Source organism: Aedes aegypti, unplaced genomic scaffold (assembly GCF_002204515.2).
Source record: "Aedes aegypti strain LVP_AGWG unplaced genomic scaffold, AaegL5.0 Primary Assembly AGWG_AaegL5_hic_scaff_1795_PBJ_arrow, whole genome shotgun sequence".
Taxonomy (NCBI): domain Eukaryota; kingdom Metazoa; phylum Arthropoda; class Insecta; order Diptera; family Culicidae; genus Aedes; species Aedes aegypti.
Genome location: NW_018735262.1, coordinates 1730 through 65530, shown reverse-complemented (window position 1 = coordinate 65530; position 63801 = coordinate 1730). Strand labels below are relative to the sequence as shown.

Below are 63801 nucleotides of genomic sequence, written 5' to 3'. Positions count from 1 at the left end.
ACTTCACTTAAAACGTAAAATTTAGTTATTTTTATGTTTAAGTCACGTGATAATTAATTGTAATAAGTTTTACGTCATCTGTAAATCTCATTATTTTTAAGAGTGCGATTATCCCCGTTTATTTTTCCTTTTTGGGAACCAACATTTTTCGTTGATCAACGAACACGTTTTTATCTCAAGCACCAAAATTACGCTATTTACTAAATTAAGGGTTGCTGAATCCTTTGCCGTTTTAAAAAATATCATAGCACGTCTAGTTTTGGATATATTGACTGTTAAGAATGCAACATTTGACTATTTCAGCCAACTTGCATGCAACTTTGCCAGCGTGTATAGCAATTTATTCGCTTAATTTGCCACAGAATTCAAACTTCGTGTGTATAACAATTATTATCAACAAAACTCATAAAAGTTTCGATGCTCAAAAGTTATTGATGGTTTCGAAAAGTATTGTATTATGCCATATAAGAGAAACCAATAATTTTGTATGGAGACTGCAAGCATGTTGAAAATATTGATTTAATCTAAATTTAATCGTGCAATTTCAACCAAGTATATCTGAAATGAATGTTAAGGTCATATATTGCATGCTTGGTGGAATAGATCACATAAAATTTTGAAAAATCATAGTTTAAATTTCATGTAAATATCAATGAGAACAGTGTTTTATACAACTTTGACGACATGTAGCTAAAAATTGTGACCTGCATGAACATTTATGAGAAAGGCTTCCGATTCAGCAACCCAAAATCAACTTGAAGCACATAATTTAATTTTCACTGGAAGTAAAAAGTATGGCGTTTGATATCAAGATAGCCCATATTACATAATATCAGCTCTAGTCTGAACGTACCATTGCATAAAAACGTCGAAAATGAATCTCAGCTACTAGGGTCCTTTCGAAAATGTTGAAAACATTGAATTGTGAATGGAACTTGTTAAAATATCAACAGACACTTGATTAGATGTAAATTAAACTTTATTTTATATTTTATTATTTTCTACTATTTTAAATCGTTATGGTGATACTAAAAGTTTCTTAAAGTTTTTATTAAAAGTTTGAGTTACCGTCATTGAACTCATGTGGATGAAATAAATCCTTTGCATAATAATTTGTTTATCTTCAATTAGTTGATTATCATTACAAGATATTTATAAGCCGAATCGCTAGAGTAAACAGGGTGTCCACCGCAACGGGATAAACGGGAAAAGCGGGAAAAAGACGGGAATTTGAATCCACCGGGAAAAGACGGGAAAAACCGGAAATTTGAAAAGATCACCGGGAAAATCGTTTTGAACATACATCTTCAAGCTGTAATCTACAAACCAACCTCTAAAATAAGTTATATATAGTAGTTATGTTCAATGATATTGCCATTAGGCATCCGCAGTTCTGAACAATTATCTTTCAAACATTAATGATTTAATTTCCACTATGCCACACCATATTTCTTAAAAATGTTTCACTCTTTCCTTAGCAATGTTCCGAAATATTTTTTTAAATTCTTGTTCTCGCACTGTCAGGGCTAATATTTTTTTTTGACTTTTCTCTAACTTTTTTTACTTGACGTTTTGAAGCAAAGTTTAATTACTTATTGCAGATTGGTTTAGCACTCTTCTGTAGTTGCTGAATACAACAACTAATCTTGAAAACAAGCCTTTATTTATAAACGCTTAAAGTATGTCACTAGTAATCTAATCGGCAAAGTTTTGAATAAGGGCTCATTTACGATTTTAATAACGATCAAGCTATTACAGCTCATATAAAATGTGTAGAATATCCATACAAAAAGCGTTACGAGAGGGTGGGTGGATGTCAAACATCATAATTTTCGGTGTTATTAAAATTGTGAGTGAGCCCTTAGTAAGTGCTTATACATGTGTTGCCTTGTTGCCATCCATACCTTGAACTTATTTGCTTTAGAGAACTGTTTATTTTTATGAAGAAAATTCAAAGGATTAAGAACTGACATAATTTCAATTACGGTTAAAAACTACTTGGGCATCTTGATGATTTACTTAGGAACCTGTGGCTTTTGTCGGCCAAATCAACTGAAATTCAGCATTAAGATGCGCTTAAGATGATCATAAACCAAAACCAAACCTCGTAATTTGAATATCACGAGCCTAGAAAACCAAACAGAGCTCTGCGCTGAAATTTTGATCGTTTTATCATCACCAGAATGCAATCAATCTATCAACTTTTTAACGCGAACGGTTGTCAGGTTCTCTAGATCTTAAAACTTGAACTTGAAAATTCAAATTTTGGTTTAAAAAGCATATTATTGGTAAATATGGTTCAAATGGGATTAAAATTAAACTCCTTTAGTGTCAAGTAGGATATGTTTTATTAGTACAATTAACCATTGATATATAGCTCCAGAGCTCCCTTGATTTTCGACGAAAGCGAGATAAATGGATTCAGATAAATACTATACTATGCCATAGTTTTCAGAATAAGATTCTATATAGATTAGAACAATCTTATAGTCAACTTATTGTTGCAATAGTGAAACTATTGATAAAATATCAAATTGTTATGGAAAAAACAACTAAAAAATTTAAACCGATTTGAAAATAAAAATGTTGCAGTGCTTTCCATAGAAACGATTTTGGATATAGAAAAAGTCAGTTAAAGTCGTTAGAAAGAATGGATTAAAAACCTGGAAAATTATGTAAAATATACCGGGAAAAAAGCGGAAATTTCAAAATCGAAATTTGGTGGCCACCCTGTTTATTGATCCAAAACGGGACAAAACTTCACATTTCGATAAAAAAAATTGCAAACCTGGGCAACTCAAATTTGATTTCCGTAGCTAACAACTTTTTGATCGAATCACTAGCACTTTAACATTTCGACACAAAAAAAAATGTTTGGCATTGAATTTTGAATAGGTTGTAAGAAGCAAACGATATTCAAAACTGGGCTAAAATTTGAATTTTAATTATTTTAAAATTCGTAATTACTTTCAAATTTCAGTGAACCAACATAAGTAGCTAGGGAGCAGCTGCCAGATAGAAAATCTGTATCCACCTGTTCATAAAATATGCGTCTCATACAAAAAAATATCTGTGTTCAAACGAAAATTGTTGATAAAAAATTTGTGTTCCATACAAATTGAATCAGTGTCAGATACAGATAATCTTCAATGTCAAAAATGGGGCCACGTCTCGGAAGGATCGGACAAAGGAAGGAAAGTTAGTTTGACATTCATTGCTACAAGAGACATATATCACCTCTGTATCTCCATGGTTCGCACAGCAAGGAGTTTTGTTAGGAGTAGGGTTCAAAAGCTACATGATCAGGATTCACCTTGGTAAGTGATGCGATTCATGAGCCTCAATGCGTCGACAGTTTTTAAGTCGAAATTTTATTTTTGGTGATTGCGAAAAATAAATGAAAGAATATGTAAGATTAACTCAAAGTCCTAAAAAACAGAAATAAGGGCTCATGCCGATACTCATAGTGGCGAACCATCCATAGTTTGTTCAACGATCAAATAAACATAACATTGTTGTTGAGAAGTATGGACCGATGCACGAGTTCACTAATTTGCCGTTTGAGCGGTGACGAATTTACTAGTTTCCATGGTCACATAAATAACACGGCACCGCTCAAACGTCAAACAGTGAACGCGTGCATAGGTCCATAGAACAAGATGATCCGTTGAAAAATAGAGTTCATAAACATAGAAGGCTTTGATTTATACATTGATGTCAAGTAAAGATATGTTTCATGAAAAATTCAGTCTTTCAACGAAAGTCAAGCAGTAATAACGCAAAATGAAGATAAGACTTATCACTTGGAGAACCACCAGTCACAACAATTGTCACGATACAAATTTGTGTTACCACAAGCATGAAACGAGCTCACCAATTGATAATCCATCCTTGACTGAAGTCGCAATCTCGGTATCAATACGCAAAGCTTGGATATAGAATCACACCGATGGCGAGCCGAAACGAACTATTAGGCTTTAGTCTTCCATAGCCGTGTGGTTAGAGTCCGCGGCTACAAAGCAAAGCCATGCTGGAGGTGTCTGGGTTCGATTCCCGGTCGGTCCAGGATCTTTTCGCAATGGAAATTTCCATAAAGTATCATCGTACCTGCCACACGATATACGAATGCGAAAATGGAAAGTTTGGCAAAGAAAGCTGTCAGTTAATAACTGTGGAAGTCCTCATTGAACACTAAGCTGAGAAGCAGGCTCTGTCATAGTGAAGACGTAATGCCAAGAAGAAAAAGAATAAGGCTTTAGTCTTCGCAAAGCACTAACGCAAAAAAAAAAAACATAATTATTACAGAATTCTGAGAGAAAACTGTGAGATGAACGAGAAAAATGTCTCGAAATACTTTTGGCCAGCCGGATTGTTCAAATGCCCCTTAGTGCGACGACGACGACGACGCGGAACAGAAAGCATGTGACTGGCTGATACGTCGCGCGCCATTTGTCATCATCACCGCGATCACCGCAGACGTTTTATGCGCGTGTGAGCTAAAAACAGGCCTACGTGAGGTCAGGTTCTGCGCGCAGAAAAAAAACCTTATTATGAACTGCGCGGTCAAATACCATGCGGAGGATGGGACTTTATCGCAAATGGTGATTGAGCTGATACACGGAGCCTCATTTTACCCGATGAAAGCTGATGAATTGTTCGGGTAGGATTATTTTTTGAAAAGGTGCTCAAAAGTGGACGTCACTTTCCGATAAGATAAATGAATGGAGTTGTACGTAGCCACATTACACATTGGCATTAGGCGCATTTTTCTCCTTGCAGCCATCAGATATGCCAACGTCAGACGGTGGGGCGAACAATGGAAATCAGTTTCTTTCTGCGAGTTTTTTCGCTGGGATTTCACACCTCCGATAAGTTGCAAGGCAGGGATTATTGAACCACACATTTCCTTGTCCCTGTTATCAGCTCACACTCGCGATCGATGCGAGAGAACGATTTTAGAATTTGGGCTCACGCGACTTTGTCTACGTAACTCGTGCTAATTGATTTATCGGGTGTAATTTTGTGTTTATACCGAGATTTAAACGAAAATAAAATCATTTAGCGGGGGTGATAATCCATTGCATGATTTGGAATTGTGGTTGGGTTCGGTGAACAATAAAAAGTAACTGTGATTTAATTTCGAGGGATATGATCTTCTTTTGTCAGGTGCATCGATTTCTTGGGAGCCTTCCTTAGTCTAGTGGTAACGGTTACAAAGTGAAGCCATCTCGAAGGTGTTTGAGTTCGATTTCCGGTCGATTCAGGATTTTTGTAATGTAAATTTCCTTGACTTTCCTTGGCATAGAGTATCACCATTTCTACTCGCTCGCGATCGATGCGAGAGAACGATTTTAGAATTTGGGCTCACGCGACTTTGTCTACGTAACTCGTGCTAATTGATTTATCGGGTGTAATTTTGTGTTTATACCGAGATTTAAACGAAAATAAAATCATTTAGCGGGGGTGATAATCCATTGCATGATTTGGAATTGTGGTTGGGTTCGGTGAACAATAAAAAGTAACTGTGATTTAATTTCGAGGGATATAATCTTCTTTTGTCAGGTGCATCGATTTCTTGGGAGCCTTCCTTAGTCTAGTGGTAACGGTTACAAAGTGAAGCCATCTCGAAGGTGTTTGAGTTCGATTTCCGGTCGATTCAGGATTTTTGTAATGTAAATTTCCTTGACTTTCCTTGGCATAGAGTATCACCATTTCTACTACACGATATACGAATGCGATAATGGCAAGATAGCTCTCAGTCAATAATTGTGGAAGTGAAAATAAGAACACTGAGCTAAAAAGCGGGACGTAATGCCAAGAAGCAGTAGCATCTCTTTATTAGAACTCTTGTGAATTTCCCTTTTGCTCCTCGCACAAAAAGCACTTTACATAGGTTTCATGGAAGATTCTACCACATTACCCCGAATGCCATTTCCCCGAATGCCATCATCCCGAATTCCATTATCCCAAATGTATCATTTCCCCGAATTCCATCACCCCGAATGCTATTTCCCCGAATTTACACTTATTTTAACATGATGGTATTGATGACATTTCCGCATCATATTGGCATTCGGGGTGATGGGTCGTTCGGGGTTTTGGAATTTGGGATAATGGCGTTAGAATTAATGGCATTCGGGATAATGGGATTCGGGGTAATGGGGTAGAATCCTGAAAATAAAGTTTGGAATTATTCCATTCTTTTTAAAAGGTACTGCTAGAATGCGGAGGAATCAGTCTAGTGTACGCACTGAGACACCTTTTATTAAGACCAATCATTAGGTTTTGGGTTTGTTAAGCGTTTATTGCTTCGAACCTTTAGATTGATTCGTATTGAAAACAGCATTCCCATTTCCTGTAATTCCACATACCAGCTTCATGTGTAGCGAACACTTGAAACTACAATGAAAGGTTCTAGACCATAGGTTCCCAAACTATTTGGATCTGTGATCCACATAGCCATCCAGCCTATTTTTGGCGCCCACCCTTGAAAAATTGTCAAAAATTATTCGTTCATAGGCATGATTAAAGTTTCTAGTTTATCCAATGCTTTTCAATATTTGACAAAAGTTTTTTCACCTCCCAAAATAAAGCAAACATTACAAAAACGTGCTCCTAATCCAGAAAAATCAGTTTGATCGTCCTCAAATTAATCTAATTTTTGACATATCAAAGAAGCTATTGAAAAAGCGAATTTTCAAAATTTTATAAGACAGAGTGGATAAAGATATCAGAATAAATAGTGAACCAATAGTTCAAGAATAGAAACAATCATATTAGTAAAAAGATCAACCTCATAACAGTATTCTATTTTGGTCAATATTCATCTAAATCTGCTTATCATCCGTTCGTTGAAAATCAATGCAGCATAAAGAGCGAAGAGAAAAAAGAAGTTTACATGTTGCAAAAAAAAAAATCCTGAAGTAATGGATCATATTTCCGAAGAGCTGTAAGTATCATATAATCAGGGATCACAGTTAATTAACTCATAAGTTCACAAAGATTTACGCTTGTTTCATTTCAAACACTTCATTAACAATTGCAAGTAGTAATATAATAGTAGAGTAAGAGTCATTTAAGAGAAAACCAACCATCTTAGTTTTATACATTTTCAAAACCAGTTTTCATGCTAAAAACAGAAACAAAAATCTATCATTGCATTGTACTTGCAATCTGTCATGCGATGATAAATTTTCGTGAGGTATTCTATGAATTAAAAAAAAAACTGTTATTTAATATTTGGTTTTTGCTGATTATTGAATGATGGAAAATAAAGTATGACAAAAATCCTTAATGGCCTGCTTTCTTAACTGAAACATAAATTACTCTTAACGATTTTCCACATTAATAATCTGAAATAGCATTAAAAAATATGTGTACAATTGGAATTTTTCTCGTGACTCCCCTTTCTCACAATCCCATGAGCGGTCGTGACCCACAGTTTGGGAAACTATGTTAGCAATAAAAGCTAATTCGACTTCAATATCTAGGGTTTGTAGAGCAAGAATGGATTCCAAATCTACTACCCTTCTAAGTCTTGTTTGCGGATGTTCTATATGTAAATCTTATGGATCAAAAAAACAAAGATGCGTAGAGCGGCAATGTAATTTTGAGTTACAAGTATAGGGTTCTGTACTGTTTTGATTTTGTATGGAATTTTGACGTTTACCAATTTCATGGAAAAGTAAAAAAGCGATTATTTAGCCCTATACGCTATCAAAGATTGGAGAACTATACGTAATTTTATGATAACAACGTCAATAATAGGTTTTTTAAATTTGGAATAATGGCAATATATTTTCGCATTGGTCCATATTGATATGCGATTTAAAAATGAAATGTTAAATGTTAAATGAAGTTCTCTTGTTTCCGAGGGAGAATCTTCGGTAAATCAACGCTCAACCTGTTTTCCGCAAATCACTAAAGTTTAGAAAGTGGGGTGCAGAGCTAAGGTAACGTATATAATTTGGACAGGCTGGTTGTTCTATGCTCATTTACAATGAGATGGTGAGGAATTTATATACGGAAAATCATGTATTGCATTAATAATACACTATGCTACTTATCAATGATTGCCATTTTCATAACAATTACAAATTGGCTTCAAAAATATCAAAATTGTAAATTGTATCAACAGAACATCTGTGAAACCTACGAATGCAAGAGGATGTACATTTCAAGAACATACATTAAACGCAATAATAGCGCTTAGAATTGTCATTCATAAGTTAAAGGCGGCAATATGATAAAATATGTCCAAAATTGAAGCTAAGTTCATCTAAAATCTTAACATGAGTATAAAAGGCATAAATCAAATGATGTCCAAAATAGATTACGGTTTTTGTTCAGTTGATATAATTTGGCAATCTGATGAAACGCACTGGAATGTCGCATGCATGCATACTTGCAGGCGTATTTCGTGGATCTGATGAGATTTGCTTGCATTTAATGAAATTATTGATTATCAGTAATATACACATCCAATTAGTGAAAAAATGCATAAGTCACATGTGAACTCTTAGAATATTATGGTATGACCGTCTTTTTAAGAAACCATTGAACAGATATTGAGATAACGCCTGTCCAAATTATATTCACATGAGGGTGTCCAAAATGTATATTTGATGTCCGAAATGTATAACAGACAGGCCGCTAAAAACGCTATTTTGGCAGCTAATGCTACAGTTTGTAAGCTTTTTCTCTCCAGAAACTCAAAGTACAATAATGCATTAAGCATACAAGTATTATAACATAATAAAATAATAGTATCTAAGGCGGTTAATCGATCGCCGTTTTCAGACATATCCTTAGCCTGTCCAAAATACATAATTTACCCTACTTGGGCACTTCCATGATTCACTTTGGTATGGTGGTTTCCCTGAGCAGAATTGTCGGAAACCTTGCAATAAGAAGCGCTTTAGTACGACGCATACTGTGGCCAAATAGAGCCATGTAGCTGTAAAAAAACACTGCCGAAGTGAATCAAAAGTGCCAAGAGTAGAATCCGGCTCCCTATTCTTCTGAGCTCAATAGATCTCAGTCATATTTTCACGTTGTTTGATTGGCTTGAAACTAGCGAAAAAAGTTTGCTTGAAAGGAAGTGTTTTCTCCATTTTACAAGCATCTGTGTAAACATCGCGAGCCACCTTATTTTGACAATTACGCTTTCTAGCACTGTATACTTTGTCTACAATATCATATTTCTAAAAGGTCAGGATCCTTAAGTATCAGCTAAATAAAAGTTTCATGCTCACTAGCGCCGCCTGGTGGCAAAATTTTGAATCAACTAGCTCGAACAATGATAGTCCTTAACTTACTGGAACAACTTTGCCGAAGATGCCATCCTTCTAAATGGTCAGGATCCTGAAATATCTGCAGAACAAAAGTAAAAGTTTCATATCCACTTAGTGCCACCTGGCAGTCAAATTCCGAAGTAATTGAGGTACCCATTAGATAGCGCTCCACCTCCAGAACAAATTTACTGAAGACCCCGTGTTTCGAAATTTTCTAGATTTTGAGATATACCTACCGATTAAAAATATCGGTCTATTCATTATTACGCGACTTATATACACATTTGTTGATTTTACCCGCATTATAAAGTGCCATACTATAAACAAAAACTGTTGAGTATTGTTCTTAAGAAGATTCTTGAGGAATACATTTTGGTTTGGTGTCGATAGAATATCTTTGTTTACAAAATCATAGTATATAAATCACAACTGTTGTACAAAGTACAACAGCGCGACAGCCCGAAGGTTAAAATCATTCTCATTTTCTACTGAACATCTGTTAGACTTGATGAAGCTTGGTGGGACAGATATTATGAGGCTTATGATAGTAGTTCATCCAAAACAAATGAGAAAAAGCTCATAATAATAACACGATCTTTGTGCAGACCCGATATTTTATACATCTAGCTCACAACCCGTCACTCATAACGATTCTTCGCATTTGCAGACAATTCCCGTTCACCGCCGATCAGGTTCGAGTGGTTCTTTTTCGCGAATGCGATATCGAGGACGCAAACTGCTTGTTTGACTCCAGCGCAGTGGAGAAAATTTCCGAAGCACCATCGACAACCATAACCGCCACTACATCGGCTTCAACAAACTACAAACTACCGCAGACCCAAAATGCGATCACTGTAAAGTTCTATATCAGGTTTGTATGGGAATGGGTTTCAGCTTCGGGTAAACAGTAACTGACTGGTTCTCATCTTTCGTTACAGCATTAGTTCCAATCCGAAGAATGACATCAAAGCACTGGCGGAGATGATATTCGGTTCGGCGCCGATCGCCTTTCAAGGGAGCAGTTTGAAGGTTCACTGGTTGAAAACTCCCGCCGCCGCCATGATGTGCTCCCATGTGTTTCCGGCACCGGCGCCGAAAAATGTCAGCGGAACAAGCAGTAAGAAGATCTCTGTGTCATCCTATTTGGGATCGGATCTCGTTGTGGGAAGTAACAACGGATTCAATCACGACCGATATCCGTCCGGAAGTGATCTCAGTTCGATCGATACGACGTCACTTCGGTCTTTTACGGTTACTTCTTCTACCTCGACGCAGCATGATGTGTCATACAACCCATCGTCATAGATTACCAATCCCTCCAGAGTTTGGTCAGTTGGAGCGGCTAACTGATCCTCGGTTATCTACCAACAGCGGGATGGATTCCGGCTATGGTGGTACAGATCCTTGGGCTACCTCGGTAAGTAGCTCGCGGCATCCGTTGTCCTCGCACCGCAGCAGTTTGGCATCGATCAGCAGCGATTTCGACTGTTTTCGAAGACTCAGTACCGATATCAGTGCTGAGCTCCCGCAGCCAATGAGTGTTAGTGATTGTAGTCAATACGGAAGCTTTAATCGACGAGTGACGAAGAATTTGTCCACGTCATTTCGAAAACCGGGGCTATCATTGGCTGATCACATCGGGGCATGTGGATGATCTTAGTCAAACAGGATCAACTTGCACCAGTAGCCAGGTGACGGCGAGTGACGGTTGTGTGGAGGGGCGAAATCGCAGAAACAGCGAAACCATAGAACGAACAGGCGGAAAGCATTCAGCGGTGAAGTGTTATCAAACTGCGACCAACTACCACGGTAAACCTCCAAGCAAAAAGGCACGCCTGGGGCTTGCATTGTACATTCAGTTGGATGACGGTTTGCTGCACGAGATGGAAGCGTACTGCTCGGAGCATATGAGCATATTCGAATCGATGTTGTGTCGACTAAGAGTGGCGGCGGAAAATGCGTGCTACCGATTAGGCCGCTACTTCTTCAGGTTGGTATCTACTGGATAAGAAATGTACGATTCGTCTAAACAAGAATTTCTTTTGCAGATAATGCTGACAGCATGGCACTCAAACGCAGCAATGGTTGGTAGACTTCTTTACGGCGCCACGCCTGGTGAATCCAGTTTGGATAACTTTGAGCAGCAGTGCGACTACGGGAAATTCCAACAGCAGTTCGCAACTCAACCAGGCGGCCCTCAGTATAGCCAACAACTTCATGAATGATCTATCATCGCTGTTGTCCCTGGGCGGACACCAAGGATACCAAATTGTAAGTGTTATTGTTAATCCGTTTGAGAAGAGAATGAGTATAAAAAGCATCTACATGGGCGTAGCCAAGGGGGCAGGGGTATTGGGTGAGCGTTACCAAGGATTTGGTGTATAGGGATTCCAACAAGTATTTGTTAAGACAGTACTTCGGATATTCAGCTGAAATGTTTTAAGAAATTTCTTGATGCAAACCGATTAGGAATTACATCAGCATTTGCATCTCGCTTGGGATTCTGTCATAAATAAACTCCATAAATTCCTACAAGCAAGGTATGCTAGATTTTTTTTCTGGAAATTCTTGATGAATTCATTCACAATTTACATTAAACTGAATGCTTTCATATCACTTTGACGGGGTCTATCCGTTTGGTATAATACCATTAGCATCATGCCTTTTGCCTTTGGCATACACTTTTCGCGCCACTTTGAACGGTAGTGAATTATCGTAGGAGGTACACCAAAATTCAACCGGTAGATTTAAAACGAGCGTAGAAGAAGGGAACTCGAAACACGTGAGTTTCTTAACACCTCCTTCGCAAACTGATACCTATGATCATGTGTTTCGTTATAGTTATGGTCCGACGTACAATTATGTGTAAGACATACACGAAACGAGTGAACGGAGTGATCGTTGTCTGTAAGATTGTGTTTATGTTAATGTTTATGCTTCGTACTAATTGTTCATTTGTAGATCCTTCGAAAAAAGGCACAATAAATGTGACCGAAACGTCAGGTGTAGAACGGAAATCCGTTTATGATCTCTAGAGACTGAAAGCCGAAAACCCAAAAACATAACCTCCATCACAGTCGATTCCTGTACATTTAGGAATTTATCCTGGTAATACCTGGCAAGCAGTGCGTTCCATCAACGTGTTTTCCCTGAAGTTTTTTTTAAGAACTTCTTAGTTTTCTAAAACATTTCAGTACTAGTAATGGACCCCTTAGTAGCCGAGATTCATTCTCGACGCTGATCTGTTATGATATCTTGGATGGATGAACGTTTTGTGCAGCAGTCTGTTCATAATAGGCATGTTGGCATATATGACGTTTCCTATTATGGAATCTCCATTTGATTCCATGTTATCCGACGCGCTGCCTGCGTGCCTATTATGGACCCTCTTATGTGGTTTCATTTACAAAACCGTTCACATATCTGTATTTATGTACTTCAGACCATATATTTTACCTGAAACTGCTACCTAACAATGCAATCGAAGTTCTCCCGGTAGTTTTTTATAGGACTAAAGGTTGCTTTGAGTGTTAATTTTATGTTTTTCTGTAGGGGGTATATAATACGCAAAGGAACCGGCATCGACTCACTACAACAGATTTCGGACATTTTCGGGAAGACTTACATGAGATCCTCCAAGAAATTCCAAGAAATTATTTAAAAGTTTTTTCATGACTGAGAAATCTTTAACAAACTTCGTGGGTGTATTTTCCAGATATTCTTGGAAAAAACTATGTGGAAATCTCTGGATGACATTGTGGAGGCATGCTTTAAATCAGTGATTCACAAAATGGGTGAACTCGCCCCCTGGAGGCGATTTTCAAATCTAGGGGGCGACAATTTGTAAAACCGAATTTGGGGACTATAAGCCAGAGAGGGGCGATAGTGCTAGTATGAGAAAAATTGTAACCAACGAACCATATCATTTGTAAAGGTACTTATTTTAAGATTGTGTGATCCAACTAACACCCACTGTCCGGCAGTGATATTATGGAAAAATATTTCTGCAATCCTTTAATGGATCAATGCATCCTCTATTGCGGATCCATTGACCCATTTCAAAATTGCTGGACAGACAGTTCAGAAGTCAGTTTCACTAACAATAAGTACCGCATGCATGCATTACCGTCATCAAATGGATATTGGTAATACAAACACACTTCCAGTTTTAATGATGGTTTCTTTAAAACTGGCACGTATTTAGTTTATTTAGTAAGATCATAATCAGAACAATCTCACCAAATACCAATCTAAGGCGGCATCGCCGTTACCATGGAACCCTTCGTCTCAACCAGCTTTGGGATCGAGGGGAACCTTTCGCCTTTGCCGCGCAAACGTTCCATACAAAATAAAAACATTTTCCAATGTCTTGTATTGCACGGCGTTTCTATTTTGATGCACATTTACGCACTTTTTCTCCAACAAACCGAACAACAGAACGCGGTATCTCTTGCTTCTAAAGCGTTCATCTTGCCAGAAGTCTTTGCAATTTATTTATGCCTTTTTTTTAACACGAATCAGCACTCTGGGTGGCGAAATACTAACGCTAAAACCCAAATTAAAACATCATAGGCAAATTTTTGCAGGAATAAATCCACTAGCCAGTTGCAAATGGCACAAATTATAACGTTAAACTCCGGGGGCCTCCAGTGATTCACTCGCAAGCTAAAATCCGGATGTTCGTAGCGCCAGCCAATATCAGCAGATACGCGAAAAAACAGGGGTACGAAAAAAAAGCACATGGAGTAAAATAAAACACAATCGTTCGCAGCAAAGCCTGCTGCGTTCCTCAAAAAGTGAAAAAGTCTAGAAGGTACTTATTTTAACACTCCAGTCGTCGCGCTGTTGTATTTTTTACAACACTGCTGAAAAATCCTCGCTATTCGTGCACAACAGCAGCGTGGTGGTTCTGACGATTCCAAACCGCGCGACGAATGGAAGGTTAAGATTATATTCTTATGCATTTGGACATTAAATTCCCATCTCTCTTTGTGCTCTTCTTCTAAGCATGCTCATTTACAAATCATGCAAAGCTAAACTTGACGTTTGTCAGAAACAACATATTTGTGTAATGCATTCAATTTTATTTGCACCTCATGTATGTGGATCCAGTGAGGACGTAATGCCAAGAAGAAGATGAAGATCTTGAGGAAAAACTAAAAACAAAACCTAGAGAAATGTTTACGGGAATTCCGATGCTAATCCCTGGGGGATTTTTAACAACTGTTTGGGGGATGTCTGGAAAAAAAACTATAGAATTCATGTAAAAAGTGTGAGTGGAATCTATCTTGGGAACTGTATGTACTTTAGTGAATAAACTTTTGAGGTTTTTCTTCTCTCAACTCAAATCAACTCACCTGTAAAAAATCTGAACTGCTACGACAAATAAAATGTAATATGTTGTTAACAAAATGTTAATAAAATCTTAAATTTGTTTTGCCAAATTAGGATGATAGTGTTGTCTAATAACACAGAACACCTAGATATAAGAAATGAATGTAATGTTTGAAATGATACTAATAAAGAAAAAAAAAACTTTTGAGGTTACTTGTTCTCTCTGATGTATACCCTGGCTACGCCCATGATCATCTATCGAAAAACATTAGATGTTTTATAACACTGGGATACTCGATAAACAAAACTATTTATCATTTTACATAATGATTTCAAATGACTAAAAAAGTTATTCAAATTTCCTTTCCAGATTCATCAGTACCCTTCTGACGGCTGTTCTGACGCATCACCTAGGCTGGGTGAGCACAATTGCCCCCATAAGTAGCGGCTCATTCTGAGTCACACAGTGGACCAGCAGACGAAAAGGATAAGCTGTCGAAAATAACGGCCAACCACCCGTACAATGTACTGTGGGCACAATTGGGTGACCTGTACGGCGCGGTTGGGTATCCGGTGAAGCTAACTAAAACCATCATTTGTGGAAGTCCACAGCTGAGCAACACCATAGGAAAAATTTTGAACGTTCTGTCATACTTTGTACGATGCAGTGAGATCCGAAGGACGGCTCATGCTGAAGTTTTTGAGGAGGGAAAAATCAAAGAAGCTTTCGCCGCACAGCGGGTTATCAATAATGTTAGCAGCAATCAGAGTTTCCAAAGTGGCGCGGGACAATTGGGTGATTGCAGATCACCAAAGATGACAAGAACCGCATCCGGAATGGTTCGATCATCGACACGTATGAAAGACTTGACCGCCATGGGAAAGGATACGAGCGATGGCGCAGATGGAGAACTATCCGATTTACTCAAGAAGACAGTAATGAACGATATCCCGAATGTATTGGTTTATCGCGATTCTAGATTTGTACAACAGGAACTTAGGATTGGCAACAAAAGTATGGACACTGAACTTTGATGAACGCCAGAGATAAGCAATTTTTAGAAATGATCTACCATATCAAGAAAGAACAAAATAGGCCTCCCATAAGAATGACTTTGACCCAACCAGACGAGACCGGCCAAGAGGCAATAGAATTAGATGTAAGCGATACTGGAGATACAGATTCGATACGATTGTCTAAATTGATCACAGAGAACAATATCGGCGATACTGCGAATGGTCAACGATTACTTGGGGATTGGAACGAATAAAGGATGGTATTTCATTGGAACAGTTGAAATATATTGATGTTCTGCGTGGTAACTATGATACTTTGAAGCAAAGCCGTCCAAAGGACGAAGTTGTATTTGTACTAGGAGAGGATGAACAGCTCGTGAATATCAAACATATGCAACCTTCGACCGCATCCGACAAAACAAGTGAGCTAGGAGCGGTTGGTGGGAAGAAACCTTGCTCTCACAGCAGACTTCGAAAACATTCCGTCATTTTCAATTTCGACCAATACCCCAAAGTATTTGAAAAATATTTGAAAAGTCAAAATCTTGAACTTAGCGAGCACGACTTTTTCGAAAAAGGCTTGAAATTGTCCCTCAAATTTCAGCCGGAAATTGAGTTTTTCTCATCAACGGATCCAACTGAAGAAGAAGAATGCGATATTTGCCGCAATACCTCCCTGCAAACCCCGACGAATGCGTCAGAATTTGAATTCTCCAGTGATCTAAATGAAGGGAGTCTTTTCAGCTCAGGAAACGATCCATCTAGTCATGATAACGCCTCTAACCCTTTCACCTTAGCAACTGTTCAAGAACATGTCGAAATCAAAGCCAAACACCCGGACAGCATATTGAAATTAGTGGATATTCCACTATCCAAGCCAATGAGTAACGCGAACGATGAGAACAATAACGACAAGACTGATAAATTAAGAAAATTGCCCAATAAAGCCGGTTTTATACCATCATTGTTCTCTCGAGTTGCGGACCACTATATCCCGGATATGGTTCTTCAAGGTACCACCGCTCCTCCTACCAAATGGGAACGGGCTCTCAAGAAGGACCTGAGTCTCGCCTCCCGATTTGCCCTCATGGAACAATATCCTACAGAAAACCTCGCTATTGTCGCCAACCTTGAGACCCACGATGTAAGGTTAGTAACATCTAACCAATCATCGTTGGCTCCAAGCAATCCCAACGGGGAATTGGTATACATGTCGCGAATCGTGTCATCAATGTTGGAAACGGTACACGCCATGTGGAGTTCCGGATTGTCATCTTTCCAGTGTATGGCTTTTATAGAATCCAAATTACGTGAAATGTATCTGCAATCGGAGTCCATCGCCAGCTTTTTGCTAACCACTGACTTTTGTTCCATCGAATCGATAACAAAGGCACTGGACATCACTGCCCCCGATATGCCCCTACTGTTGTCCGTGGCTTCGATACACACCCCGGAGGTGACAAAGCGATACGTTTTGCAATATCGGTGATTGGAACTTGACGCGAGTTTCCTTCGCGAGAAGAATCACTTGCGAGTTTTTGTGATACTAGGTTTAAGCTACTGCATAGAGCAATCAACGCTTCAGGAAGATCTGTTAGTTGTTACCGATTGAGATGACTCATCATTGAATTAGTAGGGCATGTGTGTGTATGCGGCTCTCTTTACCAATGAGATGTGATTCCAAGATAGCTGCGAATGTAGTTATCTCATTTGCCAGGATAGAAAATATGTAGCATAAATGTATTTTAGGTAAATAGGGTTATTTAACGATTGAAAAGTATTTCTTCTGATATTTAATATTGAGAATTCAGTAAAAGCTTATCAAATAGGTAACTTCTTTACCATTCATCAAAATAAATGAAACCGTTGCAAAAATTATTATGAAAGCTTCCTTTATCTACGTAAATGATAACTCACAATTCCTTCACTTGTTACTAGAGACGAAAATCACCTTCATGGTTGTTGTTGGTCTGGCAACACGGACAACACGCCATCATCATGAACACGACTAGAAATAAACAGAAAAACATTACATACTTTGTCAAACACCCATCACACAAACACACATGTATTCTTCAAACATTTGTTCAGAGTAAAATTGACTGTTGTACTAAACAGACGCGTTCGAGAATCGTTCCTCCGAAAAACCGAAACTTGTTCGTTACAGTCCATTTCCGCGAGTGTCGAGGACATTTTGTGGTCCGATCGATCCGGATTGTTTCGGTTTTAGATTCAATTGCTTCGATTGCAGTTGAATTCGCGAAAAAGTGGTTCGAAACACGTATCCGTCGCGCAGTGAACGCTCGCAGCAGCTTGCCGATCAGGGACGCCATTACCGTGGCAAAACGGCTGCCCTCGGATTAAGTGTTTGCAGTTTTTGGACGTGCTGGCGTCGATGCTAGCTGCGTTTTTGAAGAAAAGTGCTTTTGGGAATAAGCGAATTCCCACGGATTAAGTGCTTTTTCGAATTGATTTGATTCGCCTAGTGATACGATCACAACGTGTACGCGCATGCTCATGTGCTGAGAATTGAGTGAAAACAAAATGGCCGCTTGTCGTGGAATTGAACCGCATATGTGGTGCGAATATGAATGAGCAAGATGAGCATGACACGTACACCGATCGTGACGCGAAGTGGAAAAAAGAAGAACAGTGCCCTTGAAGACACCGTCTGCGAAGATAAAACCACTGGCGGTGAAGATTCCGTCAATGGAAATGCTACGCCCGTGAAAGGGAGCAACCAGAACAGTGATCAAGTGTCGATTAGTGAACAAAAGAAAAACAAAAAGAATAAAGAAGCGATGAAAAAGATGGCTGCTGAATACAAAGTGTTGAAAAATCAGATGAGTGCTTTAAAAAGAAAATTAGTGCGTGTGAAAGCGGCGATGGAAGCTGACACCGACGATCCCAACCAGAGCCTGGATTGCAAACAGTTCTTGCAGCTCCAGCTAAAGGTTGTGGAAAGCGTGAACGACGATTACAACACCCATCAACAACGAGCTCACGGTCTTGACATCAGTGATGATGACCGTGACGAGCTAGAGACGCTTTGCATCGATTTCGAGGAGCTTTATGGTGAGTTGTATATTGTCCTTAATAAATTGTTGGATACGTCCTCGAAAAAGGACGTGCTTTCGGTTCAGCTACCCGCTTCACCCACTGCGAACATGTCCCAGCTGCCACCGTTAAAAGTACCGTTGCCTACGTTCGATGGATCGTACGAGAACTGGTACGCATTCAAGTCGATGTTTGAGACCATCATGGCCCGCTACAGCTCTGAGTCACCAGCAATAAAACTCTATCACCTCCGTAATTCCTTAGTGGGCAAGTCGACGCCTTGAAAAACCTAGGTCTACCAGTTTCAGGTCTTGGGGAAACAATGTTGGTGAACCGCATCGCTTTGAAACTCGACCATGAGACTCGTAAGGCTTGGGAATTGGAGCAAGTTTCGACGACTTTGCCCACCTACGAATCAACATTGGATTTCTTGCGCGAGAGATGTCGCGTGCTTGAAAAGATCCGTCCCCTCTCCAGGCCACCGGTGAAAGCTCCATCGAAACCCCCACTTCGAAGTGCCGTAGGATCGCAGGTCCGTGCCAGCTCCTTAGTCACTACAACGGAGATTTGTCCACAATGTTCCGGGAGTCACGAGCTTTGGAAATGTGATGTCTTCAAGAAAGCAAGCATCGCTGACCGGTATGATACACTCCGACGGGTCGGCGCCTGCTTCAATTGCTTGCAAAAGGGGCATCGCACGACTGACTGTTCATCGAAGAATTCGTGCAAAAAATGCAACAAGCGTCACCATACAACGTTGCATCCAGCAGACCAACAGCAAACGAGCTCACGGAAGGCGGAGGATTCTACGCCTGAAACTCCGCAACCGAAGCCTGAGAAGAAGCCAACACCGGCACCATCGACACAGCAAACAGCAGAAAACCAACGATACCGAGGTGCAAACTGCCCTTTGTACTCATTCGAAAGGAAAAGGGAAACAAGTTCTGCTTTCGACAGCAGTAGTTCTTGTTTACGGAAAGGCTGATGTTTACCCATGCAGAGTCCTTTTGGATTCGGGTTCCCATTCGAATTTCGTTTCGGAACATTTCGCAACTTTGCTGTCTGTGAAAAAGGAATCGGCCAACGTATCAATCTGTGGCCTGAACGACATCAACACAACAGTTCGATTGAAGATTCATACGAAGATCAAATCTCGTATCAGCGATTTCACGGCGTGCCTCGACTTCTTTGTCGTACCCCGAATATCAGGACATTTACCTTTGTCGAGAGTGAACTGTTCCAACATTACGATTCCGAACGATATTCAGCTCGCAGATCCGAACTTCAGCATTCCCGATCGTGTAGACATGCTCCTCGGTGCTGAGGTATTTTTCGAGATGTTGAAATCAGGCCGTATGCGAATTCCAAACACTTCTGCGGTTCTACAGGACACCCAGTTTGGATGGGTGTTGAGCGGTCCTATTCCAAGTAAGGCTTTGGAGCAACAACAATCATTCTTCATCACCGCTGAGGAGAACCTCAACGAAATCGTGCGAAATTTCTGGCAAATTGAATCCTGTTGCGAATCCGAGGTGAAAACTGGATCTGATGACGAGATTTGCATCGACCATTTCCGTGAAACACACCAACGTTCCGCCGAAGGAAGATACGTCGTCCGCCTTCCTTTTAACGATGCGAAGGATCAGCTCGGCGATTCGAAGACTATGGCGGAGAAGCGGTTCTTCGGCCTGGAAAGGCGGCTTGATAAGGCTCCAGAAGTAAAAACGCAATACGTTAATTTCCTGAGGGAATATGAAGCGCTTGGACATATGACACAGATCGATGAGGAGGAAGGCGATGATTTCCAACCAGCGTATTATCTGCCGCATCATTATGTCCTGAAACCAAGCAGCACAACTACTCGACTTCGTGTTGTGTTCGATGGTTCGGCTCCGAGTGACACTGGTATTAGTATCAACGAAACCCAATTGGTCGGCCCGTCGGTGCAGAACGATCTGATATCGATATTGCTAAACTTTCGGTCATTCAAGTTCGCTTTCTCTGCCGACATTCCAAAAATGTATCGGCATGTGGAGGTACATGAAGACGATGTCCGTTACCAAAGGATACTCTGGCGTGAAAGGCAGGATCAACCGATCCGCATTTATGATCTGCGAACCGTAACATACGGACTCGCATCTTCCCCATTTCTGGCAACGATGGCACTCCGGCAACTTGCAGAGGACGAGAAGGACAAATACCCGCTTGCTGCCGAGGCGGTTATAAAATCCTTCTACATCGACGACGTACTTACTGGAGCAAGCTCTTTGGAAGAGGCGATTGAACTAAAGGATCAAATCATTGGACTGCTAAAGCGAGGTGGTTTCGAGGCGCACAAATTCTGTACGAATTCCGAAGCATTGTTGGCTACAGTTGCTGAAGATCAACGGGAGAGCTGTGTAGACATAACAGATCCCTCTGTAAACGCGATAATGAAAACATTGGGCGTCTCGTGGAGTCCCAAAGAAGACAGTTTCACGTTCGTCGTGCCAGATAACACGAACCAAGCCGTGCAACTGACCAAACGATCGATTCTCAGCCAAATTGCAAGAATTTTCGATCCGTTAGGATTCGTAGGACCCGCAATCACCGCTGCGAAGCTCATTTTGCGGGAACTCTGGAGTATGAATTTGGATTGGGACCAGCCGGTTCCGCATGAATTGGCGAAGTTGTGGACAGATTATCGTGACCAACTACACAGCTTGAACAACGTGAAGATTGACCGATGGCTCTATAGTGACGGAGTACATGCGTACGAACTTTGCGGCTTTGCTGATGCGTCAGACATGGCATATGGCGCCTGTCTGTATGCTCGCACATTACGTACCGATGGAACAGCAAACATGATTCTTGTATGCAGCAAATCAAGGATTCTTCCACGAAAGAAGAACAAACAGAAAGAGATCACAACACCGAAGGCCGAACTGTTAGCAGCGTTATTGCTTTCGCAACTCACTGCAAAGGTGTTGGAAGCTATCGACACTAATTTCAATTCTGTTAGACTGTGGTCGGATTCACAGATAGTTCTTTGTTGGCTGCAAAAATCTCCAGATTCACTGACTGTGTTTGTGGGAAACCGAGTCAAACAGATCCAACAATTGACTGTCGGTTACACTTGGCAATATGTTGCCTCGAATGAAAATCCCGCGGATTTGATTTCCCGTGGCATAGCACCCTCGAAACTGGGAAACCAGAAGCTTTGGTGGCACGGGCCTCCTAGATTAGCCAGCTCACAGCCATTCTATGATCAACCACCAGCACTTTCGGAAGATCAACTGCCAGAGCTCAGAAGGACAGCACTTGTTTCTGCACCCGAACAATCGAGATTACCGATATTCGATCGAATCAGTCGGTATATGATTATACAGCGAGCAATGGCATATGTGATTCGGTTTTGTGATTACATCAGAAGCAGTCGAAGCCAATTGACCAAAGGATTACCCACGGTGTCCGAAATGCAGCGAGCATCCACCTTGATTACGCGCTTGGTGCAGGCCGAAGTGTTCCACAAAGAGATACAGGCGATGAAGGACGGAAAGCAAATCAAGCTACCGTTCCAGAATATGAATCCGTTCATTGATGCGGATGACGGAGTACTACGCGTCGGCGGACGCTTGAGGAATGCAGATATACCCTATCAACATCGTCATCAAGCATTCCTTCCAGAGAAACATCCACTCACGATCAATCTGATACGTTACTTGCACCACACCAATTTACATCTTGGCCAACGAAGTCTACTTGGAGTCGTCCGGCAGCAGTATTGGCCGCTCAAGGCAAGGAACGTCATTAGAAAGATATTGCACCACTGCATTCCGTGTTTTCGCATGAGGCCCAAGAAATCCACGCAGCTAATGGGTGATCTTCCAGATTATCGCGTCAAACCATCGCCGGTGTTCTCGCATACCGGTCTAGACTTCGCAGGACCGTTCAATCTTCGATCGAGTGCAATTTCCAGACACCCAACAACCACCAAGGGATATGTTTGTGTATTCGTGTGCATGGCCACTCGTGCAATACACCTCGAAGCTGTTTCGGATCTGAGCTCAGACTCCTTCTTAGCCGCACTCCAGCGATTTGTTAGTCGGCGAGGGCTTGTGCAGAAGCTATATTCCGACAACGCAACCAATTTTGAAGGAGCCAACAATCAAATGTGTCGCTTAGCTGAGCTATTCCACGACGAGCAGCACATTCGTGCTGTGAATGAATACTGCGCACCAAGGGGAATTGAATGGTCATTCATTCCTCCACGAAGCCCGCATTTCGGTGGAATCTGGGAGGCGGGAGTTAAATCGGTAAAATCGCATCTGAAGTTAATCCTTGCCGAAAATCGTCTGACGTTTGAAGCACTGTCAACTGTCCTTGCACAGATTGAAGCAATTTTGAACTCCCGTCCTCTCACACCTGCTTCCGACGACCCCAATGATTTGAACGCCATTACTCCGGCACATTTCATTATCGGGAGGGAATTCCAAGCCATACCGGAACCCTCGTATGCCAGTATTCCACAAGGTAGATTGTCACGTTTGCAATTCATCCAAGACATGAAGCAGAAGTTCTGGAGAAGGTGGATGAATGATTATCTGCACGAACTCCAGAAACGCCAGCGAGATCTCAAGGTTACCGAATTCAAGGTTGGAGCCATGGTAGTCATCATCGACGAGAACGCACCGCCGCTGAAGTGGGCTCTTGCCCGCATAATTGAACTGCATCCAGGCAAGGACGGGAACACACGTGTAGTAAGCTTGCGGACTGAGAACGGCACAACTAAGCGCGCCGTGAAGAAGATCTGCTTGCTACCTCTAGACGACGAGAAAGATGATCAGAATAAGTAGTTGGAATCTTGAAATTTCCAATTTCAATGCCCGGGAAGATGTTGGTCTGGCAACACGGACAACACGCCATCATCATGAACACGACTAGAAATAAACAGAAAAACATTACATACTTTGTCAAACACCCATCACACAAACACACATGTATTCTTCAAACATTTGTTCAGAGTGAAATTGACTGTTGTACTAAACAGACGCGTTCGAGAATCGTTCCTCCGAAAAACCGAAACTTGTTCGTTACAGTCCATTTCCGCGAGTGTCGAGGACAGTTGTCACAGGAAGAAGTTTTTGTTAGTGGGTAGGGTGGTAGGGTTCAAAAGCTACCGTGATGAATCAAAATCCGGATGGTACCAATATCCGGACACTCTGATAATATTGATTGAATAACGGTAAAATAAGGTTTTTTTATTACTTTATTATAGAGACTTTCACCAAAATAATATGTTAATATGTATCATATTATGCATAACGTTTACCTTCAACATTACTTATCATTTTACTGAAATTTGTGATCTAGATCGCTAAATAATTGATAAAAATAAAAACAAAAGAATTGTTCGAGACAGACATCATTTCTACACAGTGCAAGTTCTTCTCAGTTGAGCATCGACGGAGGCACGTCCAAGTTTTGAATTAATAATATTTTTATTTTATTTTATTGATGTACAAGGGGGTCAGGGGCCAAGTCTCCAGCATAAGTTTAAAAACTCACACCTTCCATAATACACCGAGGGTTTTGGAGTTTGGGAAGTAGGCAACGCAACATCTTTGACCAGAAGGTTCTTTAAGTTTTGCTTTTACTCTAGACTTCCCCTACACGTATGAATGATGCCAGGTCGAAAGAACATGAATCAGTCATACATATAACGGTAGTGAAGTGTTTTGCCTAAGGATATGTGAAAGGAGGGATTTTGTGTGGTGTTTTGTAATCGCTCTGTGGAACAAATTTGTTATTAGTTAAATAATAAGTTCATTTGATTTACCTTTCTTTTTTTTTCTAATTGTTTATTTATTGGGCTCAAACGTGTTTAACACTTTACGGAGCCAATGGTCATTTAAATTGTATTGTTGTTGTACAATTTCATTCAAACTATAATAAAAACTAACATGCGGACTAATCCGATATATCGGACTTCGAACCGATAGACGACAGTCGGGATGAGCTTCGCTGCTTTTTCTCCTTAGGTGGCAAAATACTCCTAGACGCCTTGGCCTCCAAGTCACGTTTCTTCTGCGGCTCCGTTTCGTCTTCCACACTAATCTGTTCAACCCCTGCATACTGCGTATATGTCTTTCCGTTGGCCCTCCAAAATCTTATTGGCACTGGTTTGGCCTTGGATTTCGGTATATCCACTTTTTCCTGAGTTTCCTCGCATATTTCTTCCGACGCAATGTTTTCCTCCTCTAGAATCTCTATCTCCAATTCCGTTACTTTTTCAATTTCCATTGATGTATTTTCCTTCACTACACCAGCATAGGTGCATGGTTCTCCCATTTCCTTGTCAGCATTTGGACGTTGAACCTTTTTCTTGGGACAGGCGCTCATCTGGTGTCCCTTTTCAGCACAAATAAAACACTTTTCCTTGTTTCCGAAGTAAAAAATGTTACCTCTCCAGTTAAGGAAATAAAGCACTGGCGGAATATCTGATTTGACGTGCATATACACCCCACGAACGCCGTTGTATATGTCCAATCCAAGACCAGCAGGAAACTTTTCCCGTATTACTCGTTTAACTTCTCCGTACTTGCCTAGGACCAACGATATTTCTTTATCGGGCAGCTCCGGTGGTAGTTCACACACTCGCACGTATTGAAAATTGCCTTCCGCATCTGATGCTTGCACCACCACAGTCGTCCCATTCGCATATTCAAAACGAAGTGGATGTGCATTGTTCTCCATTGCTTGCTTGAACGCTTTTTGGGTCTTGAATTTCAAGTAAACACTGTGGGTTTCCGCTCGTCTGTACAGCGTATCCATTTCGATGGTACTGATATCCAATGCTTTGACAAATTTGGCGATTTCTTCATAAGAGGGCCGTGCAGATTCCGGAGGAAAAGCAAACCTCACCGTGTTCTTAATTTCAACCATCTTCAAGAACGCTTATGGATTTTCAACAGTAACCAAGAGACACGTTCTGCTGCACCCGTTCGCGACAGCAGATGAAAACAAACTGAATTGATTTACCTTTCAATTAGTATTCAATGATTACAGAAACTTTATACTTAACAAAGGCGTGGAGTGCAGCAAGCTAGGTGGGCGGATCAAGTGCGTATCGATTTGGCGAGCGTGGGGCAGAACCGAGGATGAAGAGATGCGACCGCAAACCGACGTTTTCTCGGCCATTACGCTGCCATGATAAAAGATGCCTTTCCTCTTCGATGAATTATTCCTCGAAGCGGGTTAGATATGAAAACAAGGATAGAGAAGGAATGTTAGTGATTATTACATGCTTTATGGCAGTATTGGCGTACATTGAAGTCATACAAAATTCGCTCTTTGGATTCCCACGATAACAATCCCTGAAACTAATGATAAACAACAAAAAATGAATCCAAAAGAGCGAGAACCTTGATGTTTCAATGTATGACAATCCAGCTTTATTGCATGTGAGAAGTTCTTGGTGATATTCTCACAACGGCCATTCAGAATGGTTCGACGGATGTAGATAAAAGATCATTATGATAAAATTAACGCGACGACATGTTAGTAAACTCAAAACGATTATTATATTTGCAACTGTTAATTTAAATAGTTAAGCTAAGGGTCGGTTATTGCATATAACTTTATAGATAAGCAGCAGTAAAGCACGAACGCGAATCCATTCCATCTTCAAATGCACAACACTTCATTCTGGAATTTTAGAACGTCCATGTTGTAACTTGTTCACACAAGAAATCTGCCTCGACCGAGTTGGCAGAACGCGCCCATACCCCTTTCTGAACCAAAGGACAGGGAACTAATACCATGATACCTTAATTACAAATACAAAAGCTACTTCTATGTTATTTCCACTACTAATTATGTTATGATCGTTAGAATAAAAACGATAGAGGTTACTACTACATAACAGAAATACTACCCAAAGAACGCTATTGTCGCCAGTGTTGGTGTGATAAATGCGAAGTAGTGCAAAAATGCGTAGAGGATTAAATAAGTTATTAATTACAGCATTTTGTTCAACAATATTATATTATATTATGAAAGATATTTCAAAATGAAACATTTCAGTAACAGCAGTGCCATCAGTTTTCTAATTATTATACATATATCATTAACATTACTAAACTATCTCTAACACCGCTACAACCTACCTTACTAAATAACGCAATACCGTAACATGCCGTAATTCAGAACATTTTGGAATATTTCTCAAAAATCGTAAATTATTGTTAATGACAATTTTAATTGGAATTATTATGCATTACCAGCATATACAAATAGCGGTATGGACACATTTCAAAATTTTTCTTAAATTTCGAATAATTTTGGACCAAATATGCGGATTTAGGCGATGCGCTGAATTACGGCACCTTACGGTATTACTAAGGTAATAATTACTACATTGTTAGTAAACCTAACATAAATGTCTATTTTCAATGACCTGTGAGACGCAGAGACCACCCGCACCCACTCTTGCGCCTCGTGGTCTACTGAAAAAGATTTATGTATATTGAACTAATACTACTATTAGAAATAGTGCTACTGATGAAGGTGATCGTTGGTTTCCCAGTCTTGTTAGTGATTTGAGTGTTAGTAGAGACTGGTAGTGAGCCCTGCCGGTCCCTCCAGCATTACGCGTAGTTATCTGGTGTTAGATCATGCGACAGTAACTAAACTCATGCTGAAGGTGTGATAAATCAAGTGTAAAATATATTTAAGCATTGAAACACATGTCATTATTTAATTTAAAACTATTAGACTAGTTTACATTTTATAAGTTATAATTACGATTATTTTCGCGATCAATATATTAGTATTAGTATATTTCACAATATCAAAAATATGCAATCACTTGATAAATCACCGTCAATCCCATCACCTAAGGGCAGGGTAGTTTTGAATTAATAATATTGTGATCAAATGCAATTGTTTCGATGGTAAATATTTTCAACACAAATGTGAACGGGACTATCAATTGACAAAACAGTGTTATGAAAACTGTGAAATATGGTTAAAATGTTTATTTGCAAGAGTGTTAAAATGTGTTGCAAGAGACTGTCCGGGATTAAAGACGAGTGGCTCGGAATCCGGACGTTATAAAATATTCCTGAATTTGATATATTTGAACGAAAATTTTGAATGTTACAAACAGAGAAAACTTGAAGCAAACCCAGTAAAAGCGTTATGTAATCACTCACTCCGCTTTTCGTTGAAAAAATGTGTTATTCATGTATTTCTGCAGTTAGAGACACGAGCGTCCAACCGGATATCTTTGGATTCAATTGAGGTAATGAAAATACTATTCGACTTACATTTTATATATTTTGGAGCAACGTAGAGAATATGAGTGCATCAAAATCTTATCAATGTCGAGTTTAACAGGTCTGCGATACGCTCTTACTTATTTTACATTTATATTTTATGTAGTTATTCAGCTGTCCGGATTTTGATTCACTAGTATCCGGATTTTAGGTCAAGGCTAGTTCTAAGTGTCTGGATTTAAAGACAAGACAAGGATTATTAATATGTCTTTTTAAATGATAAAAAACTCATTTTTAGTTAAAAACTCGTTACCATTACTTAGATAGGATATGAATCTATATGTTGCATCACACCAAATTATCAAAATGTAGAGAAAATCCTTTTTAAACAGAATTTGGACATTGATCCCTGCTTAAGTGTCCGGGTATTGATGCAGCACGGTACATGATTAGGATTCATCACTTACTAGTGGTACGGCTCATGCAATCTCAATTCAAAAAATCATCTATCGATTTCTCATAAATAAAATGAACCTTTAGTATCTAAGTCGACACTTATCGTGTCAAACCATTTAAAGTTTTTACTAACTTCGGTTTCACTGAACAGCTCGAGGATTCATTATGTTTTTTTTCCTATTTGTTTATTTTGATCAATATTTTGCAAAAGGGAAAATCCCTGTGAAATATTTTAAGTATTAAAGGATTGTATTGTAGGTAGATTGTGGGCACCGAGAACACATTAGACGAATGCTTATTGTAAACGTCAATACAATTACATTTCTTTTAAGTTACTTCCAGCTAATTTTAGTGGTGATAAAAATCATGTCAAATGTCAAAAAATTGGGTCAAAAATGAGGCTGGTAAAAAGGTATTGGGCAGTGGCGATTCCCTAACCTCAAATCTACCTGTTCCACGATTAGAAATTCTTGAACTCCAGCAACAAATTTGCATCTAATGGGTAGTGATTTGTTAGAAATAACGATTTTGATCATAAACTTTTTGATTTATAATCTAAATTTGTCGAAATAGTCATTTTTAGAGTCGTAGAACAGGTAGAAAGTGAGGTTACGAGTCGCCACTGGTATTGGGAAAAATTAATATTTCCATATTAAATAAACAAAAAACCGAATTGAACCATTTTATTCCACTAGAGTTTGTATCCTTTGACATACGCGTATTTTTAGGGCGATTCAAATTTTAGAAATGTTTGAAAATCCATTCTCCCATATGTCCCTTACCATGCTTACCATCAAAATAGTGTTCGGTGACATTTTCAGCTTTCTAAATGGTGATTTAAAGGTGACCCAAAGACAATGTAGGTTTATATGGAAATTACTATGAAGAAATTTCAAGAAATGTTCCAAACACGCTAGTACTGTAATGTAAGTAGAAACTTATCATCCTATATTGAAAACCCATTCTTCAAACCCTAATGAAGGATGTTGCTGAAGAAACAAATCCCTTTCGAGCTAATTATGCTAGGGATTTTTGTACATGTTTGCAGGGCTATAATCCAATATTAAGTTAAATAATAGCAAACAAACTCATGAATATCTCTTCTGCTATCCGTCGGATTAATTTTCTCTCTTCAGCAAATTTCTTTACTACGGTTTGAAGAATGAGTTTTTACTAAGGGACTTTCCTGGAATTGTGAGCCTGTCCATTTAGAAAGATGCCCAAGAAACATTTGCCTATTTTATAATCATTTATTAAGCAATTTTTCACAGCTACATACTGAATAGTTGCTTTATTATATTACTTTGCAGCTGCTACGCACACATTGTTCAAGCAAATCTGGCGAAATTATTAAGCTTCTTATCATGTAGTGACTGTAATCATATATTGTAATGATGTTTATTCAGGTTTCACTAAGCTTAATAAGGATTGATGATTTAACAACGCTAGTTTAACAAACTACATTATTGCTGTATAATTCAGCATCATGATGAACAACATTTTAATTATTTCCAAGTGAAGCCTTTGTTCAGGCGTTGTTCACACAAATTTGGAAAAGTTATAAAGCGTGTCGTTGTATATTGACTTTATTCTACAACTTCAAAATCGCTTCATAAGCATTTATCTCAGCTTTTATTCAACTGCCACAAAATTAACTAAAAACAAATAAATGACTAAAAATCGCTTAACACTGTACTTCAAATGCAGTGTAATACTTTTACCACAGACAAACAGACGTAACACTTAGAACAAATTTCCTCAAAATCCATCGCCCAGTTTACACCCGCATCATCTGGTGAGCATGTTGCACGAAACAGTGTTTCGTGCAACAAGACCGGCAGATGGCGGTAGTGTGGAACGTCAAACGCGAAGAAAAACGATGCGCGCGCCTCTGGTTGTGAGATTTGTAACATAGCGAATTTGAAATCATCGGTAAATGAGTGGTCGATGGAAATTTCGTCAGTGTTACGTCTGTTTGTCTGTGCTTTTACCATGAATTAATAACCACGTTTAATAATTACCTGGATACTGGATTCAAACTCGAGACCTTCCCATCGTCAGCGGTATATCTTGCCATCTGCGCCATCCTTGAATTCATATATCAGCCTTCCAGTGCTCAATATAAACCTCTTGTAGCTGATTATTGATCATGCTTGAGCTTCTATTCAACAATAACTAATCAACACGTGCTATGCTGATCAACAACTGAATAAACGCATTACTTCTGCTGCTGTTCAGCAGAGTCTATGAATGAAGAGTTGCGCGAAGAGTGAAACCAAATCTACCTATCGAACTGTCAAACCGTCTACCTATCGAGCAGCCCAGCAAAACAGATAGGGGCTGTTTTCGAAGACGGAGAAGAACAAGCATTCAAAGAAGTCTCTTCGCGCAACTCTGTGTATATAGACTCTGCTGTTCAGTACTGATGCGAGCTGAACTCAGTCGGCTATTTATAGCGCACAGTGAGAAAATTTATTTCAATGCTGGTCAAAAATAAAGTTTATTCACAAAGTAAAAACAGTCTGAAATGATTAATCGAATTTCATAATAAGTTTTAACTTGTTAAAACTTTAATTGAATTGTTCATCTAACTATACTAAAATTCATTTATTAAATGTATAATATTTCTACTAGGTTAATATTTTAATTATTTGTCGTACTTTTTCCATCTACTAAACATTCTACAAATATAAAATATATTTCAATCAATTTTTTTTTTCTGTTCGGAACATATACCACTGCGACCAATATTTGATCTATTGTAGTATATCCCGTGTCCTTTGTATAGTGCATGTCGTGTTACTTTGTCACTATCGAGAAGTGATAAAGTATTCGTTTTTTTACAGTTGTCATTCCTAACTTGATCACAGGAAAGGATTCTAATTGAAAGGTTCCGCTTTTTAAACCCTTCGAATTTCAATCAATAATCCTATGTCAGAAGACTGATTCAAAATATTTTCTAAACAGCAAACATTCTAAACATTTTAAATATTGTATTGAGAAAGCATCAGTTATTATTGTATCCAACATGTTTTTATATATTAGTAAGTTAGTGGCGAATTCGCCAAGGGCGAAAAGCCATTCAAATGAAGATAAATAATAATAATATTAGTAAGTTGAACATTGCAATACATTAGGAATACAACGCAATTTTTAGATATTTTGTCAACTTTTCGTATATTTGGCTATGGTGTGACCTATTTTGTAAGGCTTCTTTGTTGCTGAACAATGTGTTTAGTAATCGTTATTTTGGACTTCTTTGGATGACCTGCTCGGATGATATATCTATGTTGTATTAGGATTTTATAAAATACCTATTCAGCTTTAAATCATGTTCATGTTAAACATGGAAACAGCTGAAGTGCGAAGCAACCAAAACGTTAGTTCGTCTCCTGTACATCTGCTTACACAATTATATTTGTTTGGTGGAATATTGGCTCTTTAATAGAAGGAAAAATGACTTGTTCAACTCATTAGTAATACAATCTTGACAAGTCGGCAGAGATTCTTTGGAGAAGTTTAATAAGTGTTGATTCTACTATTATTCATTCCAATGAAAAATGTTGAACATTGACTTAAATTTGGATTTTAAAACCATCTAATCAGCTCTGTGTAGGGCATTTTTTCAGCTGTCACCATTATTCAACAATAATTAACTATGTATGTTTATTTGTGACTGTAAGTTGGGTAACCACTTTCATGTAACTATTGTTAAATTAGTATTTATACTTCGATTATCATTAAAAATGTTATGATTAGTAACTTTTTCCGATATCAATAACGTCGCAGGTGATGATCACTACATTTGGAAAATTTAAATTTTGATATTTTTAATCCAATGTGATTCGAACTTTACCCTCGTTGATCCATTATGTCGCTATTACGTCCATTACGTTAATCCATCTATCGCATACACGTCTTGGATTTGATTTGAAAAACATTTGTAACATTTGAAAATAACATAAAAAGACATAATATGTTTTGCTTGAATAAGAGCATACTCATATACTGTTATTCACATTGTTTATAAGTTTTACTAATCATGCTGGTCAACATTTTAAGTATTAGACACTGAAACTTTTGTACGATTTGTTGTTAATCAAATGTTCAATATGCTACTAAAATGATAGCTACAACCTATAGAAGCTTTTAATCAGTCAATTGTTAAACTTCTTATGTGTTGTAGAATAAAAGCTACTATATTTGCATTTTCGGAGGTTTATTCATCTCTTATTCAAAACACAAACTGCAAGTGGAATAACAGCTTTTTTATAAGCGGAAATTAATATTATTCAATTAATGATTCAACTAAAAATTTGTTCAGCAATGGTTGCTGCTATGCAGCTTGTATTAAACACGTAAGTATCTTAAAAGCTACCAATTGTTCCTTGGGTGGCTTATGTGATTGGCCAATTTAGGAACCGAAGTTAACCCACCGTCGGTCGCCCTAGTGTACTGAGTACACGCACTTTGCGGAAAGTCGAAAAACATGTTCAAAATCCCTTCAAATTGATCCGGGTGTTGGTCCTATTCCAAGATTAACTTTTCTTCTTGCTTGTAGAGAAGAAATTTTCCGAAAAAATCAACAAAATGTATTCGAAAACATCGTGTTTTTAAAGTAAGTTTTTACGCGTGTACTCAGTACACCAGTGCGACCGCTCGTGTAACTTTTTTTCACCGGGCCCGTCACACGAGCGGTCGCATCGTGTACTGAGTACACGCGGAGCATTTTGATTATAAATCTAAAACTAGGCAAGATAGAATATTGATGTCTTCGGTAAATTTCTTCAGTCCAACGGTACCAATTGGTCAGTGGACAAATAAAACTTTGAAAATATCCTCACCTTCCAGGGGCCATCGGATTGTGCTCCGGGGGAACCGATGAAGTAGACATTTCGCCATGCAAAATCTCGAACACAAATATCTCAGGATCTATATATTTTAGCAAGATGGTGTCTTCAGCAAAGTTGTTTAGTAGGTCAAGGACTAACATGTAATAGGCCGCTTGTTTCAAAATTCTGCCACCAGTTGGCGCTAGTGAGCATGTAATTTTTCAAACACAGATATCTCAGGATCCTGATTACCTAGAAAGATGCGGTCTTCGACAAAGTTGTTTGGTAGGTCATGGACTAACATATTATATGCCATCTAACTTGAAATTCTGCAACTAGATGGCACTAGTGAGTATACAATATTTCAATCACGAGTATCTCAGGTTCCTGATTTTTTAGAAAGATGGTGTTTTCGGCAAAGTTGTTCAGTAGTTCAAGGACTAATATGTGATGAACTATTTAATTTGGAATTCTTACACCAGATGGCACTTGTGAGCTTGAAATTATTTGAACACGGATATCTCAGGATCCCGATTACCTAGAAAGTTGACGTCTTCAACAAAAGTATTGAGTCGGTGATAGATCATGTGATAGGCCACCTAACCTGAAATTCTATTTCCAGATGGCGCTAATGAGCATGCTGTATTTTGATCGCGGCGATCTCAGGATAGCGATATTTTAGCAAGATGGTGTCTTCAGAAAAGCAGTTTGGTAGATCAAGGACTAAACATGTGATGTGCCGTTTGATTCGGAATTCTTCCACAGCACGGTGCTAGTGACTATGCATTTTTTTTTTTCGAAAGCAGGTTCTTCAGGATCCTGATTGGGAAAATAAAATTAGATTAAAAATATGGTGTCTTGGATGCAGTAGTTCTGTATATCATGGGCCAACGTGTGAGGGGTAAAGTACTCAAAATTCTTCAACATTCAATTAAAAATGCTGTGGGTTGCTAGATTTCAAATACTTCCATCAGGCTACGCTAAAGGTCCAGATTCAAATTTTTCTAATAAAGAATCTCGAGTTCCAGATTATTTCAAAACTTGACGACTTCGTCAAAGTTATTTAGTAAGCAAAGTGCTGACATGTTATTGGCAATTATATTTGGAATTATGTAACTCGGCGCCAGTGAGAATTTTATTTTCTGAACATCCTTTGATCATTTGGGACATCAAAGCACGTTTTGTCAAATGTTAAAATATTTCGCTGTGAATGCATAGGCAAGCACACCATAACATTAGAGATATAAGGCAGCATCCATTAATTACGTAATGCCAAAATTAGAAATTTTTGACCCCCTCCCCCCTGCTTAACGCTTTTTGTATGAAAAATTTCAAATTTTTGTAAGAGCCGTAACGCCTGAGCCTACTCTCCCTCCTTCTAGAGCGATACGTAATTTGTGGATGCTGCCTAAGGTTCATTCTAGAATTTGAACTAGATTCAAATTGACCAATCTTATTTTTATATCTAGCCTATTAAACGAACTTCTGATGAATACGGTCAGTAGTGTTGGATCCGTTGAATCTGTTGCATGCTCCTTGTGGGCGAGCGACGGAATCCGGATCAATTGTGTCCGGTTCGCGTTACGCGGAAGAAAAAACTAAATGCGCCGGTGAAAAACGAAAAAAAAAAACCGGTCAATAGTGTTTGATACGTTAAACCTGTTGTAAGCTCCTCTCTAGCGAGCAACGAAATCAGTATCGTTTCCGGTTTGCGTAGTAACCGCACTATCAGTGTCGGTCATCCGTGTATATGCTCTCGTATTCGTTTCGAATAATATATTTATCATTTACCAAAACGAATCCTTTCCCATATCCAAACTCCCAGTGTTTTCTTGTGGAAGTGCAGAGGACTCCTCGGCTTCTGTAAAGCAAGTAACACGTCAACATTTCCCTCCCATTCCCAAATTGACCTGCATTCGGACGCAGCCGGCGCCGGTATTGTTTATTATAGTAATGAGAGCACCAGTACTTACACATTGAGGATGCTACTGATCCCGAGTAGTGTCTGTTGGTTCTCTGTGTAAGTACAGCTGTTCTTGCAATAATGGAGTAGCAACTGCGGGCGGTCAATCATGCTCATGCTCATGCTAGCCTATTAAACGAACTTCTGATGAATACATTGATTATGTTTGCCTGAAAAGACTTCGTAAAGCGCACAGAAGTTCTCCTCACATAAGACACACTATAACTACGCGGTATACAGGTGAATGATATCGGAAATTCTCATGATACGGTGAACCGGGTAAATGAAGATCCGTACACACCTACACAATGTCTCCGACCTCAGCGAAACATTTCGCCAAGAACCCAATAGCTGAGGATTCGGTAATTTTCAAAATTGAATCTCGGAACATATTCTACCGAGATATCGGTAAACCTAATTTATCACAACATAAGTACTGTTTGATTTAAGTAACATTCGTTTTCGACCCCAATGCAAAGGGTTTCCTAAATATGTTATGATCTAGCATTAATAATGAACAATGTATATAACAAAATCAATGTTGTAGGATGATTTTATATTTCAATATCTAAATAATTTGACTACAAAACTGAGTCATTAAAAGATCGTTTAATTTTGACATACTTTATTTATAGCAACACAAAAAATATTGTATTTTCGCTGCACTGGTATATTGTGAAACCTTCTTCTTCTTCTTTCTGGCGTTACGTCCCCACTGGGACAGAGCCTGCTTCTCAGCTTAGTGTTCTTATGAGCATTTCCACAGTTATTAACTGAGAGCTTACTATGCCAATGACCATTTTTGCATGTGTATATCGTGTGGCAGGTACGAAGATACTCTATGCCCTGGGAAGTCGAGAAAATTTCCAACCCGAAAAGATCCTCGACCGGTGGGATTCGAACCCACGACCCTCAGCTTGGTCTTGCTGAATAGCTGCGCGTTTACCGCTACGGCTATCTGGGCCCCATATTGTGAAACCTCCATGAGTCAATTTTTCGCTACTCGATATCGACTTATGGAACCATACTAAAATTCAAATTTCATGTTTACTGTAATTATCCCCAACAACAGCTTTCCAAGGTATTACTGTTTTTTTTTTTTTTTCCTTCTAAGCAATGGGGGGATAATCTGCTCAACAGACTCCGGACCGAGGTCCGGGAGTGTGGGGTTGGGGACCATTTACTACGTACAAGCAGTAAACAGGACTACACCCCCGACCCACTAAACCATTTCCATTGCCGCCAAACCCTTCGTCTCTCCGGGACCACCAAGAAGGCATTGCTTCGGAGAGGGGCTACTGCACATCGCATCCTCCAGGTTAGCTGCGTAGCCATGCAGCAACGAACATCGATGACACGCTTATGGGGGTCCACCAAGGTAGCATGCTGGCGCATTGCCAGCTTCCCGGGTGGTCCTCCCCTCCCGTTGTCCGCTGAAGGCGGGCAGGGTCGACCACTAAGCCCGCGCCCAGCTGCACCGCAGGTATCAAGAACTGATACTGCGGGCTTCGCAATTTGACCTACTGAAGGCTCAGGCCCTATCAGCTAGCACGAGCTGGGATTGCTGACGAAGGGGCCTCCACCTGCCCCGAACAACCAGAGGCTCGTACCCACCCAGTAGGCCGGCGCCACGACAGCAGCGCTACCAGGATGTTCTCCCCGCGGCCACTTAATCGCTGTAAGGGTCGATTTCGACCGTAGGGCACCGGTATGACCTACGTAGCCGACTGCGAACCCTTGGACCACCTGTTGATTAGCGTCTGCACTAGTCACTCCTCGAGTCCACACGCCACCTCCTTTGGAGTTCCGAGACGATGTGGGTGATAGCCGATGAAACGGCATTCCAGCCAAACTCGTCTGCACACATCCTCTGGACCAAATTGTCCGGAGTCGTGTCCCGACCGCATGTGGCAAACATGCGGTCACGCATTGTGCGGAAACGCGGGCACACGAACAAAACGTGTTCCGCCGTTTCCTCTAAACCTGCACAAACTGGACATTCGGGAGAACCCGCATGACCGAAACGGTGTAGATATTGTCTAAAGCATCCATGACCCGAAAGGACCTGTGTTAGGTGGAATGTTAGTTCCCCATGGCGCCTATTGACCCAGATATCTAACCTCGGAATCAACCTGTGAGTCCACACTCCCTTGGTGGAACTGTCCCACGCACGCTGCCATTTGACCATGGAGGCCAGTCTGGCAGTCCTGCGTATGCCTCTTGTGCCGCGCATTTCGAAGCACTCTATGTCTTCCATGATAAGGATACCAATAGGCATCATACCGGTGATGACACAGAGTGCATCGTGTGACACGGTACGGTACGCGCTCGCAACCCTCAGGCACATTAGCCTATAAGTACTCTCTAGCTTGCTACGGTAGCTATCGGTACTCAAAGCCGTGCCCCAAGCCGGGCCACCATACCTCAGTATGGACGAGGCGACACTGGCCAGAAGCTTACGCTTGCTGGCGTACACCGCAGAGCTATTGGACATCATCCGGGACAGTGCCACAATAGCTGTGGAGGCTCTCTTGCAGGCATAATCGACATGGCTACCGAAGGTAAGCTTGTCGTCGATCATCACCCCCAAGTGTTTGACGGAGCGCTTCGAAGTGATTGTGCAGTCGCCTACACTGATCACCGCTTGCTGCGCCGACTTTCGGTTGTTGACAACAACAGCCTCCGTTTTGTGGTGAGCCAATTCCAGTTTCCTGGAGCTCATCCACTCCTCCACAATTGCGATCGAGTGGGCTGCAGTCAATTCCACTTCTTCGATCGATTCACCGTAGACCTCCAGCGTAATATCGTCGGCAAAGCCAACGATGACCACACCCGCCGGGAATTTTAATCTCAACACCTCGTCGTACATGACATTCCATAACACCGGACCCAGGATGGAACCTTGCGGGACTCCTGAGGTTATGTGAAAGCACTTCCGACCCACCTCTGTGTCATAGACTAATACCCGATTCTGGAAGTAACTTCCGAGAATCTTGTACAGGTACTCGGGTATCCCCAGACGCAGGAGCGCATCAGCAATAGCCGCCCAACTGGCACTATTAAATGCATTCCTTACATCCAGAGTCACTACTGCGCAGTAGCGAATACCCCTCCTCTTACGCTGGAGTGCTATCTCAGCGGTTTTCTTAACCGCCAGAATAGCGTCTACAGTGGACCTCCCTTTCCGGAAGCCGAACTGGTTGCCTGAGAGACCATTTACACCCTCGGTGTACCTCGACAGTCTGTTGAGGATGATCTTCTCGAGCACTTTCCCCACCGTGTCAATCAAGCAAATTGGTCTATACGCCGACGGGTCACCGGGTGGTTTCCCCGCCTTTGGCAATAGTACCAGACTCTGCCTCTTCCACGCATCTGGAAATACTCCCTCGTCCAGGCATATCTGCATAGCAGATCTGAACATACCGGGAGCCTCCAAGATTGCGACTTTGAGGGCCAGGTTTGGAACTCCGTCCGGACCTGGTGCCTTCCCCATGCTTAGGGATTTTGCAATCCCTACAAGTTCCTCATCAGTTACTCTATCCTCATCACCAGCCCCAATCCCCGGCTGTCCTACAAAAGGAGGCCATGGGCTAGGGTTGTGGCGCGGGAAGAGCCCCTCGATGATCCCCTCCAGCATCTGTGGAGACTGCTCCGTAGGAGCAATTGCACCTCTTGTCTTCGCCATTACGATCCTGTAGGCATCACCCCACGGGTTCGCGTTGGCACTCTGACAGAGTCCCTCGAAGCAGGCCTTTTTGCTTGCCCTTATCTCAGACTTCAGCGCGACTTTGGCAGCGGTGAACACCGCCCGTCGTTCTTCACGCTCCTGCTCGGTACGTGCTCGCTGCATCCGTCTCCTGGCCCGTAGGCAGGCACGGCGCAGGTTCGCAATAGCTTGAGTCCACCAGTATGTCGGTGGTCTCCCATTCCTAGGGTGGACTTTTCTAGGCATGGTCGCATCGCATGCACGCGTAAGCACCGCTACCAGTTCGTCCCCGCTTAGGCCGAGTAGGTTACGCTCACGGCGGAGCGCCTCCCTAAGTACTTCATCATTGAAGTACGATGTCTTCCATCTACGAGGGCTTGGCCTTGACCTAGCCGCTTCCTCAACCCGCTGCCTGCTGTTGTTGTAGTCGATACTGTAGCGAACCGCCAGGTGGTCGCTGTGAGTGTAGCCATCGTCTACCCTCCAGTTCGAACTACTCGTTAGGCCAGGACTACAAAAAGTAACGTCGATAATCGACTCCGCTCCGTTACGGCTGAAGGTACTTTTGGCACCAACATTAGCCAGATCGACATCTAGCACGGCCAGTGCCTCTAGCAGGATTTGACCTCGCTGGTTCGTGTTACGGCTTCCCCATTCCACGGCCCAGGCATTGAAGTCACCCGCTATTACAACTGGCCTTCGCCCTGTCAGCGCGGTCGTCATACAGTCCAGCATCTGCGTGAACCGCTCGGTCGACCAACTCGGAGGCGCATAGCAGCTACAGAAGAGGACCCCGTTGTACTGTAGGTATTACTGTACATAATCCGATATTACCATGAGTCGAAGGTCCCTTCCAGGGTTCTGAATTTTTGTATCCATGATGTGAAATCTTTAATTTTTCGCACGTTATAAGAATGCTTTTCCGCTTCCTCACGTGAGCATCTTTTTTCGCTCACACTTTTTTTCCCTAGAGTTACGATGGAGGATAACCAAAAATCATTCCACTCTGGGGATAATTTCTTTATCACTCCATCATATTTTCGCTCACCCACTGCTCCCGAGAATTATCACTATATGGATAAACGAAAACTTGTGCCGGCGACGGGATTCGAACCTAGAACATTGCTAAAAACAACCGCGATGCGTGCATGCTGTCCATAATACCATATATACTTAATGAAAGTGATGGTACATTAAAGCAACTGCTGCTTGTGGTGATGGGTACAGGAAAAGTTCTCCATGGATAGGAGAGAGAAAAAACAAAATTCTCACAGCTGTGGAAATATTCAATTATCTATTTTCGCTTTGTTTTGCTGACGGATAAAATCGTAAGCCAGCATATCGCTGAAAATTCCTGTGAGGGATAAATCCATTATCGTGAGAGTGAGTGAGAACTCGGAACCTTGATCCCTTCAATTATCAGAGTAATCATGGATCGTTGACTTTATGATTATACTAGAGAAGCACTGAGCGCATTTTGAATTTATTTACAAACAACACTGGCAATGACTATAGATCGTTGCACTCCTGACATAGGGCCTTATTTTATAAGTCGAGTCGATCAAAGTGACTCGACTGGAGTCACTGTCGACCAAAATATTTGCTCGACACGGCTCTGTCACTCGAGTTTTTCGACAGTTGTCACTCTATGTGACTGGATTACTATGGGAGTCGACGGATGACATCTAAAATATGCATGCTTACTTTGATCGACAGTGGCTAAAGACAAGTCACAAGAATCTGCTCGATTTACAAATTAGACCCCATAACCTCTGTTGCGGCTTGCAACTAGATTTGCTTGGTTAAGGACCGATGGCTCCACAGGAATGGACTCTTAACAACTCAAGTCTTGAAAAAGACTGTTTTGGCTTCCGGCGGAGAGAAAGGCGGTTTGGAACTTTAACTGTACTGTATTCTTACTTGATACTTATCGCACAAAAGTTGAAAACAAACTGAATGAATTGCTTGCGCATGCAAGCCACTTATATATGTTACAGGTAGATGCAAAACATTGGATGCGCAGCGGTGGGTTGCGATGGAAACTTCCACTCTCTTATGTATTGCTGAACGATGCTGCAATGGGGTGCGCTCAACGATGGGGACGGTTGTGGTGGTGCGTTCGCTGTACATAGCAGGCTGGATGGAGGGTGAAACGAATAAGCTCAAAGGGGATGCGACAATATGGCAACAGTGGGGTATTTTCCGCTCCCTATCCTGATGCCGCAAACCGGGTAGCGAAATGCAAGGGTGACGATGGAATATTCCGCTGTTGCCTGCTGCCACCGCTCTCAAATTGCTTCTTGTGACGTTGGGACGGAACATTCTCCCCCCGGTTGAGACCTCGTATCAACATTTTCTTCCAGCGAAGGGTTGAGGTTGTCCTCGATGGGAAGGATGGAAACCTTGTTGATTGAACGCCGGAAGGTCGTATTGCTGGCAAAAACATCGACGGCTCGAACTAAACCGTCGTCTCCTGGGTACACAGCAGTGATGCGTCCTAGCTTCCAGTTCAGCGGTGGTTGCGTCTTGTCATGGAGTAAAACAACTAAACCAGGGCGAAGGTTTGTTGTTTTCCGTAGATTTTTCTTTCGAGGTTGAAGAGAATTGAGGTAATCCTTCGTCCATGCTCGCCAAAAGTGCTCTCGCATCAATTGCAGGTGTTGCCAACGGTTTAGGCGATGTACGTTGATATCTTCCAAGGACGGCTCTGCTGGAGCAGTCAGTGGGCGACCTATCAGATAATGTGCTGGAGTGATGACCTGTGGGTCTGATGGATAGTTGGAAATGCTGAACAATGGGCGAGAATTCAGGATTGCTTCAATCTCGGCCATAACGGTTGCCAATTCCTCGAAGGTTAATTTTACGTTGCCAACGACTCGCTTGAGGTGTGTTTTAGTTGACTTGACTGTTGCTTCCCAAAGACCACCAAACTCCGGTGCATCTGGTGGGATGAAGTGCCACTGTATCTCGCGAACTTGGCAGAAATGTTGTATTTCATCGACAGTGCGTTGATCTTGGAATTGACGATACAACTCGTGAAGTTCGTTGTTGGCTCCGTGGAAATTCGTGGCGTTGTCCGAATGGATTTCTTGGACCATTCCTCTTCGACTGATGAACCTCTTCAAAGACGCCAAAAAAGCATCTGTTGACAAATCGGACACGACTTCCAGATGCACAGCCTTGGTTGCCATGCAAACGAAAACTGCAACATATGCTTTCACGATCTTTGGACGATGTGTGCCTTGCTTAACAAGGAATGGACCGGCATAGTCCACGCCAGTTACAGCAAACGGGGGCGATGGAACAACACGTGATGATGGAAGGTTCCCCATTAGTTGCGATGTTTCTCCAGGCCTTACACGGAAGCATTTCACGCATGCTCGTGTAACTTGGCGCACCGTTGACCTTGCGTTGAGCAACCAGTACCTCTGACGAATGGCACTGATTAAACCAGCTTGTCCAATGTGTAGATGTTCTTCATGCAGAGTAATGATCAGCTTTCTGGTGAGCGGGTCCTTGTCGGGTAGAATAATCTGGTGTTTTGCTGCGTACGGCAATTTTGAGTGATCCAATCGTCCACCCACTCGTAACAGCCCGTCTTCGTATACTGGATTCAGGTTACCCAGTCGCTTGCATGGTTGATTGGAGATCACACGTTGAATTTCTTCACCAAAGTGTTTCTGTTGTATTACCTTGATGACTGCTTCGGTTGATCGACGTAGCTCTTGGACGGAGAGATTGGTTCCCTGACCAAGATCGGTTGACCGTGATTTGCAACATCTGCTGATGAAACGCAAAACGTAGCCCATAATGCGTTGAATTTTGTGGAACGAACTGAAGCCGGCGAAGAACTGGAATGGTTCGCATCTGACGGCTGGTGCTGCTATATTGGATTTCAACTCCGGAAGTTCAAATTCAGGAATTTCTCCGGTGACTTCGATGTTGTAATCGGCTGATGTCAAGAACCTTGGGCCGTTCCACCAGAGGCTGTTTTTTTTAAATCCTCCGGTAGTTGTCCACGGGAAACGATATCGGCAGGATTGTCAGCTGAACGGATGTATCTCCACTGATACTCACTGGATGCTGACTGTATCGTGGCCACACGATTTCTCACGAACGTTTGTAGTTGATCCAAAGGTTTTTTCAGCCATGCCAGAACTATAGTGCTATCCGACCAAAGCACAACTTCACGAAAAGGCATCTGAAGCGTTTTGATGACTTGGACGACCAAATTTACCAGAAGGAGCGCTGCACAAAGTTCCTTTCGTGGGATGGACAGTTCGTGTAAGGGAGCAACCTTTGACTTGCTGCACAGGAGGCGAAGGCATGCTGATCCGTCAGTGAAAATACTCCTCAGATAAATGCATGCACCATACGCAACGTTCGATGCATCGGCGAATCCATGTACTTCATGTGCGATCGTATCAGGAAACGTGACACATCTTGGAACGTGAATACGACCTAGCTCGGGTAATGTTGACTGCAGCGTTGACCATCTGTCCTGGATTTCATCATCAATGGGATCGTCCCAACCGGCAGACGTGCGCCACAGCTGTTGTACCAGTAGTTTAGCGATGACAATAACAGGAGCGAACAATCCGAGAGGGTCGAATAGTTTTGCCACCTCGGAATAGATGATTCGCTTTGTAGTTGGTTGACTCGATGATGGCGGAATGCTTGGTGGATTAGCGATCATAAAGGTGTCGATGTTTGGGTCCCACAAAATTCCGAGTACCTTGATGACTTTGTTCGGACCGTACTCGTTGAGTGGTACTTGCTGCTCACGATCTTCGATTGGTATGCGTTGGATGAATTGTTACGTTTAATTTGTTTTGCTTAGATAGTATGCTTTGAAAGCCTAATTAGTTGTTAAGCAAACGATGAAAAACACAACATTTAAATTGCATTGCTCCGTCAAACTCGGTTCGAGAAACCCCGCAAAGCCTTGCTATGCCACCACATTCAGCCGACGTACATTGCAATCATTCAATGACGATCATCAACCGGCCAGCAGAGTCAGTGAACACGATCACGCTGGGAGAAACTGGGGAGATAATCGGTATCAGTACACATACTCGAACAGCCATCATCCCAACCAGAGGCAGCTACCACACTAGGAGATCATACCGTGGACAAGTGAGAAGCGTCGCCACCACCACATGAGAGCACGAGAGAAAGAATGGAGCGAAAGATCCGTCGGCATCATCATGCTGGAGAAGTTAAGTTCAACACGGCACGCACACCATTAAAGCTCGCCGGCAGAACAAGTGAACGATCGCAAAGGAGTGGAGTTTAATTGTCTTCCATCTGTAAGCCAAACCGCGTGTGCCGTTCAGTCGGCGGTGAGAATTTCCATTTCGGAATTGAACAAAGTGCGTTCGTTAGAAAACCCCTCGAAGACGGCCCACTGGATTAGCTGATCTTATTCTCGACCGGTGAGCAGGTGTAACACCCGGAAACCAGCGCAAGAAATCGATTGGCCAGAGGGAAGAACAACAGGCCAAAAGAAGCTAAATCCGCGTGTGCTTTCCAAGAAGGAGGGATTCGTCGAAAAACCAGACCGTCTGGATTGTCGGCCGCCATTGCCGAAAATCATTCCCGATTGGAAATAAATGACTGTCCACGCACGGACTCTGGATTAAACACGCTAGGTGGAGACAATCGTGTGAAGAGCAGGAGAAAGTCGAGAATCATCACCGGCCAAGCCGAAAGCCAACTCGATCGCCAGAACCATCCCGACAGAAGCGACTTAGACCGGATCACGTCGCAGAGCAGAGAGCCCCTCTAGAAGGGTAAGATTCGCGCTAGCTGATCTGCAGAGAATTTTGCTGACGTTTCGTCGCCTGCAGGGCTCTTTTCTTTCTTGCAGTTTTGCGCACTCAACGTGCCTAGAGGACGAGACAGGTCGCAGGGTCGCGGCGTCGTAAATCGAACATTCCGTTCGCAATATCACCCACCCCACACACGAAGAGCAGTCGCGCCAAGCAAGGCGCGCAGCAAAGAGGATTTCCGTAGCTGAGTTGCCACGACATTCAGGCGAGACGCGTAATACGGAGGTTTGCTGTACCGGAGGAGTTTTGATCGGGGGTGTGCCTATCGAAAGGTGGTGGATATGTTGGCTAGGAAGGTGGCAGCTGTGCAGCATCAACAGGACCGGTGCAAGGCTTCCCTGGAAGACTATCCGGTGGCGTGAGAGCATGCAGAATCAGTGAGTCCTAGAGTTTAAGAGCAATGCATATTAGCTTTTAAGAATCCTAGTGCAGGATAGCGTAGGAGATCTCAGGACCGAGAATAGGAGGCCAGGACAGGCAAAATGTTGAATATACGCATTTAAAATGAATTTTGCTGATTTATGATTTTCGTGGTGCACTAGCCCTCAGTGTTTGTGGTCTGACTCTCTTTTCGCTTATGGTAGTTTTGCTCTACCGGGTCGGGAAACTGCAACACTGGCGCCCAACGTAAAATCCACAACATTTAGCTACCGTAAGCGATTTTTTGGTTTTATGAACTTTTTGGTTTTGTGCATTTGATTATCCGGCCTTGATAATCAAGGATATTTTAACCCTTACGCATAATATTTGATATTAAGATATGGATTATACACATTTGACTGACGAAGAAGTGACCTACGAGTTGGCTTTACGCCACGTAGTCAACCTAGGTCCGACCACCCACAGAGGGAAAGTTCTCCGCCTCAAGGCTCTAATCCAAGAGGAGAACCTCAGAGATAGTAAGCCCACTAGTTCGGAACATGTTATGAGTTCCCAATCAAATATAGAACTCTGCCAGTCGCAGGTTCATCAGCTACATATTAGCACCGAAGCAGCCATTCGGGCAGCTGATAATGCGGCTTTGAGTCAAATCCGGACACGTCTTCATCACTATCGCGACCGTTTAAAGCTAATTCGCCCTCCGAGTGACTTGCGGGAAGCGCATGGCATGCTAACCGTGCATGTCGACGTGCTGTTGAACAAAATCAACGGGACAAGTGTAGTGAATGGTGTGCCAAGGAGTGAGAGTGTTGTGAGTCAAGCGCCATCAACCGGCGCAGTGAGACGAAGCGGTGGCGAGAACGAAGGAGCAGTCGGAGGAGCACGAGACAACGAAGACACTGGTGAAAGAGAGTTTAGACAGCATGCCACATCACCACCACCTCCCTACCATCCCCGGGATCGCAATCCATGGAACTCCACGACACGGGAACACCAGTCGCTAGAAACCCGTGAACTGCAAGCAAGGATAACGGAGATGCAGGAGAGAGAACAGCGGATGCGGGAAGAATACTACCGTATGCGAGATGATCTGGAACGATTGATTCGCCGAGAACGACCGGCGCCGGAGCGAGTGGACGAAAGGAGAATGCAAAAGGCGGTGCACAACTGGCCGTTTAAGTTCCGTGGTGAAAAGGACACGACGTTACTCAACGTATTCTTGGATCGCGTAGAGACCTTCGCGAGGTCGGAAGGAATGAGCGATGCCACACTTTTGAGCTCCATCAAGCATCTTCTCCAAGAGGACGCCATCGACTGGTATGCACGAGCAACGTCGCAGAACCTGTTGCGAACCTGGGAACAGTTCAAGCGAGAGATCCGCAGAGAGTTTTTGCCCAGCGGTTACTCCCAAATTCTTCGCCTGGAGGCCAGCTTCAGATTCCAAGGAAAAGAGGAATCTTTCGCGAAATTCTATCGTGATATATCGGCTCTTTTCCGCTTTGTGGATCCACCTATTCCGGACGACGAGAAGTTCTTTCTGGTGAAGAAGAATATGAACGAAAACTACGCAGCGATCGTCACAGCAGCAAGACCACGTTCATTGGAAGAAATGGTGGAAGTATGCACCGGATACGACGAAACGAGAATGCTCCTGAACAGACAACGCAGAATTCCGATTCCGCATAGTGCGCTACTCGAACCGAACTTCGCTACGCCAGTATCGACCAACAGACCGCCACCGATTCAACATCAGCAACAGCCACAGCGCTTCAGCAGAATCCATGTGGTGGAGGCGGAAGAAAGCATTTCCGAACAGGAACCAGGTGAAGAGCATTGTGAAGACCCTTTTTTTTTTTTTTTTTTTTTTTTTTCCTTCTAAGCAATGGGGGGATAATCTGCTCAACAGACTCCGGACCGAGGTCCGGGAGTGTGGGGTTGGGGACCATTTACTACGTACAAGCAGTAAACAGGACTACACCCCCGACCCACTAAACCATTTCCATTGCCGCCAAACCCTTCGTCTCTCCGGGACCACCAAGAAGGCATTGCTTCGGAGAGGGGCTATTGCACATCGCATCCTCCAGGTTAGCTGCGTAGCCATGCAGCAACGAACATCGATGACACGCTTATGGGGGTCCACCAAGGTAGCATGCTGGCGCATTGCCAGCTTCCCGGGTGGTCCTCACCTCCCGTTGTCCGCTGAAGGCGGGCAGGGTCGACCACTAAGCCCGCGCCCAGCTGCACCGCAGGTATCAAGAACTGATACTGCGGGCTTCGCAATTTGACCTACTGAAGGCTCAGGCCCTATCAGCTAGCACGAGCTGGGATTGCTGACGAAGGGGCCTCCACCTGCCCCGAACAACCAGAGGCTCGTATCCACCCAGTAGGCCGGCGCCACGACAGCAGCGCTACCAGGATGTTCTCCCCGCGGCCACTTAATCGCTGTAAGGGTCGATTTCGACCGTAGGGCACCGGTATGACCTACGTAGCCGACTGCGAACCCTTGGACCACCTGTTGATTAGCGTCTGCACTAGTCACTCCTCGAGTCCACACGCCACCTCCTTTGGAGTTCCGAGACGATGTGGGTGATAGCCGATGAAACGGCATTCCAGCCAAACTCGTCTGCACACATCCTCTGGACCAAATTGTCCGGAGTCGTGTCCCGACCGCATGTGGCAAACATGCGGTCACGCATTGTGCGGAAACGCGGGCACACGAACAAAACGTGTTCCGCCGTTTCCTCTAAACCTGCACAAACTGGACATTCGGGAGAACCCGCATGACCGAAACGGTGTAGATATTGTCTAAAGCATCCATGACCCGAAAGGACCTGTGTTAGGTGGAATGTTAGTTCCCCATGGCGCCTATTGACCCATATATCTAACCTCGGAATCAACCTGTGAGTCCACACTCCCTTGGTGGAACTGTCCCACGCACGCTGCCATTTGACCATGGAGGCCAGTCTGGCAGTCCTGCGTATGCCTCTTGTGCCGCGCATTTCGAAGCACTCTATGTCTTCCATGATAAGGATACCAATAGGCATCATACCGGTGATGACACAAAGTGCATCGTGTGACACGGTACGGTACGCGCTCGCAACCCTCAGGCACATTAGCCTATAAGTACTCTCTAGCTTGCTACGGTAGCTATCGGTACTCAAAGCCGTGCCCCAAGCCGGGCCACCATACCTCAGTATGGACGAGGCGACACTGGCCAGAAGCTTACGCTTGCTGGCGTACACCGCAGAGCTATTGGACATCATCCGGGACAGTGCCACAATAGCTGTGGAGGCTCTCTTGCAGGCATAATCGACATGGCTACCGAAGGTAAGCTTGTCGTCGATCATCACCCCCAAGTGTTTGACGGAGCGCTTCGAAGTGATTGTGCAGTCGCCTACACTGATCACCGCTTGCTGCGCCGACTTTCGGTTGTTGACAACAACAGCCTCCGTTTTGTGGTGAGCCAATTCCAGTTTCCTGGAGCTCATCCACTCCTCCACAATTGCGATCGAGTGGGCTGCAGTCAATTCCACTTCTTCGATCGATTCACCGTAGACCTCCAGCGTAATATCGTCGGCAAAGCCAACGATGACCACACCCGCCGGGAATTTCAATCTCAACACCTCGTCGTACATGACATTCCATAACACCGGACCCAGGATGGAACCTTGCGGGACTCCTGAGGTTATGTGAAAGCACTTCCGACCCACCTCTGTGTCATAGACTAATACCCGATTCTGGAAGTAACTTCCGAGAATCTTGTACAGGTACTCGGGTATCCCCAGACGCAGGAGCGCATCAGCAATAGCCGCCCAACTGGCACTATTAAATGCATTCCTTACATCCAGAGTCACTACTGCGCAGTAGCGAATACCCCTCCTCTTACGCTGGAGTGCTATCTCAGCGGTTTTCTTAACCGCCAGAATAGCGTCTACAGTGGACCTCCCTTTCCGGAAGCCGAACTGGTTGCCTGAGAGACCATTTACACCCTCGGTGTACCTCGACAGTCTGTTGAGGATGATCTTCTCGAGCACTTTCCCCACCGTGTCAATCAAGCAAATTGGTCTATACGCCGACGGGTCACCGGGTGGTTTCCCCGCCTTTGGCAATAGTACCAGGCTCTGCCTCTTCCACGCATCTGGAAATACTCCCTCGTCCAGGCATATCTGCATAGCAGATCTGAACATACCGGGAGCCTCCAAGATTGCGACTTTGAGGGCCAGGTTTGGAACTCCGTCCGGACCTGGTGCCTTCCCCATGCTTAGGGATTTTGCAATCCCTACAAGTTCCTCATCAGTTACTCTATCCTCATCACCAGCCCCAATCCCCGGCTGTCCTACAAAAGGAGGCCATGGGCTAGGGTTGTGGCGCGGGAAGAGCCCCTCGATGATCCCCTCCAGCATCTGTGGAGACTGCTCCGTAGGAGCAATGGCACCTCTTGTCTTCGCCATTACGATCCTGTAGGCATCACCCCACGGGTTCGCGTTGGCACTCTGACAGAGTCCCTCGAAGCAGGCCTTTTTGCTTGCCCTTATCTCAGACTTCAGCGCGACTTTGGCAGCGGTGAACACCGCCCGTCGTTCTTCACGCTCCTGCTCGGTACGTGCTCGCTGCATCCGTCTCCTGGCCCGTAGGCAGGCACGGCGCAGGTTCGCAATAGCTTGAGTCCACCAGTATGTCGGTGGTCTCCCATTCCTAGGGTGGACTTTTCTAGGCATGGTCGCATCGCATGCACGCGTAAGCACCGCTACCAGTTCGTCCCCGCTTAGGCCGAGTAGGTTACGCTCACGGCGGAGCGCCTCCCTAAGTACTTCATCATTGAAGTACGATGTCTTCCACCTACGAGGGCTTGGCCTTGACCTAGCCGCTTCCTCAACCCGCTGCCTGCTGTTGTTGTAGTCGATACTGTAGCGAACCGCCAGGTGGTCGCTGTGAGTGTAGCCATCGTCTACCCTCCAGTTCGAACTACTCGTTAGGCCAGGACTACAAAAAGTAACGTCGATAATCGACTCCGCTCCGTTACGGCTGAAGGTACTTTTGGCACCAACATTAGCCAGATCGACATCTAGCACGGCCAGTGCCTCTAGCAGGATTTGACCTCGCTGATTCGTGTTACGGCTTCCCCATTCCACGGCCCAGGCATTGAAGTCGCCCGCTATTACAACTGGCCTTCGCCCTGTCAGCGCGGTCGTCATGCAGTCCAGCATCTGCGTGAACCGCTCGGTCGACCAACTCGGAGGCGCATAGCAGCTACAGAAGAGGACCCCGTTTACTTTGGCGATCACGAAGCCCTCGTAGGTAGTAGACACCAACTGCTGGACAGGGTATTTACCCGTTGTCCATATCGCCGCCATTTTTCCGGATCCATCCACGACCCAGTTGCCGTTGCCGGCGGGTACTCGGTATGGGTCCGATATGATGGCGATGTCCGTCCCCCACTCAGCAACTGACTGGTACAGCAGTTGCTGAGCTGCGTCACAGTGGTTCAGGTTCAGCTGCGTTACCTGCACTGTGATTTTTCGTTGATGGCTCGTTTGAAGGTCGGGCACCTTGAGCCTCCCGTTGGGTGATTGTTGTTCACGGACTTGCCGGAACAAATCAAGCACTTGGGAGGGTTCTTGCAGCCTAGTGCCTTATGACCTTCCTCACCACAACGCCTGCACAACTTAGTCCTATCAGGGCCTTTACAGCCCCAGGACTTGTGTCCAGGTTCCCTGCACCTAAAGCAGATCACTGGTTGCTCATGTATGTTCAGTGAACATACTGACCAACCAACCTTGATCTTACCTACCTTAGCGGACTTATTTGCGTCTGCCACAGGTAGGTGTACTAAGGCCACCTGAGTACCTGCCGGACCTTTCCGTAGCTGAACGGCGGTGGTGGGCACCTGCACTTCGCACTGTTGCCGCAGTGCCGTGACGAGCTCTTCTGCGTTAGTGATCTCGTCAAGGTTCATCACCTTCAGAGTCACTGACTGCGTCAGAGCCCTCACTTCAACACCAGCGCCAAGGACCTCTTCCGCCAAACTTTTGTAGGCGGCGCCCTTGCGCTCCTTGTCGCGCTTGAGCTCGAGGATCATTTCACCTGTACGAGTGCGTCTTACACTGCGTACGTCGGCTCCTAGATCCGCAAGCTTCGCGTCACTGCGCATCGCCTTCAGGACTTCCGAGTACTTGGACTCTTCCGTCTTGATGATGATCGCATCACCCTTTTCGCGCTTGGCACCTACCCTCCTACCTTTCTTAGGTCTGGTATCCCTGCGCTCCTGATTCTCCTGTTTCTTCTTCTTCTTCTTCCTCACTACGGTTGTCCAGGGGGCGTCCCCCCCCTGCTCCGCCCTGACCTGTGGTGATGGAGGACCTCTCAAAGATCGCAACCCCCTGTTCCCATCACTCCGTGAGGGGCCAGCCTTTTCGGGCCCACCCTTCTCGGCTTTCCGGGACGCCTGGCTGGGGTCCGATTTTCCGGCACTTCTGCCGGTTTTCGGGGTCAGTATCCGCCTGGCCTTACGAGCGCCGCCGGGTAGCTCCTCCCCTGACGGCTGCCTCGCGCGCTTCTGCGATTGCTTGCTGTAAGCATTCGCTTCCACGCTTTTGGGGCTGCCCGCGAAAACGAAGGGTTCCGTCTGGGTAGACTTCGGCACCTTCAGTTCCACGGGTTCTGCCGCAGCCACAGTCACCATGGGTTCAACATGGTTCTGCTTGGCCGCCAACATTGACTTACGAAGTCTAAGCAAGGCCTGCTTGAGGTCCTTGCTGATGTTAGACTTCGAGGACGCAAAGTCAATTATGGAGTCGAGCTGCTGTGCAGCCACTTCCATCGCAGAGAGCCCATCTCTACTTTTATTGATGGCCCTCATCAACCACGCTCCATCCATAACTTCACCCGATGCGTTAGCCGGGGATGAAATATGGGTTCCAGCACTGGCACTACGTGCACTGCTGCCTCCTCCTGCTTCTACTCTCCTCAACGGAGATCTAGCTAGCCCACTTCTTGCGAAGGGGTTCGCTTCCCTACTACTGCAACTACCTGCACTACCACTACTAATCTGATTATTATTTGAATTTGTACTCATTTTGGATCCCACGAGTAGCACGGGAAAAGAGGTCAACCACGCCAGAGCCCTGCATTAACGCGGTAAGGGACAAATACTGTGAGGGGTGCCCAGGTGCCCCACAGGCTCCGTTAATGGCCGAACATCTTTTTCACCCCTTCGACCATTCATTCCTCAGCACGGTTTTTCGCATCACACCTTGAATTGGGGTTACCCCGTTTGGTGGACTCTTACCACCGGAACGGGTTGTCCGTAGTTCTATTCTGGACGCCGGAACTACACGGCCATTGTGAAGACCCTTGGCAACACACAATTGACGAGCTGGTGGAGCAAGTCAACACGTTGAAGCTTAACCTAGAGCGGAGAACTACGAGGCCAAGCTTTGCCGCACGCGACGAAAGGCAGTCAAGGCTGACGGACAGGTACAACCGTACCGAGGCGGACGTTCTGAGAACAGGGCGGCAGCAAATAAGGGAAGCGCAAGCACAGCAGCAGCGGCCACAAACGGCGCCATATCAGCAACGGCAACCACAACAGCAGCCGGAACAGGCTCGAAGCAGAGCGGGCTGGCAAGCGCAGCAGTGGTTTCCAACCACGGTGCAAGAACCGAACGAGAGCGACCGGCGGAGCTACCGCCTACAGCCAGAACCGATCAGGCAACCGGAAAGTCACCATGAAGAACAGCAAGGAGCTCCGAACAACCAGCGGCTAGCGATGGTTTGCTGGAACTGCGACGAGGAAGGCCACAGGTTCATGGACTGCCCAAAACCGCAAGCGATCCTTTTCTGCTACCGGTGTGGACGGAAAGGCTACTCGTTGCGCAGTTGCTTCACGTGCCGCACGGACGCGGTAAACTATCCAGCGGAGAACCAGCAGTAGAGGGGAGCAGCTCTCCGCACAACTTCGGAGACCCCTCCGGCATTCCCGAATTCGACAACATCAACTCCATCATCATCAACCCCGGAAGCGACAATCGACCGCACGCCGTTATCTCAGTGCTCGGAAAGGAGTTAACAGCCTTGCTGGACAGCGGAGCGAACTGTTCTCTGCTAGGAGGAGCAAGGGCCACGCTAGCAGAAGAATGCGGTTTGCAGAAAGGAACCGTCTGTGGCGGAATAAAAACGGCGGACGGCACAAAACATAGAATAACCAATTTCGTTTATCTTCCAATCGTCTACAACAACCGCAACGAGGTTCTTCCGGTGCTACTGGTGCCCTCCATTCCGGACTGCATCATTCTCGGAATGAACTTCTGGGAAAAGTTTGGAGTTAAAGCGGTGTGTTGCATAGTCGAATCCCAGCAGGAAGAGGAAGAAGGCAGCGAAGAACAAGAGATGAAGCAGCTGAGTCCCGAACAGAAGAGACGTCTAGAGCAGGCGATCCAAAAGTTCCCGAAAGCGGTTGAAGGCAAGCTAGGACGAACCAGGCTGTACGAGCATCGAATAGACGTAGGAAACGCACCGCCACGGAAGCAACGGCACTATCCCATGTCGCCATATGTTCTGCAGGAGGTGAATAGGGAGATTGACCGGATGATAGCGCTGGATGTGATCGAGGAGGCGCAGTTCTCGCCATGGAACAACCCGCTGGTTGCCGTCAAGAAGAAGACTGGGCAGTATCGCGTCTGCTTGGACGCTAGACACCTCAACTCCATCATGGTGAACGAGGGCTACCCGATTCCCCAGATCGCGGCGATCACCAACAACCTCCGAAGCAGCAAGTATATCTCGTCCATCGATCTCAAGGATGCCTTCTGGCAGTTACCTCTCCATTGCAGTTCGAGGCCGCTAACAGCATTCACCGTCCCATCTAGAGGCCACTTCCAGTTCAAGGTGGTGCCATTCGGACTATGTACAGCTAGCCAAGCTCTGGCGCGACTTATGACACACCTGTTCGCCGACTTAGAACCACTGGTATTTCATTACCTCGATGACATCATCATCTGCTCCGAGACCTTCGAGCAACACATAGCACTTCTAGAAGAAGTAGCCCGCCGGCTACGCCAAGCAAATCTCACGATTTCGGCGGAAAAATCGAAGTTTTGCAGGAAGAGCATGAAGTACCTCGGCTACGTGATTGACGAACAAGGCTGGCGTGTAGACGATGAAAAGATCCAAGCGATCGTGCAGTTTCCAACTCCAACGACAAGAAAAGAAGTGCAGCGTTTTCTCGGTGTCTGTAATTGGTACCGACGCTTCATCGCCGGATTCTCACAACTGGCGGCACCACTTACGAACCTGACGTCAGGCAAAACGAAGTTCCGATGGAGCCCGGTCGCCGAAGAAGCGTTCCTAAAACTGAAAGCAGCCCTGGTTTCGGCACCAGTGCTAGCAATGCCGGACTACAGCAAGCCATTCGCCATAGCGTGCGACGCCAGCGACACTGCAATAGGAGCGGTGCTAACACAGGAGGTCAGCGGTGAGGAGCACCCAATAAGTTACTTCTCGCAGAAGCTTTCGTCGTCGGAAAGGAGGTATTCGGTGACAGAGCGGGAATGTCTCGCGGTGATCAGAGCGATCGAGCAGTTTAGAGGATACGTGGAAGGAATCCGGTTCATTGTGTACTGCGATCATGCGGCGCTCAGCTACTTGAAGTCCATGAAAAACCCGACAGCGCTGATGAGCCGTTGGCTGTTGCGTCTTAATGCGTTCGACTTCGAGATCCGGTACAGGAAGGGATCCATCAACGTTGTTCCAGATGCTCTTTCGAGAACGGTAGCAGAAGCGGTGTTCACCGTAGATCAGGTGCATGATCCGTGGTACAGAAAGCTGGTGGAGAAGGTGAAAAGCGAAGGAGACCAGTTCCCGGACTTTCGCATAGCAAACGACACGCTGTTCAAGAACTGCCGCTGTAAGGACGGAGTCGGTGCAGTCTACCACAAGTGGAAGCAAGTCATCCCGAAAGAAGAAAGATTCCAGCTGATCCGAAGATTTCACGACGAACCAGCAGCGGCGCATCTAGGCTTCTACAAAACTTGGCACAAGATACAAGCCCACTATTACTGGCCGCAGATGCAGCAGGAGATTAGTGATTATGTCAGGAACTGTGCGACCTGCAAAGCGTGCAAAGCACCGGGGAGCAGAATGATGCCACAGATGGGAAACCCGAAGCCGGCGAAAACACCATGGGAGATGATATCAGTGGACTTTGTCGGTCCGCTCACACGTTCCAAACGAGGCAACACGGTGCTGTTGGTAGTAGTAGACTGGGTCAGCAAGTACGTGGTCGTCAAGCCGATGCGAACAGCGGATTCGCAGAAGATGGTGGAGTTCCTAGAAGAAGAAGTTTGTCTGAAGTTTTCTCGTCCACGGCTGATACTGTCCGACAACGGGAAGCAATTCGAGTCGATGGTCTTCAAATCTTGGTTGGCGAAGCACAAGATTGAACACATGAAGACAGCTTTCTACTGTCCACAGGTCAACAACGCCGAACGCGTCAACCGCGTCGTAGTAACCTGTATTCGGGCGTTGCTGGACGGCGATCATCGAGAGTGGGACGAAAAGCTACCGGCAATCACGGCGGCGATAAACGCAGCTCGGCACGAGGCAACGGGTGTGAGTCCGCACGAAGCCAACTTTGGGCGAAACCTGTTGTTGCACACAGACCTCTACACACAGCAGGAGCTCAACACGCCAGAAGATCCGAAGGTAGCGCAGGACCTGAGACTCTCAGCAATTCATCGAATCCAGAAGCTGATCATCGAGCGGATCAAGAACAGCCACCAGCGTGCGAAGCAGCGATACAATCTTCGCACAAGATCAGTAGCGTTCAAAGTAGGAGATTTGGTTTGGCGACGATCATTCGTTCTCTCGTCAAAGGCGGATCAGATCAACAGCAAACTAGAGCCGAAATTTGTTCCGGCGATCGTGAAGGAAATCCTCGGGACGAACCTCTACGTGTTGGAAGATGTTCTGAGCGGCAAAAAGGGAAGATTCCACGCGAAGGACATCAAGGCGGACTAAGCGAACGTGTTCAAGCTATGCAAACAGGCGGTGCCTGTCAACGACGAAGCAGAACGCTGAAAAAACACCATGATTGGGCACAATTACAGCGACCAGGAGGGCATAGAGAATCGATCTGATTCTGCACTTCCGTTACATCGATTTGAAGACATCATCCACGGGGATCTACGTTCCTAGAAGCGAGATTCCGGACCGGACGAACTATGTACACAGGCGGTGCTTGTAGACCAACAACAGTAGCGATCAAAAACACCATTTTGGGAGCATCAACCACGAAGACTGAGTGAGACGAACCGCTGCAATAACACTCACCTCAGCGACACCGATGGTGAGCCGATAGCAAGGATTTCCGTTCATCCGAGCGAGGTTCCGAAACGTTAAAGCTATGTCCGCAGGCAGTACCGGTTAACCATGAGTACCACGCTCCAAAACACGTACCAAGCGGGAAAATGACAGGAAGTCAGGTGTGATGAGCAATAACTTCGATACGACTACCTCTCCACCTCGACGTTTCGTCAGCTTTGTTGTAGATCACGATCATCGCAAGAGACAGTACACGATTTGCGATCCCATCCTTCAGAAATCAGGACAGGTACAGTAGCAGGCAGGAGAAACAACGAGCGGTACCGAAACACTTCCATCGCGCCAGGAAGCGTACCGCGCGCCGTTCGCGAAGCGGGAGAAATCGCACCCTGTGTCTTTGGAAACGGGGAGCAGGGATCTCGGCAGTGCACCAGCTGGCTTTCGGATAGGAGGAGTGGAGAGTCGGAGATCGACGACCAACCATCGGTTCGACGCGGCTCAAAGCTTACGGCCACTATCAGGCGCAGCGAAATCGCATCTGGTATCACTGAGAGAGGAGGAGTCGAGGCGAGGCCTACAGCGGGCGAGGGAGATTGGGACCCTGAAAACCATCGTGAGTAAGGAGGCTCCAAATACCAACAAGAATAACGCAGCAAGACATCAGCCTACAGCAGGCGAGGGAGATTGGGACCCTGAAAGCCATCGTGAGTAGGGAGGCTCCAAATACCATTACAAGCACCTAGCAAATCGACAGCCTACAGCGGGCAAGGGAGACTGGGACCCTGAAAACCGTCGTGAGTAGGGAGGCTCTAGATACCGAAAACAGGACAATGAATCAAGCGCAGCGACATCCCGAGAAGCACCATCATCAAGCTATGTCGGCAGCATGCTGCCAACCAGGAAGAGAAACGCTCACAACAAAACACACCTAGTGGTCATGCCGTTAGCCGATCGTGACAAATCGAGCACATCAACAATACGACCACCATCACTACATAGAGCTATGAGTGGCACCACTACGAAGAAACGAAATACGATCTCGGCGATCCAACCAATCCACGACTGGAGCGGTGCACACGAACCCTCAAGTGTTTCCAGTCAATTCGAATGCGTGGCCAAGGGTTAAAGATCTGGGGGTCGTCATGGAATCTTCATCCCAAAGGTAACGCGACCAGGGGCGCGGTAAAACCCTATTTCTCGGGCCCATGATGATTTAGTCGCGGAAATGCTTCTTTCCTCAGTATATCCGCACAAACCAAAACAAAACCATTTTTCCTTAGTCTGTAAATATAGCTTCTTAATGTTTAGTGCGAAATTAAGCCTATTTTAGTCAACACAGTAGGCTAGAATCCAACATGAATGAAGATTTGCCGTAGGATTTGATGAAGCTGGACAAGGACTTTGGTCAGAGACGATTTGAGAGGTCGAAGAATCTGCCAGGCGCAGCTGGTGTAAAGTTTGGTATAGATTAAGATTACATAATTAAGGCGATAGTGGAGATCTGATTTGGCAAGCAGCCGAGGCTTGCGTATGATGAAGTTTAGTAGAGTTTAGGCACACGATATAGCTTGAGGTCTGCTCAAGAGCTTAGTTGACCAACTTGTCTCTGACCATCATCCTGAAGGATGAGTGAAGTTTTTGGAATTTTTCATAAATCGCTTGATCAACGATTTATGAAAAATTCTTCCGCTACGGTAGAGTTATGTTACGTTTAATTTGTTTTGCTTAGATAGTATGCTTTGAAAGCCTAATTAGTTGTTAAGCAAACGATGAAAAACACAACATTTAAATTGCATTGCTCCGTCAAACTCGGTTCGAGAAACCCCGCAAAGCCTTGCTATGCCACCACATTCAGCCGACGTACATTGCAATCATTCAATGACGATCATCAACCGGCCAGCAGAGTCAGTGAACACGATCACGCTGGGAGAAACTGGGGAGATAATCGGTATCAGTACACATACTCGAACAGCCATCATCCCAACCAGAGGCAGCTACCACACTAGGAGATCATACCGTGGACAAGTGAGAAGCGTCGCCACCACCACATGAGAGCACGAGAGAAAGAATGGAGCGAAAGATCCGTCGGCATCATCATGCTGGAGAAGTTAAGTTCAACACGGCACGCACACCATTAAAGCTCGCCGGCAGAACAAGTGAACGATCGCAAAGGAGTGGAGTTTAATTGTCTTCCATCTGTAAGCCAAACCGCGTGTGCCGTTCAGTCGGCGGTGAGAATTTCCATTTCGGAATTGAACAAAGTGCGTTCGTTAGAAAACCCCTCGAAGACGGCCCACTGGATTAGCTGATCTTATTCTCGACCGGTGAGCAGGTGTAACACCCGGAAACCAGCGCAAGAAATCGATTGGCCAGAGGGAAGAACAACAGGCCAAAAGAAGCTAAATCCGCGTGTGCTTTCCAAGAAGGAGGGATTCGTCGAAAAACCAGACCGTCTGGATTGTCGGCCGCCATTGCCGAAAATCATTCCCGATTGGAAATAGATGACTGTCCACGCACGGACTCTGGATTAAACACGCTAGGTGGAGACAATCGTGTGAAGAGCAGGAGAAAGTCGAGAATCATCACCGGCCAAGCCGAAAGCCAACTCGATCGCCAGAACCATCCCGACAGAAGCGACTTAGACCGGATCACGTCGCAGAGCAGAGAGCCCCTCTAGAAGGGTAAGATTCGCGCTAGCTGATCTGCAGAGAATTTTGCTGACGTTTCGTCGCCTGCAGGGCTCTTTTCTTTCTTGCAGTTTTGCGCACTCAACGTGCCTAGAGGACGAGACAGGTCGCAGGGTCGCGGCGTCGTAAATCGAACATTCCGTTCGCAATATCACCCACCCCACACACGAAGAGCAGTCGCGCCAAGCAAGGCGCGCAGCAAAGAGGATTTCCGTAGCTGAGTTGCCACGACATTCAGGCGAGACGCGTAATACGGAGGTTTGCTGTACCGGAGGAGTTTTGATCGGGGGTGTGCCTATCGAAAGGTGGTGGATATGTTGGCTAGGAAGGTGGCAGCTGTGCAGCATCAACAGGACCGGTGCAAGGCTTCCCTGGAAGACTATCCGGTGGCGTGAGAGCATGCAGAATCAGTGAGTCCTAGAGTTTAAGAGCAATGCATATTAGCTTTTAAGAATCCTAGTGCAGGATAGCGTAGGAGGTCTCAGGACCGAGAATAGGAGGCCAGGACAGGCAAAATGTTGAATATACGCATTTAAAATGAATTTTGCTGATTTATGATTTTCGTGGTGCACTAGCCCTCAGTGTTTGTGGTCTGACTCTCTTTTCGCTTATGGTAGTTTTGCTCTACCGGGTCGGGAAACTGCAACAGAATTCCTCGGAATTGGAGCACCATTTGTGGATGTGAAAACCTCCTTTGGCCAGCAAGGCTTTCAACTGACACTGGCACTCGATGGCTTGCTCGATTGTGTTGGCACCAGATAAAGTATCGTCAACGTAGAAGTCGTCTGTGAGAATCTGGGCGCCGATGGGAAACTCTGGTCCGTCGTCCTTGGCAAGCTGAACCAAACACCTTGTTGCTTGGTATGGTGCACATGCTGTGCCATATGTTACGGTGTTCAGCTCGAGTACCTTCATTGGATGCGATCGGTCTGATCGCCAGAAGATGCGCAGGAATCGTCTGCCTGGTTGAGCCACGAGAACCTGGCGATACATCTTCGAGATGTCTGCTGAGAAAGCGTAGGCATGCTTTCTGAATCGTAGGGTTATTTGGAAAATTCCGTTTTGCACCACTGGACCGACTTGTAGGACATCGTTGAGTGACATTTTTGATGGCTCCGATTTGGCACTGGCGTCGAAGACAACTCGGCATTTAGTTGTTGAACTCGATGGACGAAGAACCGCATGATGTGGCAAATAGTTTCTTCTTCTTTCTGGCGTTACGTCCCTACTGGGACAGAGCCTGCTTCTCAGCTTAGTGTTCTTATGAGCACTTCCACAGTTATTAACTGAGAGCTTACCATGCCAATGACCATTTTTGCATGCGTAATATCGTGTGGCAGGTACGATGATACTCTATGCCCTGGGAAGTCGAGAAAATTTCCAACCCGAAAAGATCCTCGACCGGTGGGATTCGAACCCACGACCCTCAGCTTGGTCTTGCTGAATAGCTGCGCGTTTACCGCTACGGCTATCTGGGCCCCATAAATAGTAGGAGCTGTGATTTGGAGGGTCATCAGCTTCCTTGATTTCCCGGCAGTGGCCGAGATCCTCGTACTCCTTGATGAAATCGACATATTGCTGTTTGAGCACGGGATTGCGTTCAAACCGTTTCTCCAACATGAAGAATCGTTTGAGAGCCAGTGACCGACAGTTGTCCAGCTGGTCCATGTTGTCCTTGAATGGCAGATTCACAATAAACCTACCCGTTGAATCACGCTGATACGTTGATTGAAAGTGCGCCTCACATGCTTGTTGCTCGGATGATAGTGGAGAAGCGTTTGGTACTTCTCCACCTTCCAAAATTGATGTATCAACTCTTCGATGGAATCGAGCGATGCGAGGTTCGTGTGTTGAATGGTAGCGCTTAACATGTGTGGCTCGTTGATTACTCCTGCCACCACCCATCCTAGATGCGTGTCTCGAAGTTGCGGTTCGTTGTCACTCATGTAGATGTGAGCGGGCTTGAGGATGTCGAAGAAGTGTTCTCCTCCGATCAGCATGTCGATTTTTCCAGGTTTGAAGAATTCTGGATCGGCGAGTTGGATGCCTTGCCCAGGCACTCGATGTTGGCGTGGTAATGTCCGTCGGATGATTGCATCTTGATTAATACTTTGTCTCTGGCAAGGCTTCGCAGGGCGTTGATTCCGGTGATTGAAACGTTAGCTGATGTCTTCGGCATAACCGAGGTGATTGGCCATTTCCTCAGTAACGAAGTTGACTTGTGACCCACTGTCCGAGCAAAACACGGCACTGATGAGATCGATTGTTTCGATCGATAACACGGACGACGGCAGTAAGCAACAAGACTGTCTTTTGCTGCTTGGACATGTTTGCTGGCGCATGTAGTGGACACGGGACGGTCCACCACCGAAGTGGACGGATGAACATCAGCTGGTGGTTGTGATTGATCAGGATGCTTAATACCAGACAAGGCTGGCTTCACTTCTTGGTCGTTGTTCCGATTGCTGTCTTCGTGGAGAAAAAGTGTTGTGCCGCTTGTTGCACTTGCGCACGTCTTGCTCGATGTGCACTCTCTGACTTGATGTCCCTTGCGGGAGGCATTGTAGCACAATCCTGCGGATGCACCTTGTCGCTCATCTGGGATGGCTGATGCTGCTTAAACATCGGGCAATGATAATGAAATGACCGTTGCCCACAAATGTGGCATGGACTTTGGATGAACTGGAACTGGTGGTAACTGCGTTGCTTTTCTGCACCGGCAATCTTGCCGTGGATGATGATGGCCTTGTTTCGTTGTTTCGGATTTGGATCGTGTCCTTGATGCTGGCACCTTTCCAAAACGGAAACACGATCTTTCAGGAACTTGATCATGTCATCGTATGCTGGTAATACTCCACGCTGCACCCGTTGACTCCCAGTGGCATCTTGGTGGCATCGTCTAATGCCTCCGATAGGATGTACACCAGGAATTGCTCAGAAGCATCGTTGAACTGCTGTCCTAGGAACTTTCAGATTTTCCACGTGGTTGGAAAATGATTCGACGAGTTTGCGCAACTCGTCGTAGCTGGTACTGGTCAGTTTTCTGCGTGTTCTGAAGATTTCTTTGATTGTGCAGTGAATGATACGTCTCTTGTCCTCGAAACGTTCCTCCAGAAATTGCCATGCTCGTTGATAATTGCGTCGCTGATAGTTTTTGCGTCTATCAGGCCGGCTGCATCTCTCACTAGCGACTTCTCCAGATGATACAGCTTCATGCGGTCGGACTCGTTGGTCTTGTCCACCACATCCGGAACATCATCTTGAATTTCTCCCAATGCTCATACCTTCCATCGAACGTAGGTATGGCACGTGGAAGCGGCTGTTTGCACAATCATTGGCTGACTGGCGGTGGTGCTGTCCTGTTGGCACAGCACCTTGGGGATGATGAAAATCTCTCGAGCCTAGTTTCGAGAAACATTGCTACCTCATCGTGAAGGTTGTCGAAGTGAAGATAGCATTCGTCTTGTTCCTCCCTGATGGTGGCAGGAACCTTCTCCATTATCCGCTGGTGGATGGATGAAAATCCGCGTTTGCTGACTCCAACTTCTTCATGAACCAGTCTCACTTGTGGGGGTGTTAACTCAGTCTCATCTAACTCGGCTTGTACCAACGTTGACTTCAGCTGGTAACTTTCGCTTCCACCTGACCACGAGAATGGATCAGGGCACTGATGTCATCTTCGTCGTTGTTTCTCGGTTGACTGCTTTTTCAGCCGGAGTCTTGATCGGGGTTTTTCTCGGCGACATCCTTGTTATCCTCTCCAGAAGCGACGATGGCGACACATACGATGAATCTCCTTATCCGGTTCGATTGGACCATATGTTGCGGCTTGCAACTAGATTTGCTTGGTTAAGGACCGATGGCTCCACAGGAATGGACTCTTAACAACTCAAGTCTTGAAAAAAGACTGTTTTGGCTTCCGGAGGAGAGAAAGGCGGTTTTGGAACTTTAACTGTACTGTATTCTTACTTGATACTTATCGCACAAAAGTTGAAAACAAACTGAATGAATTGCTTGCGCATGCAAGCCACTTATATATGTTACAGGTAAGATGCAAACATTGGATGCGCAGGCGGTGGGTTGCGATGGAAACTTCCACTCTCTTATGTATTGGCTGAACGATGCTGCCAATGGGGTGCGCTCACGATGGGGACGGTTGTGGTGGTGCGTTTCGCTGTACATAGCAGGCTGGATGGAGGGTGAAACGAAAAGCTCAAAGGGGATGCGACAATATGGCAACAGTGGGGTATTTTCCGCTCCCTATCCTGATGCCGCAAAACCGGGTAGCGAAATGCAAGGGTGACGATGGAATATTCCGCTGTTGCCTGCTGCCACCGCCTCAAATTGCTTCTTGTGACGTTGGGACGGAACAACCTCGAAAACTCCATATAAAAAAGTCAACTATAGGGCGCTTGCAGGCAAACAAAGTGTGCCCAACGGCCCCTTTGATTTTGCTGGGTAACGGTTTGAACACGGAAAACACGTTACGAAACGTTTCCCAGCAAAAATCAAAGGGGTCCGTTGGGCACACTAAACAAAGGCTGCAAGTGCCCTATTCCAGCAGTGGATGTCATCTACATATAAAAAATCGAAACAATTCCAGCAGTGAATGTCAAAAAGCCAGGACAGTTAATTAAGCCTAATGCACTCTTTTAACAAATTCGAGGC

General features: G+C 44.4%; 1 protein-coding gene and 1 long non-coding RNA gene across 2 annotated transcripts; both read left to right on the top strand.

The window, feature by feature from the left end:
- Positions 1-9960: 9960 nt before the first annotated feature.
- On the top strand, positions 9961-17522 carry LOC110680767 (folliculin-interacting protein 2-like; the record flags this gene model as incomplete). Its single annotated transcript, XM_021856553.1, is given in 10 exon segments — positions 9961-10164; positions 10232-10591; positions 10981-11267; positions 11328-11362; positions 11364-11537; positions 11539-11564; positions 14998-15078; positions 15080-15660; positions 15663-15865; positions 15868-17522. Coding segments are annotated over 10 exon segments (3217 nt in total), but the record flags the coding sequence as incomplete, so codon positions are not given.
- Positions 17523-58074: 40552 nt separating this feature from the next.
- Positions 58075-59675, top strand: LOC110680768. Its single transcript, XR_002502979.1, has 2 exons — positions 58075-59127; positions 59185-59675. It is a non-coding gene; the product is annotated as an uncharacterized LOC110680768 (long non-coding RNA).
- The last annotated feature ends 4126 nt before the right edge of the window (positions 59676-63801 follow it).